Here is a 52,751-nt window from a genome sequence, read left to right as displayed (position 1 = left end):
GTCTGATGGTTGAGCTAGGCAAACCATGTGGAGCTGAATTATGTCAATGATGAATAGTTTGACCTTGATGTTTCATACCTGGTGGATATAAAACACCTAAAGTCCCCAAACTTAACACTTCAAGATAATGGCAATATCCTACCTTCCCTGATTAATGATATTCCACTCATCATTGAGAATCTGGAGGCATCATGTTCCAAATGTGCAATCATTAGTGGATGAAATGCAGACTCTTTCTTCACACTCCCAGCCAACACAACACTAATCTCTACTGCCGGTTACTTTAGGGCCAATTAATGATTTTACCTGGCCACTTAGTCATTTATGGTGCATTTCCACTGCATGGGTCCATCTCTACATATAACTTCACTCGGATCGCTGGACATTTCCATCTGCCATTGGCCCAAGTAGCATTTTAAACCTCTTTAAAACACCTTGAGGTAAATTTACGAGCTGCCATTGTGAGTTCGATAAAAAATAATGTGAAAACTGCTGTAACTTAGAGATTTTACAAGAGGTGGTCTGTGCTGGATTTGAATGAACTCTGAATTTTGTGGTGATAGACAGGTCTCTCTGGATAGTCAGCGCTCTGCAGGGTTTACACGTTACTATTTACTTGGCATGGTTGGATCCAGGCGTGACCTGGGACTGACAACTTACCCGGGACCAGGACCAGATTTGGCCAGTGGAAAAGCAAAAGAGCATTGCTGAGTCGACTACTGTCGTGTAGGTTCCATGCACTGGAAAAGTGTCATTTGTCTTCAGGCTTACTGAAGTTGAGGAAAGGATGTGTAGCCCATTTTCTTTCTCTTTGTTTTGTTTTTGGTCGTCATTTTATGAACCTCGCTTTTTGTGATGTATTTGGATTGTTTTCTCCCTTAATAAGAAAATCCTTAATTTAAATACTGCATTTTGTGATTACTTGTGTTGTCTTTGACTAACATTTTAATTAGTTTGATGATGTGAAACATTTAAGAGTGACAAAAAAAAAGAAAAACAGAAATCATGAAGGGGGAAAACACATTTTCACACCACTGTAGATAGATGTAGTAACCATACAATCAGTTGGGCAGAAATTGAACCCAGTCTTCTTCGTGGAGGTATGACACTTTGGCAGTGACCTAAGCTCAGGCTCAAGCCTGTACTTATATCTGTTGTGGGCTTGCAAACCTAAAATAGCCTTCTACTCAAACTAAACCTTTCCTTAAGTAGTTTATAAAGAAAAGCACAAACAGACTATTTCTTTCTTTTATTTTCTTCCTTTGAAATACCAAGTTTCATAATCTGCTGGGTACCCTAAGAAACCAGCTGAGATTTATTTAAATTTTAATCAGGGAAATAAATGTGAACGGTGTTATAAAATAATCTGTGAGAAGGTTTTATCCTCTTACGTTTAAAGGTCTGCACATACCTTCAGCACCCTTCCTGTTACACCATCAGTACCAGCAGCTTTTGTGGGTTTTGTGTGATGTTGTTGTTGTTGGACTCGGGTGCAGGTCTTGTTTCTGTCTCTGCTACTTTCACCTCATAGTGAGCAAAGAAACAGTTAAGTTCCTCTGCCAGTGAGGTGTCACCCTTGACCGTTGTGCGGCTTCCGGTTTGTGAGGTGCTGAATGCCCCGCCACACCTGTCGTGGATCATTGCTGTCGAAGTGGTCATGGATTTTCTTCTCGTATGCGATCTTAGCTTCCTTGATGCCCCTTTTCAGGTTGGTTCTAGCCAGCCTGTAGACAGCTCTGTCACCAAACCTGAAGGCAGCCTTCCCATTGTGATGGGTTGAGATGTTATTTTGAAGGTGGTGTATGCAGGAGTTAAAAATACAGATCAGTGATCTGACTGACCCAGATGTGGTAATAGGGGTGACCTATCCTTCTCTGGTCAATCTACTGGTAATAATAACTATATTATTCACTGACAGTGAGCTGAAGTGGGGTTCAAACCCACAGCCTCAGGACCCTGTGTGACAGTGACACTACCTATTTTACCACTGTGTTTCCCCCTGTTTCAGTGTTAATAATTCTGCTGAAAAAGTTCTGTCCCAGGTGATGGAGGACTTTATTTAAACTTAAATTGTAGAAACCTGATAAACACTTTTAATCTACAACAGGCTTAAAATCTCTATCAGCAGTTCATCACTTTACCTCACTGCACTCACTTATCACACCCCAACACACACACACACACACACACACAACCTCACTGCACTCACTTATCACACCCCAACACTCAGACACACACACATTAGACTGATCTACAGCACAGCAACCTCTATCGTCTGTAAGAGTAAATACAGACTCCACTCCTGAACTGTAACAGTTATAATCAGTTATAAACAGTGTGTTCAGACTCAGACTGATCTACAGCACAGTGCCCTCTATCGTCTGTAAGAGTAAATACAGACTCCACTCCTGAACTGTAACAAGTATAATCAGTTATAAACAGTGTGTTCAGACTGATCTACAGCACAGCGCCCTCTATCATCTGTAAGAGTCAATACAGACTCCACTCCTGAACAGTAAGTTATAATCAGTTATAAACAGTGTGTTCAGACTCAGATTGATCTACAGCACAGCGCCCTCTATCGTCTGTAAGAGTAAATACAGACTCCACTCCTGAACTGTGACAGTTATAATCAGTTATAAACAGTGTGTTCAGACTGATCTACAGCACAGCGCCCTCTATCATCTGTAAGAGTAAATACAGACTCCACTCCTGAACTGTAACAGTTATAATCAGTTATAAACAGTGTGTTCAGACTCAGATTGATCTACAGCACAGTGCCCTCTATCATCTGTAAGAGTCAATACAGACTCCACTCCTGAACAGTAAGTTATAATCAGTTATAAACAGTGTGTTCAGACTCAGATTGATCTACAGCACAGCGCCCTCTATCATCTGTAAGAGTCAATACAGACTCCACTCCTGAACTGTAACAGTTATAATCAGTTATAAACAGTGTGTTCAGACTGATCTACAGCACAGCGCCCTCTATCGTCCGTAAGAGTAAATACAGAATCCACTCCTGAACAGTAAGTTATAATCAGTTATAAACAGTGTGTTCAGACTCAGATTGATCTACAGCACAGCGCCCTCTATCGTCTGTAAGAGTAAATACAGACTCAACTCCTGAACTGTAACAGTTATAATCAGTTATAAACAGCATGTTCAGACCCAGACTGATCTACAGCACAGCGCCCTCTATCATCTGTAAGAGTAAATTCAGACTCTACTCCTGAACTGTAACAGTTATAAACAGTGTGTTCAGACTCAGACTGATCTACAGCACAGCGCCCTCTATCGTCTGTAAGAGTAAATACAGACTCCACTCCTAAACTGTTACAGTGATACAATCTTCATCACAGATACATTTAACATTTAACTTTCAACATTTTCACAATACAAGTATAATAGATTGTGAAAGAGAAAGAGAGAGATTAAGAGAGAAAATGAGTGAGTGAGAGAGAGAGATTTTGGGAGTGAAAGAGTGAGAGAAAGGGAAAGTATAAAGATGAAATGGAGAGGGGGAAAACACTGAGTTAAAACAGAACAGAGATCGAAAAAAGGAAGTGTGAGATAAAAAATGAACTAATACAGATGGAGAGAGTATAAAGGCAGAGAGAGAAGACAAAGAAGATGGTCAGAGTTAAAGCAGAGTATAAAGATGGAGAGAGAGCAGAGAGTAAGAAAAAAGAGAATGAAAAAATAGAGAGAAAGAGGAGGGAAAGAAAATGTCAGAGAAGTTAAAGAGAGAATACAGATAGAGGTAGAAACAAAAACAGATTAAAGTGAAATAGAAAAAACAGAGTGAGTGAACAAAGTGAGAGATGGAGAGATAAAGAGAGAAACAATGAGAGAAAGAAAGATGTGAGCAAGATGAAAGAGAAAATATGAAAAGAAAACAGAGAAAATAGAGAAGAGAAGCACTATGTAAACACACACACAGACAAGCATTAAATCCACACACATGCACAGTGATCAGTGTTTACTCTACCTCACACAATTGCATTGATGACCCTTCCACAAACCCAAACCCAGCGTAGAGGGGCTCAGTGAATGTGGTGGTGAGTGTGTGTAAGTGTGTGAGTGTGTGTGTGTTGGGTGGGATGGTGTAGAAAGACAGAGTGCCTTCCTCCCAGTCCAGATACACCCCCACTCTCTTAGAGGGAGAGGAGGGGGCAGGGATCTGAGTTCTCTGATTATTGTGGAGGAGAGAGAAACTGTTCCCAACACTATCCAGTCTCCAGGAGTTTTTATTACGTCCAAACCGACTCTCATTTCCACCTCCTTTCCTCTGGATTCCTCCGTACGACACTGAGATATAAAACTCCTTCCTGCTCCACTCCACCTCCCAGTAACAGCGTCCAGTGAAACTCTCCACACTCAGAACCTGAAACCACCAATCAAATCTCTCCGGATGATCTGGATAAGACTGTCTCTCTCCAATATGCTCCACCTTCCTGTTTCCCTCCGACAGAGAGAGATAAGGGTTCACTGTGTTTGGATCCAGAGTGACATCACAACCATCTACACACACAATAAACACACATTAGAGAATACACTATCACACACACACATCTACACACTCAATAAACACACAGAGAACACACCATCACACACACATCTACACACACAATAAACACACATTAGAGAAGACAGTGCTCACAGTAATGCTAACTGCTAGTAGCTGTTAATATCAACGAAGGGTACGGGTCTCTTATTAATAGCCTGCTAACATTTCTAACATTGACAGAGGGAACACTTCTTTAGATATGGACTGACAGAAGAGAGTCAGAGAGAGAGAGAGAGAGAGAGAGAGAGAGAGAGAGAGAGAGAGAGAGAGAGAGGGAGAAAAATAGAGGAGAGAATGAGAGAGAGAGAGAGAGAGAGACTTACATTTTCTCAGACTGTGTTTGATCCATTTCTGTCCTGAATTCTCTATCCTGAAACACACACACACACACACACACACACACACACACACACACACACACAGAATAAACAGATTTGTGTCCTGTAACGGACTGGTGTCTGAAAGTGTACTGACTGGAAGGAGGTCGTCGTAATGTCCCCTTTATTCCCAAAGAGCTTTTAGAGGAGACAGGAGCAGTCTCCTTCCCTCAAGTGAGAGAAATATTTATCTATTTGGAACAGACTACTATATTTTATCCAAAGCTCTGATAAACCACCTTAAATAGAGCATGACACTAGTTACTGAGTCCAGTAAAGATTAAATGTTTTTCCTGAAATTCAGATTTCGAACAGAAATTGTAAATTAGATTACAGAAAAAAACAAATGGAATCCCAAATGTTTTATTGTAACAAATTTAACAATGAAGTTTTAAGCCCAATTTTCAAATTTGTATTTATACTCAAACTGTCAGATAACTGAACTGATAAACGTTACATGGACCAGGAATGTTTTGATAAAATGTCTCAGGGCATAGCGAATACAAAATGTTAATGTCCTGATGTGTTGTGTTAAATCATTTCCACTCTGTGCAGAGTTCTGTAGATTGTTACAAAGACATTGATGTATTTATTCTACAAATTCTATTTATGACTTGTGTTTAATTTGTGGAGTAACATTCACGCATGTATAAAGTATTTTGAGACTAATCACTCTCCATAATTTTTCAGCTTCTCCGGTGTATCTGAGCACTGCATTCTTTAAAATATGTTGTAGTTTAGAGTCTGTAGAATTTATACACCAATTTATTTGTAAAAATCAACAGAGCTCTGCACAGAGTGGAGATTATTTGTGACTTGTGTTTAATTTGTGGATTAACATTTACTCATTTGTAAAGTATTTTGAGACTAATCTCTATCCATAATAAATTTCTTCGGGGTGATGAGTCTGAGATAAAATGCTTTACCTTGTGAGTCTTATTGCAGTTTTACTGAAATTAACAAAGACGAAACACATTCTTAACTTCTCATAACCACTTTAGATAGATTGATAAACACTTCTACACTAGCAGCAGGAATATTAGGACTACACTCCCCTCACACCCATCTGTTACCTCTAGCAGTAATTATACAGAAGCATTCTCAAAAAGCTGAGAAGAGCTGAGGACTGAAATAGGCTGCATAATTCCTTGCACTAGCCAGGTTACAGTCTTCTCAAATTACACAACACAGCCTCTGAATCTGAGCGTAACAAAACAATTCTATTCTCTATTTGTTTAGAGTTTGCAGATTGTCCCCAAATGTTTGGAAACAGGATCATAATCAGAAACTATTCCTTATCAGAGGTGGAAATCTTAGACTTGGTTTTATCACTGAACCAAAAGAAAGCTTTGGATTGGACTGAACACATCTTTCTGACCTGAAGATTTTCAATTTAGACCTAAATTAATTTCCTTCATTAGACCTAAATTAGTTTCCTTCATTTTACACAGAACATAGTGCTGTATGCTCTGTGTAAAACACCTACTAACTCTCCAAGTCTGGTCCCCCTCTCTGAAATCTTGGGTGGAGCTCTTGGAGAGTTGGGGTTTCGGCTCACATTAATTGTCTTTATTACTGGCTGTAAACACACACACACACACACACACACACACACACACACACACACACACACACACAGAGAGAGAGAGAGAGAGGAGTAAATGCATTCAAGGTAAATTCTTGGTGTAATAGGAGGAGGGAGTTAACAATGTGTAAAACAGACATGACCAGGAACATGAGACATGAGAAAACAGCGTCAAAATAAGAGAAATGAAAGGACTGATGAAACCAGTGAATATAAGCAGAGAAGCAAGAAAACAAACTTAAAACAGCTTCTGTATACTGATTCACTGTGTGTGGCTCATTAAAATGATAAAGAACAGGCCATTCTGAACAGAGCTGGTTAGATGGGGAGAACACTGCTGTGGAGCTTGTGGGGTTTTGACCAAAGCAGGTCACAGATATTTCATTAAGAAACAGAAATGTGTTCCACTGTAAAGAAGAGTGGAAGTCAAAGATTCTCTCTCTCTCTCTCTCTCTCTCTCTCTCTCTCTCTCTCTCTCTCTCTACCTTAGTGTCTGTAGACTGCAGAATGGATCAGACAGTTGTTTCTCTTCAGATTCTTCTGGGTGATTGTAGGTCAGATCCAGTTCTCTCAGGTGGGAGGGGTTTGATGTTAGAGCTGAAGCCAGAGAAGAACAGCCTTTCTCTGTTATTAAACAACCAGATAATCTGTGGAAAGGACATAAAATATACAGAAGAATGTAGTGAGAGAGGATTCAACAAACGCAGCTGCATATATCATCTTACAAAAGAAACTCTTAACATTCATTTTTGTGACATACACAAACACCCTGATGATTGAAAACACAGTTATATTATATTAATTACATTTAATTTTGTTTAAAGTAGATATCAACAGATATAAAATATAAAAGTATACTTTGCACAAAACAAAACACCACACACAAAGTAACTTCTACATTTAGAAAATAATAATAGAGTAATATATCCTCTAGTTACAAAAACATCTCTGGAATGGCATTAAAGTTTTCTTCATATAATTCTCCACTTGTTTCAGTGAAATTTAATTGATAAAATATTTGTAACAAATTAAAACATATAGTTGTTATTATAATACTAAGAACTACAGCAACATTGCTGAAATAGTTTAAACACAGAAGAAATAAATCTAGTAAATATCTAGGTATAATGTACAGTCTGTTCTAATAATCAGAGAATGAGTTTCGGCCATCAGTTTATGATGAACAGCTTCTTCACTGGAATAGTCATCTGTTTTAATATTAACATTTATATCAGAGAAGCACTGTGTTTAACAGCTGAACATGTTCCTTTAAGGAATTAAGGTAACACTTTATATCTTAATCTTACATCTTAATGTGTACTTACTCAGAACTTACAAAGTACCTTCACATGTTTTATGGTGTATTTTCCCACAATTTAATGAGTATTTACCCGGTATTTACAGTGATTTACCTTCATTATATTCAATACATCTAAGACACTTACCAGCCCATGTTTTAACGTGTACTTCCCTGGCACTTACAGTGCATCTCTTATGGTGTAGATTCCGGCGTTTTAAGGGAAATTTACCTCATACTTATAGAGTACCTTCACATAACTTACCGATTATTTATTTGAATTGGTAAATATCAAATACTTATGGGTTCTAACTGATATTTAAAAATTGGGGACTATAATTCTATAAGTGTAATTTCCGATATTTAACCATGTAATTTCTCAGAATTTATTCTGTGCATTCTGTGTGTATGACAATTATTGTTTTATGTTTTTATTCAGGGAAAGCTTCACTCACATTCCAGGGACTTATTATTTTTCTAATAATCTTGTATTTCACTTAGTGGACTAGATCACCACAGTGAATAAATAAATAAAAAAGCTTATTAGAGGGGCAGAGTTTCAATAGCCTTTCCGTGTGGGAAGTAGGCAGTTTCCCCACTCATCTTTATAACACTTTGTTGACAGAATGTATGGCAGAGCTCCTTAATTTTAGGGTTCTGAAAATGTATTATATGTCCAAATTGTTGATATAAATCACCTTAACCCACTTATTTCCAACATCTAGGTATATACTGAGTATGTTTTGTGCAATTAAATCATTGTTTTATATGTTTTAAATAGCTTAACTCTTACTTGCGATTGAGTCCGAGATGAGCTAAAGTGTCATTTAAGGTGGAATGTAAATTATGAAGTGAGAGTACAGGTACTGATTGTTCGTAGAACATTGTTTTGTTTCTATTTTTATTGTTTTATGTATAAATATCTTAAATTGGTACTTGTTTAACCATCTTTTGTGCACTTTATGTAGACAAGGAAAAACATTATCTGCAATATTATTATATGTGTGTGTCTTCAATCCAATGGCAGAGCAAATCTTGAATAACACAACACAGAAGTAAAGCTCACTCATTGTTGTTTTGGTATATTTACAGAGTAAAACTGGATAAACTTTGTCCACTACACAATCCAGTCTGCTCCCTGTTGTTTCACTGTAGTTATGGTGTAAGAAACAGATAACTGTAAAGAACTACATAATCCTTCCCGCTCCACATTGTTTCCCTGTTCTTACACTGTAAGAAGCAGAGAACTGTGAGGAACTACATAATCCAGCCCGCTCCTCGTTGTTTCCCTGTACCTACACTTTAAGAAGCAGAGAAGTGTGAGGAATTACATAATCCAGCCCGATCCTCGTTGTTTCCCTGTACATACACTGTAAGAAGCAGATAACTGTGAGGAACTACATAATCCAGCCCACTCCCTGTTGTTTCCCTGTACTTACACTGTAAGAAGAATAGAACTATGAGGAACCACATAATCTAGTGCCGCTCCTCGTTGTTTCCCTGTACCCACACTGTAAGAAGCAGAGAACTGTGAGGAACTACATAATCCAGCCCGATCCTCGTTGTTTCCCTGTACCTACACTGTAAGAAGCATAGAACTGTGAGGAACCACATAATCCAGCGCTGCTCCTCGTTGTTTCCCTGTACCTACACTGTAAGAAGCAGAGAACTGTGAGGAACTACATAATCCAGCCAGCTACCCGTTGTTTCCCTGTACTTACACTGTAAGAAGTATAGAACTATAAGGAACTTCATAATCCAGCCCGCTCCCCATTGTTTCACTGTAGTTACAGTGTAAGGAGGAGTGAACTGTGGGGAACTACATAATCCAGCCTGCTCCCCTTTATTTACCTGTATTGGGTGAAGTGTCTTGCAAAATAAAAGTGTAAAACAAAGTCCACATTTGTTAAAGTACAGTAGGAACAGGTAAGTATTTTATACTGATTCATATAAATCTTAATCTTAATTTGTTATGGGAAGGTACACTGTAAGTACCAGTTAAATCCCCTTTTAAAACGCTGAGAAGATGCAGTAAGTGTCAGGGATGTACATGTAAAAATGCAGGCTGGTAAGTATATTATATGTATTCTGTAAATACACTTTAAAATGCGAGAAAATGCATTATGTGTTGGGGACATACTCGTAAAAACTTGTATTTTAGATGCACTGAATTGTAAGGGAGTTATGGGAAGGTACACTGTAAGTACCTGTTAAATACACTTTAAAACATGGGAATGTACATCATAAAACATGTGAAGATATGCAATAAGTGCTGGGAAAGTACACATTAAGACGCAGGCTGTATTATAAAGTGTTACCAGAATTAATGTTTACCTGAGAGTCTCCAGGTTACAGTGTGGACTCTTCAGTCCTTCAGAGAGCTTCTCCACTCCTGAATCCTGCAGGTCATTGGTACTGAGGTCCAGTTCTCTCAGAGAGCAGTTTTCTGATTGTAGAGCTGAGCCCAGACTTTCACAAGACTTTTCCCCCAGATCACACAAGGCTAGTCTGAAACCAAAGGAAATATTTTGCAGGATCATTCTGTGTGATGTTCAGTCTGTTAAATTAGGGGAAGGAGTGATGGAGTCCTGGTGTACTCTCTATGTATGGTGTTAAATTGTAGATTGTTTCTGAAGAGTTTCAGTGTCAAAGTTTTATAAAATTCTTGAACTTCAAACTAATAAACTCCACAATGCAATCACTAAGGCATTTAGTAATTGGTGGGCCCCTGCTGCTAGAGTACGAGCCAAGGGGGTGTAAATTTGTGTTACACTGTACGGATTGGGTTAAAATGTAGAAAACAAATTCCTCTATATGCAAGCACAGGGGGTAATAAAGTGATTCTAATTTATAGATAAACTTTTAGATCCATGGCTCAGAATTAGCCCCATAATGGACTCACTGGACTTTACATTAGAATATGTCTGGGGCTTTATAGGAACATTTCAAAAAAATCTTAGCCACATAGTAAACTCACATCAAACTTCTTTCTTATAACTTTATTGAAAATAAGTAAATAATTATAATTTAGATTTCCTCCAATTCATTTAATATAATGTAATGCAATGCTTTTATGTAAATTAAATTAATATCTCTGTAGTATGAGTGAATGTCCTTAAACATTTGTCTCTAATGCAGTTAAAATCACACAGCAGTCTTTGGTGATCACCTTACAATAAGTTCACAGCTTATTGTTTTAATAAATAAATGAATTCATAGAGAGCTGACCTGAGGACCTCCAGTTTACAGTGCGAACTCTTCATCATGCAGGCCATTGTGAGCAAGGTCCAGTTCTCTCAGGGGACAGTGTTGTGATTGTAGAGCTGACAGGAGATACTCACATGATTTCACAGTGAGATTACAGGTGACTAATCTAAATAAGATAGAGGAGAGGATGTCAGTTTTTTTCATAGTAAAACTGAAAAATTTAAACAAATCCACAGCTTTATGTACCCAGGGCTGATCCTGAATACAGTGCAACTACAGCATGAAAGCTGCAGGAGCAAGACCTAGTTAAAATACTTTCCTTCTCAAAATTATTAATGTGCAAATTAAACCCCATGTTGGACTAGAAGTCTAACTTTCAGGATGCTCCAGTATAAGCCTGAAAAACCTGCAGTTTGTCCAGAATGCCGATAGAATGCAGATAGAGTTCTTACATGAACTAGGAAGTTTAATCATGTTAGACCAATACTATTAGCCCCACACCAAATACACTGAATCCAAAATAGAGGCAAAATTCTGCTGTTGTCATACAGACAACTAAACAGCCTTAAACCTCAATACTTGAGTGAGTTACTTTGTGTTAACCATTGTTTCTATACATATCACAAGGTGCTCACTGACTGCTTGTGCCTAGAATTATTAAATCTACGGCATGTGGAAAAGCATTTTCATTTAAAGCCCCCAGGCTTTAGAATAACTATCCCATTTTTTGAAAACCTCTTGTTTTCGAGTGTTATTATGCCCCTTGGAATGGAGCTAAAATTTTCTCATACAAGCTTAATCAATGGGCGGCACGGTGGTGCAGCAGGTAGTGTCGCAGTCACATAGCTCCAGGGACCTGGAGGTTGTGGGTTCAGTTCCCGCTCTGGGTGATTGTCTGTGAGGAGTGTAGTGTGTTCTCTCTGTGTCTGCGTGGGTTTCCTCCGGGTGACTGTCTGTGAGGAGTGTGGTGTGTTCTCCCTGTGTCCGTGTGGGTTTCCTCCGGGTGCTCAAGTTTCCTCCCACAGTCCAAAAACACACGTTGGTAGGTGGATTGGCGACTCAAAAGTGTCGGTAGGTGTAAATGTGTGAGTGTGTGTGTTGCCCTGTGAAGGACTTGCGCCCCCTCCAGGGTGTATTCCTGCCTTGTGCCCAATGGTTCCAGGTAGGCTGTGGACCCACCGTGACCCTGAACTAGTTAAGCGGTTACAGATAATGAATGAATGAATGAAAAGCTTAATCGACGGTTTTGTGTTGGAGACCTTAAATTTTGATGCCAAATATGCTAATTTATTCACCACTTAAGGTGGAACTGGAAATTCTGAGACATCAGCAAACTATTAGCAATGTTTAAAGATAAAATGCCACATGAACCTAAGATAATAGCTTTAAAGTTGTAGCAACTGTAAAGTTGCTTTGTGTAAATATACCAGCTGTAAAATTGTAAAATGCATATATAAAACTGCTTTGACAAATTGGTAAAATGGAAAAAACATTCCCTAAAACAGCATAGAAATACCTTAGCAACCACCTGGAATAGCAAATACTCTGAATTTTCTTCAGGAAAAGCATTGTTTATGCATCTTATCGTTTTTGCAGTTTTATTATGAGACATTATTTACCATAAGTGGGAAAATCATTCTTCAGAGACAAAAACACAGCAGAGTAATGTTCCAGTTAATTTAAACTGGTTTTACTGACTTTATCTTATAGCATTTATATAGTAACATATATAGGTAAAACATGTTTCCATTACTGGGGAAAATCTGGGCTGGAGAATTTCCATATGAGAAAATTTAAACTCTGTCACTGAATTAAAAATTAATTCACATAGTACATACCTGAGTGTCTCCAGTTTGCAGTGTGGACTCTTCAGTGCAGCAGAGATCTTCTCCACTCCTACATCCCTCAGGTCATTTTTACTGAGGTCCAGTTCTCTCAGAGAGCAGTTTTCTGATTCTAAAACTGACTTAAGTGTTTTACAGGACTGGTAGCCAAGTTTACACACAGCAAGTCTGCAAATGGAAAATAGATACAACAGAATGGTCTAATTATATATATATATTCATTCATTCATTCATTCATATATATATATATATATTTATTTAGCCTTGCGCCCAATGATTCCAGGTGGGCTCTGGACCCACCGTGGCCCTGAACTGCATAAGCGGTTGCAGATAATGAATAATAATATATTTATTTATTTATTTATTTTTATTTTTATTTTTTTTGTAATGCTGCTATAAACTCCACAATGCCATTAAAACTTTAACACTGACCTGAGAGTCTCCAGTTTACAGTGTGGAGTCTTCAGTCCAGCAGAGATCTTCTCCACCCCTGCATCCATCAGGTCATTTTTACTGAGGTCCAGTTCTCTCAGAGAGCAGTTTTCTGATTGTAGAGCTGCAGCCAAAGTAGTGATGGACTGTTCAGTGAGATTACAGCCAGCCAATCTGGAAGAGAGAGCAAGCACATTGATTGAAACTAAAACTAAAATACCAAACTGTCACACCTTGGCCCTGTCCTGTTTGTTGTTCCCACCATGTACTTAATTAGCACATGGCTGTGTTTGTTTTTGTCTGCACCCAATCCTGCCCTAGCTCCTCCCCTTCGTTTTCTATTCCAGGTGTCCCTTGTCAATGTCGTCTATTTAGGCTCCTTTGTGTTACTTCTTGTTTATTGGACATTCGGTTTGATTCTATTTGGTTTGCTCTCTCCTTGTTCCACTTTCGTTTGTGTCGTCTGTTCCATGATTTCCTTCTCTTCCCTTTGTCTGTCAGTACCAGTTGTCTGTTTAACTCTGAGTTCATATTTAGTAGTCTGTTTAGCTCTCTGTGTTCTAGTTTACTCTGTTTACCACTGTGTCCAAGTTTAATCTGTTTAGATCTCCATGTCCCGTTAAGTCTGTTTAACTCTGCATTCAAGTCTAGTCCATTTAGCTTCTTTGTCTAGGTCTCAGTTTAGCTCCCTGTGTATTGTCTCTTTGTCCATATCTATCCTTTTTGTTATCTCTTGTTGTTGAAATAAAGTTTTTTATAGCATTTGCGTCCACCTCCGTCAGTCAGCTCCAGTCTTTACACAAACCCACAGTTACTGATCCAGATTCACTTTGTCAGTGTCTCTACTCCATAAACATACAGTACATAGTTACTAATTCGCATTCAGTTTAAAGTCAGTATATTTAGTGGTGCAGAATCAGCTAAACACTAAGACTTGTGTTCTTTTCTGTGGTGGGTGAGCCGCTATCACCATCCTCAGGGAACAGCTTCATCCCATAAGTATTTCAATGTTACCTTGTATTTTTGGATATATATAAGTATTTTGGTATCGCCCAAATGTAGTTAACATTATGTATGTTATTCTATCAACTGTTATGTTACATATGTAATATTTTCAACCTTTTTTTCAAATGACACACTTAGGCTAACCTGTTTAACTTTAGCTAGCTCCTTTTTTCCCCTCTGACATAGCAAATATTTAAATTATACGACAATTGCTCCCAGGGGGATTTTAATTTTAGTAATTGAATGAGCAATGATTCTGCTGGCAGAAAAGAGAATTACATCTCTATGCTTTTAGATAGTTCAACTAGGCATGGTGCTCCTAATATCTCAGCCTCCTCATCCTCCTCTTCTGGAGTCATTAATTATTTATAAGCTGAGTTTGAGGCAATGGTTTTATGTTGATGTATTTGCCAAACCACTTTTGCTCAGGTAGTGCAGTTCATCCAGGATGGCACATCAATGCGATTGTGGCAAGAAAGTTTGCTGTGTCTGTCAGCACAGATTCCAGAGCATGGAGGAGACACCAGGAGACAGGCCAGTACACCAGGAGACATGGAGGGAACCATAGGAGGTCAACAAGACAACTACCTCATCCTGTGTGCAAACCTACTCCTTTTTCTCAACAAACACCAACAGCAAAAACATAGTTCAGTTTAGACAGAGGGCACATGTCTGCAGCCAGACCCTGTGGTCTCATTCATTTATCATAAGCATCCAGAACATTTCCCTGTTCTCCTGGGCCTGAGAATGACTGATATTTTTCAAAAAGCCAGAGAGAGAGGTTAGTGTAATATTCTTTCACTGGTCTGTATCTCCATTAGTGAATGATGTGTAGGTGACACTCACGGAGCTGTTCTGCAGTTAGAGATCACTGGGATGAGTCTCTGGTAACCCTCTTCTGATGTGCTGTATTTCTTCAGGTTCAGTTCCTTCCTCACAATCTCTGAATGGAGACGGAGGTAGGCTATGGCTGAGCACTCTGCAGGAGACAGCTGCTTTTTAGAGCGTTTGTCTGGAAGAGAGAAACAGGGAGATGCTGCTGTCATTAAGATTCAGAGTGGCCTTTAAAAATTAACTATGCTATTCTGAGATAATGTGGCAATAAAAAGTCTAAACACACTTGTTCATATGCCCGGTATTGTGGTGTAAAAATGTTTCAGAATACATTTATCTTAAATGTGACATATAGTCTGTACAATTTAATGGAAAACCAAACTGGACTCTTTTTTGAAAGGAAGGGGGTAATAATAATAAACTAATAATGTGGTTGCATTATTACTACAATAAGAATTTCCAGAAAAGTTGGGACAATGTGCAAAATGAAAAACTATTTTAAATGTTGAATCGGACAAGTTTTTATTGTTTTTTGAAAAATAAATGCGCATTTTGAATTTGCCAGCAACATGTTCCAAAAAAATTTGCGAAGGGAAACAAAAGACTGGTAAAGTTGTGTAATTCTAAAGTAAACAAATCAGGGTTATTTGCAACAGGTCAATTACATGATTGGTTTTAACCTTCCTCTTGTGTTAGGGTCTTGACCGACCTGTTGTTAGGTTTTAAATGCATACAATACTCCATAAATTTGTTTATTGCATCAAGACTTTTTGAATTTGTCAGGAACTTCTATATAAACAAAATAATATAAAAAAAAAACTTTTTTTACTAAATTATAAAATGCTATTGGTAAAATTTTGTCTTTTCTGTTGTTATGGTCAATTTCGACCCAGAAGTGCCAAATCTGGAATCATAAACAAACTATACACCAAGATCCTAGAGCTAGCTCTTCCTACAACCACTTGAGTTTCAGTTAGGGGCTTCTATCTTTGCCCATTTCACAAAACAAGGAAACACAGACATGTCCAGATATGTAAGGCCAAGTCAGTTTAGAGTTTTGTGTTTTGTGGAGTATCTCCAGTTTACAGTATGTAACAATGAAAAATTATTCCAATTCTTTCATGGAAAAGGAAACCTTACAAGGTAAACAAGAGGTAAGAAACAAATGGGTTGATAATGAATTGTTTTTAGGTTATCTCATGGCTGATTTAAGGCATGGGCCAAACCGACCGATTAACATAAGAGATGGTAACAGAAAGCTAACACAGGAGGATGGTTAAAAATAAACATCTCAGAGAGGAAGAGTCTTTCAGACATAAAAATGGGGAGGGGTTCAAAGAACAAGACCTAAAACCAGTATTAGCTGGCTGTGGTCTTCAGGCCCTCAGACGGCACTTCTTTAAAAACAGACACATTTCTGTATTGGAAATCACTACATGGGCCCAGACACACTTCCCAAGCCACTGTATGTGAACAAAAAAAACATATATACAGGCTCCAGAAATGTTGCCAACTTCTCTGGGTCTGAGCTTATGTTCATTTACCATTCAGGGTGGTGCACATTATTCAGCATTAAAAGCAAGGCTGAAGTTATAGTTTTTATTCAGAATTCCCATCCGTTCTTAAAAGCTTCTCTAAATTAAACTTGTAAAATTACCATCATTTGTTGTTTCTTTTCCATTCAGGGTATTTGCACACCAGTTTATTTAATATTCTCATTGTTATTTACCTTTATTAGTGTTAAAACACAAAGTTTATTTGCACTAATTTAACTCCAATGAGGAGAGCTCGCTTGCGCCAGTGAACCATGCTCTTTTGCGCTCTCACTGCATTCTTTCACACCAACAGAGAATGGCTACACACTGCACTTTGGATGATGGAATACCAATGGAGGTTATGAATTAGTTTTGCTTCTTACAGGTTCAGTTGGAGTGAATCAGTCTCAAACCTTTAGCTTTTGCCCTCAGAAAAGAAAATTTCAAAACACGACCACAACCAAAACAATAGTTGGGGAAAGGTAGGTGAAAGGGTGAGGCTGAAGGGTTTGGCATTGCTGAATAACTGTTCCGTTGTGACTATGAGGTGCTACTGTGACCGCTGTTGGTCAAATCTTTGATAGTAACCTTTAAGATGGACTGTGGTGAAGTTTGAAATATGTCCTGTATTCTGACAAATGAAAATTCAAAATTATATTTTGGAAATCATGGGCACTGTGTCCTCTGGGCTAAAGAGGAAAGGGACCATCCAGGTTGCTATAAATGCACAGTTCAAAAGACAGCATCTTTAATGGTATGAAGTGGCATTAGTGCACATGGCATGGGTGACTTGCACAACTGTGAAGACATCATTAATGTTGAATGATATATACATGTTTAGGAGGAGCATTGCTATTTCAGAAAGCCATGGCAAATTTACATTCTGCATAGATTACATCAGCATGGCTCCTTAGTAAAATAAAATAACTAAACTATAAATTTCTTATAATAATAATAATAATAATAATAATAAGTTATATTTATATAGCGCCTTTCTAATACCCAAGGTCGCTTTACACAAAGAGGAGGGGGAGAGAAGGGGGAGGGGAAAAAAAAAAAAAAAGATAATTATAATAATAAAAATAAAAATATAGAGGAATACACTTATGCCTGCAGAGTGCAGAAGTACTGAGAGAAGAGATAGGTCTTTAGCTGGGTTTTAAAGGCAGAAAATGAAGAGCAGAGACGAAGACTTTGTGGTAATGAATTCCAGAGCTTGGGTGCCATCACGCTGAATGATCTACCACCAGCAGTAACCAGTTTAAATTTTGGTACTGACAAAAGACCGCTCTCAGAGGACCTCAGTGATCTACTAGGACAGTAGGAGTGTAAAAGTTCAGAAAGGTAGGCTGGCGCCAGACCATGCAGAGCTTTGTATGTGAGCAGGAGAACTTTAAACTGAATACGGAGCGAGACAGGTAACCAGTGGAGCTGATGAAGAACAGGGGTGATATGAGCTGATTTTTTAGAATAAGAGAGGACCCGAGCAGCAGAGTTCTGAACACACTGAAGGGAGTGTATGGTCGTAGAAGGAAGGCCAATGAAGAGAGAATTACAATAGTCTAAACGGGAGGAAATGAAAGCATGGACCAGAATTTCAGCGTCCTTAACAGAAAGCAGGGGACGAAGGCGAGCAATATTACGTAGATGGAAGAAGGATGTTTTGGTTAGGGCCTTAATATGAGGTTTGAAGGACAGGGAGGAGTCAAGAAGTACACCTAAATTGCGAACAACTGGAGAGGTTTTTACAGCCACACCATCAAAGTTAAGTGTGATATCAGAGATTTTTGAAAGAGTGGATTTGGGGCCAGTGAGCAAGACTTCAGTTTTTTCTGTGTTGAGTTTCAAAAAGTTGGCGTGCAACCAGTGTCTCAGATCTTGAACGCAGGAAATAAGGGCAGAGGGGGGCAGAGTGGAGGTATTTTTGGTGCTCACGTATATTTGAGTGTCGTCTGCATAACAATGATATTTAAGACCATGGCTGTGGATGATCTGACCAAGTGGCAGCATGTATATGATGAATAGTATAGGGCCTAGGACTGAACCTTGGGGAACACCTTGTGTAACAGTACTAGGGGAAGATCTGTGTGTACCAAGAGCAACAAAATGAGATCTATTGGTAAAGTAAGAGATGAACCAGGAAAGTGCTGTGTCAGTTATGCCAATAGCTGAGAGACGAGAGATGAGTATGCTGTGATTAACAGTGTCGAATGCTGCACTCAAATCTAAGAGAAGAAGGATACTGAGTGCACCAGAATCAGTAGCGAGTAAGATATCGTTTAAAACCCGCAAAAGGGCTGTCTCAGTACTGTGTTTTGTGCGGAAGCCAGACTGAAAAGGCTCAAAAAGATTATTGTCCATCAGGAATGACTCTAACTGAATGGCCACCACCCTTTCTAACAGCTTAGCTAAAAAGGGGAGGTTAGAAATAGGTCGGAAATTATCAAGGTTGTCTGTGTTCAGACTAGGTTTTTTGAGAATGGGTGTGATGGCAGATGTTTTAAGGCCTATGGGGACATAACCTGAGGCAAGAGACATATTAACGAGATGGGAAATGGGGCTGGATATGATGGCGGAATATTTTTTAAGAAGTGGGGTAGGAGCAGCATCGAGTAGACAGGTACAAGCGTTGGAATTGACTATAAGCTCTGATATAAGCTCTGGATCAATGGGAGAGAAATTAGCCAGGGGTTTATGAGCTGGGCTCAAATGGAAACAATCTTCAGGTGAAGAAGGAGATGAGAGGAGCTGATGGTAGATTTTAGCAATCTTGTCATTAAAAAATCTATGGAAAACTTCACATTGCTCAGCAGTGTTAAAGTTCTTGATTGTTTGTGGCTGAATGAGTTTACTAACAGTAGCGAAAAGTGTTTTGGGCTTGTTACCAGAATTATTAATAAGAGATGAAATGTGTGCAGAACGGGCAGATTTTAAAGCAGTATTATAAGAAATCATGTGGTCAGCATATGCCATTAAGTGCACAGTAAGACTAGAATTCTTGAAGCGGCGCTCCAGACGCCTACCAGTGGTTTTTAAAGCACGGAGTTCAGGAGTGAACCAAGGGGAGGAGCGACCAGCAGGGACCTGTCTAGTCTTTAAGGGAGCCAATTGGTCTAGTACACCAGAAACAGTGTCATTAAAGAGGGTCAGAATGTCATCGGGACAGGACAGCCGGGAAATAGAAGAAAGTGCAGAAGACTGAAGAAGGGCGGAAAAAGACTGAGGTTCGATAGCTTTGATATTACGGAAGGAGACGGTAGATTTACTGCACTGGCATGAAACAGAGATGTTAACAGATGCTTCAACAAGCTTGTGGTCAGAGACACCAACAATAGAGCCAGAGACAGAGGTAACAGATAGACCAGAAGAACAAATTAAATCCAATGTGTGGCCATGTGAGTGTGTGGGAAAATCAACATGTTGTGTCAAGCTAAAGCAGCCCAACAGAGACTCATATTCAGTTGTCAGTGAACAGATAGCATCAACATGGATGTTAAAATCCCCTAGCATGACCAAAGCTGGACATGCAGAACTGGCCAAGGTGAGTATCTCACAGAGTTCTGTGAAGAAGTCAGAGGAGGGCTTTGGTGGGCGATAGATTAACAGAAACAGCACAGGGGTTGAGCTGACCAGTTTCAGAGCCATGTATTCGAATGATTTTACCTCATGAAACTCACAGAGACATACATTAAGTGAATCATCAAGAATTACAGCGAGACCACCCCCCTTCCCCTGTGGCCTGGGCTTGGCTAAATATCTAAAACCACTAGGAGTCAACAGATTTAGGTGGAAATGATCACCAGGTTTTTGCCATGTCTCTGTGAGGAAAAATACACTGATGTGGTTCTCAACCATGAGATCATTAAGTAAAGGAGCTTTATCTGTGATAGAGCGGGAGTTAAGTAGTCCAAGTTTAAGTCTGTGTGACGTGTTGGAGCAGTGCATCGATGGCAGTGGGGTGGCTCGTGGGAAAGACCGGAGAACGTCAGCGTTGATTCCTCGAGAGCTGTACGGAGATGCGAAGCGCTGGTTCCGCCCACTAGACCATATGACAGGAATAGCAGAGTCCGAAAAACGATACGCCGTAAGTCGAGGTCTGGAGGAGCGATGAATGTAGCGTGGGCGCCGGGTTATTCCAAGTGCCTGACATAATTTGTACGTGGAACTGTCAAGCCGAGAATGAAAGCAAAAAGTGTGGAGTTGGGCTGGCGTGTACCCGAACGCCATGACCAATGTAGAGGGGGCGCAAAAAAAAAAAAAAAAAAAAAAAAACAACTCCCGTGCGAAATGCCCGAGGCCTCGCCACGTTTGCCACCCCACAGCACCAGCCAGCCACCAGGATAACTCCGGAGATGGGAGACAGGGAATAAAAAAAAAAAAAAAAAAAAAAAGGCGCGGCAGCAGCAAACGCGCACAGCAAACTCTCACCCGCATACAGCACGATGCAGCTCAGCGCGTCGATGTAAACAAACTCGCAAACGGAGTCTAGAGAATCCACCGGAGAGACGTCAGACGTAGGAGTTAAACAGTTGAAAAAGTAGACAAATGATGAGGGAGGGGGGAAGAAGAAAAATAAAAAGAAATAATAATAATAATTCCAGCGAGAAGCGGCAGCAACAAACGCGCACAGCGTACTCTCACCCGGAAGCGGAAGTGAGAAATCTCACTTATAAATGTATGACACAGGACAGAAGGTGAGATTGTATGGAGTAAGTTTACTGCCAAAAATAAATTGTGTATAAGATGTGTATGCTCATATATATTCATACATAAATATTTAATTTGTACACAAAAGTCTCTTTTATGTGTGTTCTGTACAAATACGACTTCACAAATATATGATTATAAAGACTTATGCATACAGCTTGAATTATTAGGGGTACAACCTCTAGATTACAAAAAAGGAAAGTTAGAAAACACTTAAAAATATGTCCCTCAACTCACAGGCAAAATATATAGAGCAGATAGCAATCGATTTCATATTGTATGCATATGTGTTCTGCTGCATCTTGTGTTGAACGGGTGCTGGTGGCAGGGTCGGTGTACATTTTAATAGTTTGGTTTTTGGACTGAATGGAGAAACAAAAAAAATCCGGCTCATTTATTCATTTTCAGGTTGAACACACAAAAACAGAAATGAGAATACAGTCTGTGTTTTGTATACAGTTCATTATATCGACTGGGAATTGTGGGCATGCTTAAAGTGGTCAATCTGAGTGATCAACTGTTCTTTAGCGACTCTCTACAGTTAAAATAAAAGTCCCAAACTCTTAGTCTCTCAGTGGACATGTGTATTATCAGTTTGTGTGAAATTAAAGATTTTTATGTATACTTTTATGTAATCTATTATAAAACTTTAAATTAAGTTTCATGAAATTAAATACGGTTTGCCTGCTCCTACAGTTTTAGTTATAGATAATGAACATAGGAATGTTTCTATTATCTGGCATTATGAGTAACCACAGAAAAATACATTATATGTTACATTTTAGATGATGATGATGACAGAATCAATTGGAAAAAAAAAACATAAATACAAGTGGCCAAAATAAAACTAAATAAAACTCAGATGACGTTACTTTTAATAAAATTGTCCTTTTATTGAATATAGTTATATCTCAGTGAGATGCACAGTTTCAAACTGAAGGTTTATGATTCTATGCACTGCTGTTGCCATATGTGTGTTCTTAACTTTCTTCACTTCATAAATTTCATACTCTATAAGGTAGATACAATGTGAATGTCTAATATGAAAGCTGGAACTATCCTCTTTCCATCCTAGCAGTATTATATATGTAAATATTTGGACAACTAATGAGGAGTCTGCTTCAAATATAAAACACAAAAAGAAAGATGCAGACATATGAAAGGGAATGAAAATTATTATGTTTAAAAATAAATGTCATCCAAAAATTATAAATCATTCATCAAATTATGGACTGACAAAGTATTATTCAGTCAAGTGTTCAGATTTATAATTTGGGGAAAAAATCACTCCTACTAAAATATATCTGTGGTTATACAACTTGGCATCACTGAACTGCTAAGATTATCCTGAAACTAAAAAGCTCTCATCTGTCTGTCTACAACATTTCAAATATGATCTACTATATTAATCAGTTACCACATGAAAATAAAATAAAACATGGAGATGGGGCTCTAATATGTAACACACTTCAATCCAGGTAAAGAGCATATAATTGTAAAATAAATATTGGCCACCATAAGCTTTTATTTGACACCTTTCCCACCGGTTCAAACCAAGACACAACAGACCATGCATGTGTACTATATCAAATCGATTCGCTGTCTGCTCAATGCATTTTGCCTCTGAGACCAGTGACATATTTTTGAGAGTGTTTTCTCACTTTCCAATTTGTGTGTGTAATCTAGAAGTCATAGCCATAATAATTCATGTTGTATGCGTAAGTCTTTATAATCATATATTATAATATATATTATATAGGTCATATTCATACAAAACACAAACAAAACATATATTTGTGTACAAATTAAATATTTATGTACAAATGTAGATGAGCATACACATGTTTATTTTTGACAGTATTCTTACTCCATACAGTTGGACCCAGAAATGGTGAAACATTATGTGTATATATATATATATATATATATATATATATATAATTAAAAAAAATAAAACTTGTTTTGTACTTGATGGTCAACACATCATGGTGTCCAAGTTCAAAGTCTTGGCTTTAGGCTGAATACACACTTAGAGAGCTCTGACTGTGAGCAATATTAAACATCATTAAAAACTGATGGCCCTGAAAATGTATCTTTCACACTGAGGTGCAAGGGATGAAGCAGATTTCATATCACCTTCATCCCTTGCACATCAGTGTGAGAGATACATGTTTAATAATCAGAAATAAGTTTTATTTGAAAAAGATTACTAAGGACACAAACAGAAATGAGACCAAACATCTAAGGGAGACAAACTAAAATCAAAGAACTTAGAAACTTAAAGAACCTGAACAAAATAATGACATAGAACACAGAACATAGACCTGAAGAGCAAAGGTAGAAATCATATAAAGATAACTAGCAACTACAAAGTATACTGAACAGTGATAGAGATAGATAGACTATTAAAGCAAAACAAGTGATGAGAAGTAACACAAGGAGACAGGGAAAGAGGCAGCAAGAGGCATGGAATTAAAAGAAACAAGGGAACTTGACAAAGAAACTTTATAGACATAAACAAAGACTCAAACAGAGATATCCAGGGCATAAAGACGCACAAGACAGAGAGCTGTAAGCAAACAAGAAACCAAAATAGACATCTAGAGAGCAACCACCCAGGAACATAAATCATCTAGGAACACAAAACACCTGGGACTGGGCATGTGACAGGGGAGTGGCTAACACAGCACAAGAACCAGAGTTGCACATGGGAAAAAAACAAAGAACCATGTGACCACAAGTCAAAAGATGAAAGACCCCAGGAAAACAGAACAAGACACAAAGGAGGAGGGGCTAACCTGGATAGTGTCAATGGATCAGCTGCAGCAGATTCACTGTTTAGGAACAACCCACTGTACAGTTAGATGTGACCTCTCTGTACAGCCACTATTAAAAATGATGGGTTGAAACTAAACTAGATATTCAAGGCAGTCAAAAATGAGTGATGTGACCGATAAATACAGATATTCAGTATATCTGTATTTATTATTATAGATGTGTACATATTGTAAATTTCCTTTTGTGTTAATTTTTTATTAGAGTGTTTATTCTTTTACAACTGGTTGCTACTGTAATAATTGCAATTTCCCCCTGGGATCAATAAAGTATTTCTGATTCTGGTACAGCACTGCCACTGCAGCAGGTGAACTGTAGCTGCACTGTAAGAAACTGAGAGACAGGAAAAATAACTGTCTCCATGGAGTGTTAAATTTACACCACAAAATATTTTCTTTTCACACACAAGATAAAATTTGCAGTTTCTGCCAAAATGTTTTACATGTTTATATTATAATCATGAAGTGAAGAATGTGTTCAGATTTACCTTTTATGATCCATGCTGCAAATGCTGCTAATAAAATGACAGCAACTAAAAAGCAGATGATGGCGATCTTCCAGGAATGGAAACCTCTTCCTGAAACACACACCAGAGGAATGTTTACTGAAGAACATACAGATTTACTGACTATGATGATCAAAAGTGGTGTATGCAATGCTGAAATGGCCAAAAACATGGGGTCAGAACACTGGAAACCTAACTAAATTGTTATTTTTGGCATAAGAAATCACCCTGATTGGCCTTAAAAGGGCTCTACAGTGAAGGTCAACATGTTCCCTTCTGTATACTCTACCACGTGAGTCATAGGGATGAAAATGTTCACCCCTATTCCTTAGATCCTGACAGACAAAACAGTCAGTAAAACCATAAGTGCCCCAACTCAGATTTTTTGCTAATTAACATACTTTGTGAAATAGTTCCTGAATTTACATCATTACATATGAGCTTGGTGTTCAAAAGTTTTAAATTTATAGCCACCAGGCTACATAATTCAAATATTTAACATAAAAATAATGGAATATGTCGTTAAACATTAAACTTTTAGAAAACTAATATAATTTATGATATATTCTGCAGATGGTCTCAACTTTACTATTGCAACATTTGTCAAAAAAAAATGCATAGTATCTCAGAGAGGCAGAGTCTTTCAGAAGTAAATACGGGGAGGGATTCACCACTCTGAAAGACTGCACAAGCAAATAGAGAAACAATTCAAGAAAAAAAATCGATGTTTATTATCTAGAACAGGTAATTTCATTACAAATTTCATTACAAATTTCAGGGAATGTGGAGAAATCTCAGTATGCAAAGGACTAGACCCAAAACCAGTATTAGCTGTCTCAGATGGCACTTCATTAAAAACAGATCTGGTTCGATAGTGGAACTCACTGCATGGGCTCAAACACTTCCCAAACCATCCATCCATCCATTATCTGTAACCGCTTATCCAATTTAGGGTCGCGGGGGGTCCAGAGCCTACCTGGAATCATCGGGCGCAAGGCGGGAATACACCCTGGAGGGGACGCCAGTCCTTCACAGGGCAACACAGACACACACACATTCACTCACACACTCACACCTACGGACACTTTCGAGTCGCCAATCCACCTGCAACGTGTGTTTTTTGGACTGTGGGAGGAAACCGGAGCACCCGGAGGAAACCCACGCGGACACGGGGAGAACACACCAACTCCTCACAGACAGTCACCCGGAGCGGGAATCGAACCCACAACCTCCAGGTTCCTGGAGGTGTGTGACTGCGACACTACCTGCTGCGCCAACGTGCCGCCCCACTTCCCAAACCACTATCTATGAAAAAAGTTTGTCGCTGTCTACAAATGTGAAAAAGAATCCATACAAACAGGCTCCATAAACGCTGCCACCTTCTCTAGGCCCGAGCTCATTTAAAGGTGAACTATCCCAGATTTTAAACATTAATATAGTAGCAAACTACTCATTTCAATTTAAAGGTGTGGTGGACTAAAGGCATCCTAAGCAGAGACATAAGCTACATTCTGCTCAGTATCAGAGAATTTGTAAAAAACTTTATATGCAAAAGACTAGGCCCAAAACCAGACACGTTTAATGTGCAAAACAGGCAAGTTAAAACTCACAAATGCAAAAAAAGAGACCAAAAATAAATAGTATCCAGAAATGCTGCCCCCTTCCCTGGGACCAGGCTCATTTAAGACAGACAGAGGTGAAGTGACTAGCTAGATATAGTTGGGCTCAAGTCTAAACACTGTTTGGGCTCTGGAACTAAACTCTTCCATAGGGGTTGGTCTTTCTCCTACTCAGGAGTTGTACAGGGTGAGAGACACCGGCCCGGGTATGGGGATACTCACAAGTCCCCACCTGGAGGCTGTAGAGTTGGTGTTTGTCCTAGTAAATGAGAGCGTTGCCTCAATGTGGCTTTGGCTCACAGAAAGGAAAACTTTGACTGTTGTGTTTGCATATGCACCGAACAGCAGCTCAGAGTATTCTGCCTTCTTGGAGGTAGTGAGTGGAGTTCTAGAGAGGATTTCATGCACTGACTCTATTGTTTTGCTGGGGGATTTTAATGCTCACATTGGCAATGACTGGGAAACGGTCGTCAGTTATAATCATCAAATTACAGAGTCTGTCTGTCTCCGCTGTTCCTCTGTTATGTTGTTCTCCACCGTTGTTTTGCTTCATCTGTTCCCTGCTTCAAGTTTGCCCTCAAGTCTGTTTGTCTCCGTTTTTGTTATATTTTGTTTAAATAAAAGTTGTTTTTAGCATGTGTCCACCTCCGTCAGTCCGCCCTCCGCGATCCTGACACCAATATACTATATAATTCCTTATACTTTTGTTTTAAAAGTTTATTCAACTTAAATTGCTTATAGTTTACTACAAAGGCTTATTTCGCGCACATATATATTTTTCAAATGTCTTAGTTTAGTTTAAAGGCTTATTCTGTCCAAATATGACTTTGTCTGGAATACAATGTTTTTGCTAAGAGTTTATAGGATATACAGAAAGTGTGCAATAATTAAACAAAATTAGGCAGGTGCATAAATTTGAACACCCTTGTGGTTTTATTGATTGGAATACCTTATACACTAATTATTGGAACACAAAACTTGAACACAGTCCCACAGCATGATGGAACCGCCACCACATTTTACTGTGGGTAGCAAGTGTTTCTCTTGGAATGCTGTGTTCTTTTTTCATGCATTTTAGTTTCATCAGTACACAGCACCTTATTCCAAAATGAAGCTGGCTTGTCCAAATATGCTTTAGCATACCTCAAGCGACTGTGTTCTTCTTCTGCATTACTCTCCCATCCAGCCTCTCCTTGTGCAAAGTGCACTGAATAGTTGAATGATGCACAGTGACACCATCTGCAGCAAGGAGATATTGTAGGTCTTTGGAGCTGGTCTGTGGGTGTACTGTTGGTTGAAGTCCAGCTGGTGGACTTCATTGTGCAGACACAAGGAGTGGAGAAGCATTTGTTTGTACTTTGTGGGGTTTTTTTCTCATCAATACAGACAGATTCAAACTTTGCATCACGCTGTGGGGCTGTGTGGCCAGTGCAGGTACTGGGAATCTTGTTAAAGTTGAGGGTCACATGGATTCCAGTCAATATCAGCAGATTCTTGAGAACAATGTTCAAGAATCAGTGACAAATTTGTACCGGGGCTAAATACTCCAACAAGACAATGACCTTAAACACTGCTCAAAATCTACAAAGGCAGTCATGCAGAGGAACAAGTACAACATTCTGGAATGGCCATTTCAGTCCCCAGACCTGAATATTGTTGAAAACATGTGGTGTGATTTAAAGCGGGTTGTCCATGCTCGGAAACCATCAAACCTGACTGAACTGGAGATGTTTTGTAAAGGAGAATGCTCCAAAATACCTTCAACCAGAATCCAGACTCTCATTGGAAGCCATAGGACATGTTTAGAGGCTGTTATTTCTGTGAAAGGAGGATCTACTAAATATTGATTTAATTTTTCTGTTGGGGTGCCCAAATTTATGCACCTGACTAATTTTTAAAAATGATTATTGCACACCTTCTGTAAATCCTATAAACTTAATTTCACTTGTCAAATATCACCGTGTCGTCTGCTATATGATATATTTAACTGATCAGAACAACCAATGATTTAAAAGGAAAATCCTGAAAATTATGCCCAAATTTTTCATACGACTGTACATTCTTTTATCATCTTTAGAATTACAGTTACAATATATTATCATAACTACTAAGTCATGTAATAATATGATACTGTGTTAGGCTTGCCCAATTTGTGCTATGCTTTTTGAACAATAAGCTAACATTAAGATAAATGTTAGTTTTGAAACATGAAGTCATAAGTGAACAGAAAACAACATGTAGTGTCATATTAACATAAATATATAACACTTTGTGTAGTTATATTTGCTATTCAAATTCTATACTTACAGTCCAAGTGTTACCCATGGCTTTCATATGTGATAAAAGTGGTCCTTTATTCCTCTGTAGTTGGGGGCCAGTGCCGCAAAAAACAAAGTTCTGGAACTGCAGTCCTAAAATTAAACTTACTATTAAAATTAAAATTAAGGTCCTAAAACTGCAGCAAGACCCTACTCAGTGAATTAGGCAATGTTATATTATTCTTTTTGCACACCAGATGGCAGAGTAGAGCTGTTTCAAATGCTTTAAACATTTTACTGCTTAAAACTTTGTTCAGTCCATCTCTTCTTTTTGTCCCTTAACTCTGCTCTCTTTTGTTGAAGCTCCATCCTGTTCAGATTGTTATTCTGCATTTAATTGTTCTCTTCTACTTATAGTTAATTTCAAGTCTTCATTGTAGGCTCTGATTTTGTGTCATGTCCTGGTTAATTCACACATTCCTGCGTCCTCACCTACTCCATTCCTGACAGATGGAATGAAGAATAGTCTGCAGAGGTTCATTAGTAAGGATCAAACATGGATGGTTCTTACCTTTTACTTGTACATGAACAGTGGTGTCTTCATAGTGAGATATAGATTTATCCTCAACATAACACTGGTAAAGTCCTTCATCAGACGTTTGGACTGAGGAAAGTTTCAATGATGTGTTTCCTTTCCACAGTTCATCTTTAAACAGAGCTGTCCTCCCTCTGTATGACTCCATCTGCTGATCATTCCTGTCTTTACCTTTTTCATACAGATGCACTAGTGTGTCAGACTGTGTCAGTTCTGCTCTGATCCATTCCACCTTCATATCTTTAGCATTGCCTCTGGGTTGTATTGAACATGGTAGAACTAGGTCTTCACCAGCTTCACCAACTACAGGAGCATCTGGTCCAACTACTTTAAATTGCTCTGAAAGTTTAAGAAGTGAAAATTATTCACTAAAATATTGGTAATATTCCTTGTGCTTTAGTACAGCAATGGTTTGGTTTATTCGTATATGGTAAATGTACAAACCGGATTCCAAAAAAGTTGGGACACTAAACAAATTGTGAATAAAAACTGAATGCAATGATGTGGAGATGGCAAATGTCAATATTGTATTCGTAATAGAACATAGATGACAGATCAAAAGTTTAATCTGAGTAAATGCAACATTTTAAAGGAAAAATATGTTGATTCATAATTTCACAGTGTCAACAAATCCCCAAAAATTTGGGACAACTAGCAATAAGTGGCTGGAAAAAGGAAATTGAGCATATAACGAACAGCTGGAAGACCAATTAACACTAATTAGGTCAATTGACAACATGATTGGGTATAAAATGAGCTTCCCAGAGTGTCAGTGTCTCTCTGAAGCCAAGATGGTAAGAGGATCACCAATTCCACCATTGTTGCGTAGAAAGATAGTGCAGCAATACCAGAATGGTGTTACCCAGCCTAAAATAGCAAAGATTTTTAAGTTATCATCATCAACTGTGCATAACATCATCAAAAGATTCAGAGAATCTGGAACAATTGCTGTCGGTAAGGGTCAAGGCCGTAAAACTCTACTGGATGCTTGTGATCTCCAGGCCATTCTGGTATTGCTGCACTATCTTTCTGCGCAACAATGATGGAATTGGTGATCCTCTTACCATCTTGGCTTTAGAGTGACACTGACACTCTGAGAAGCTCTTTTTATACCCAATCATGTTCTCAATTGACCTAATTAGTGCTAATTGGTCTTCCAGCTGTTGGTTATATGCTCGATTTCCTTTTTCCAGCCACTTATTGCTACTTGTCCCAACTTTTTTGGGATTTGTTGACACTGAAATTTTGAATCAACATATTTTTCCTTTAAAATGTTACATTTACTCAGATTAAATGTATTTTTTTGAGCTGTCATCTATGTTCTATTACGAATAAAATATTGACATTTGCCATCTCCACATCATTGCATTCAGTTTTTATTCACAATTTGTTTAGTGTCCCAACTTTTTTTGGAATCCGGTTTGTACATCGACAGTCAGAAATCATTCTCAACACCTTCCGTACAATGGCTCTAGTACATGTCTGATAGAGACAAGATCCCCATCTGACATGCCCTCAACGATGGTGAGGTCAAGTTCCGAAACTACTTTGTGGATGGTTATTATCAAGATGGTAGTGTACACAAGGCTTTTGAGTTTTCAGGATGTTTTTATCACGGATATGTTTTCCTTCAAATTTAACACATCCTCTAAGTAAAAATTCACAATCCTTTGGGGATGTTTATCAACATTCCTTGGAAAAACATCTAACTTTGCAAAACACGTACAACCTGAACGTAACTGTGATGTGGGAGCATACCTGGAATGAGATGAAAAGATCAAACCAGGATGTTAAATTGTTTCTGAAACACTTTGACTTTCCTGAGCGCATTAAATCACGAGATGCTCTGTTCAGTGGTAGAACAAACGCTTTACATCTCCATAATGTAACTCAGCCCCGTGAAAGGATTTATTACTACGATTTCATGTCACTCTATCCGTATGTTAATAAAACAAAGAGGTACCCCATGGGTCACCCCATTATCATCTTTCGTAATTTTGAACCATTGGAAAATCATTTCAGGCTCAAAGATTATCCCCCCTAGGGGATTGTGGGCCCCTGTTCTCTCTTATAGGGTGAAAAACAAACTCTTGTTTCCTTTGTGTTGAACGTGTGCTGAACTACAAATGCAAAATTGAGTTGTTTGCAGATTACATCAAATCAGCTTTGAATGGGCTGAGTCAGCTCTGCTTTATTTGTGAAGTGGTCGTTGTCACCTCTGCACTAACATCAGAAAATACTTCATACTGATCTTTGTAAATTGTGTATGTCTTTCCCAGGATTTCCTATTTCAAATCTGAGCATTACATTTCTATTGTATTAATCTGTTTTTTGACTAAATCCTGGTCTCTGATTTCCCCTTGTGTTTGTCTCCTCAGTTTATGTTTTTACATTGAACTGACTCTGGATTATAAGGGGGTTATTTATTTGTTTTCATCATCAATGATCAGCTCCAACTGGGATCCTACTTGTGTGTTGGCTCATCCTTGATACAATTAATCACACATCAACACACACAAAGAACATAGTACAGTAATGTGGACACTTACGTGATCTAGTCTCCATACAGACTAAGAGAATGAGAGCTGTCACAATGGGGAAATTCATCCCTGAAAAACAAATGAAGATTGCACCATCATCATATCAGGTGAACACACTCTAAAGGGCAATTTACATAAATCTACATTTACATAGATTAATTTATTCCTCATGTCTGTAATATACAGATACTCCTACAGATCTTCATTTACTGAATCAGATGTCAGACCAGAGCTGAAAGGTAAAATTACAAAATGAAGACTTTTGTTTGTTTCAAAATCCAAATATACAAAGTAGAATAAGCCAAAAATAAATAAATAAATAGCTAAATTCCAAATACAGGGTGGGTCATTTATATGGATAAACCTTAACCCTCTGGGGTCGAAGAATGTGCCAGCACGTCAAATACAACCATTCACAATGTTTCTATTAATACCTTAGCAATAACACAGCACAGAAATACAGTTCAAACACTCTGTGCAGTAACTGCTCTTTCAATTGCATGCTATTGCGAGACTGTACGCAATACTGTACATCCCGAGTTACGAGCCTATGCATAAGCATGAGACACGCCTCCTCTGCCTCTCGCCGTGTCTAACTGGTGGATTCGCTTGTTTTTAAGACTCTGATAAAACTATTTCAATCACCAAAACAATTTATCCACACGAGTAAAGGGATGTTTTCACAAGAGATTTAAAATCGGATTTAAGTTTTTCAGGGTTAGAGACAGATTATCTTTTCATAAAATGCTCTAGGTCACATGGGCCTCTCTTAATGAGAAAGCTGAGATTGTTCTGAACATTTTGATATTAAACATGTGTGCAATATATTATAATACAAGTACTTTAAAGACAAATTTCCAAAAATTGAGAAAATGTCCTTAGACCCCAAAGGGTTAATAAAATGGGAATGGTTGGTGATATTAACTTCTTGTTTGTGGCACGTTAGTATATGGGAGGGGGAAAACTTTTCAAGATGGGTGGTGACCATGGTGGCCATTTTGAAGTCAGCCATTTTGGATCCAACTTTTGCTTTTTCAATGCGAAGAGGGTCATGTGACACATCAAACTTATTGGGAATTTCACAAGAAAAACAATGATGTGCTTGGTTTTAACTTTATTCTTTCATGAGTTATTTACAAGTTTCTGACCACTTATAAAATGTGTTTAAAGTGCTGCCAATTGTGTTGGATTGTCAATGCAACCCTCTTCTCCCACTCTTCACACACTGATAGCAACACCGCAGAAGAAATGCTGCCACAGGCTTTCAATATTCGTAGTTTCAGGTGTTGCACATCTCATATCTTCACAGCATAGACAATTGCCTTCAGATGACCCCAAAGATAAAAGTCTAAGGGGGTCATCTTGGGAGACCTTGGGGGCAATTCAACTGGCCCACGACGACCAATCCACTTTCCAGGAAACTGTTCATCTAGGAATGCTCGGACTTGACACCCATTATGTGGTGCACCATCTTGCTGGAAAAACTCAGGGAACGTGCAAGCCTCAGTGCATAAAGAGGAAAACACATCATCATGTAGCAATTTCGCATACCCAGAGATCTGGTAGAATAATGTACTGCGCCATGCTTCTGTACACTGTATGCTGTACTGTAACTTTCAATTACCAATCACATTGCTATGCCTGTTTTTATTATAATTATTTTTATATAAAAACACAAGCCACATGTTCCCCTGTCTCAGTCTTTTCCCCCAGGTAAATAATCTGACCCTGTTCTGAAAGTAGAACAGATTCTTGGAGGATAATGTTTTATTGCAACTGTCGCCTAAATTATTCCTCTGGTTTGGCTGAAAGTTTAAAAAAGTAGTTCTCCTTGTCTGAAGTGTGTGTGATCAATGAGAGATTTTTACATGCTGCAGCGAAGACAAAGACCAGTCCCAAATGTCTTTCTACACCCTCCGTAGGGCACAGTAAGGCATGATAAAATAATAATAATAATAATAATAATAATAATAATAATACATTTTATTTAATAACGCCTTTCTAACACTCAAGGACACTTTACAATTACAACAGCAAGAAATAAAAATAAATAAATTTATACATAAAATACAAGTAAAAGAAACGATTAAAAGATGACACAGTTAAAAACATGGATCAGTTAAACATTAAAAGCAATCTTGTACAGGTGAGTTTTTATTGAGGATTTGAACTGTAGAAGTGAGTTTATGTTCCTTATGTCAGGTGGCAGCGAATTCCAAAGCCGGGGAGCAGAGCGACTGAAAGCTCTACTCCCCATGGTGGTGAGACGGGCGCAGGGGACAGTCAGGTGAATAGAGGAGGAAGATCTGAGAGTGCGAGATGGAATAGTGACAGTGAGAGGATCAGAGAGATAGGATGGGCCGAGGTTATGGATGGCTTTGAAAGTGAGTAGAAGGATTTTATAGTCTATACGGAACTTGATTGGGAGCCAGTGGAGTTGAGACAGTACAGGAGTGATGTGGTGGAATGAAGGGGTTTTTGTGATGATACGGGCAGCTGAGTTTTGAACCAATTGAAGCTTATGGAGAGATTTGTGTGGAAGACCAAAAAGCAGGGAATTGCAATAGTCAAGGCGGGAAGTCACGAGGCTGTGCACGAGGATGGCAGAGGTATGTGGTGTGAGGGCAGGACGAAGGCGACTGATATTACGTAGATGAAAGTAGGCGGACAAGGAAATTTTATTGATATGTGATTTAAATGATAAAGAATTGTCGAGGATGACACCCAGGCTTTTTATCTGAGAGGAAGGGAAAACAGATGTGTTATCAATGTCAATTAAGGGACTGTTAGTTTTTGAGAGTATTGATTTAGTGCCAACAAGTAGAACCTCGGCTTTATCACTATTTAGTTTTAATAGATTTGCAGTGAACCAGGATTTTATTTCTGTCAGACAATCAGTAAGGGTGGAGAGTGGGATGTGGAGAGTGGGTTTACAGGAGAAATAGAGCTGGGTGTCATCTGCATAACAGTGGAAGCTAATGTTATGTTTTCGAAAGATATGGCCAAGGGGAAGGAGATAGATAATGAAAAGAAGGGGCCCCAAAACAGAGCCCTGGGGCACACCTGAAATAACAGGGAAAGATTGAGAAGTAAATGATTTGATATGAACGAACTGAGTGCGGCAAGAGAGATATGATTTAAACCAGTTTAGGGGAGTTTGAGTGATTCCAATGGAGGAAAGTCTGTTGAGGAGGGTGGTGTGGCAGATGGTGTCGAATGCTGCACTTAAGTCAAGGAGGATAAGGATGGAGAGTAGTCCTGAATCGGCCGCCATAAGGAGGTCATTTGTGACTTTTATAAGGGCGGTTTCCGTGCTGTGTAGTGGGCGGAATCCAGATTGGAACTGTTCATAGAGGTTATTATTTTTTAAGTGATTGTGGAGTTGCGAAGCTACTACCTTTTCTAGTATTTTTGATATAAAGGGAAGATTAGAGATGGGCCGTAGGTTATTAAAATCAGTGGGGTCTGAGCTAGTTTTTTCAGAATTGGAGTTATTGCAGTAGTTTTAAAATGAGCAGGAACAGTCCCAGTGGAAAGAGAAGAGTGTGTAATGTTGGTGATGATGGGGACTAGTGAGGGCTGACAGGCTTTCACTAGGACTGAAGGGAGAGGGTCTAATATGCAGGTGGAAGGCTTTAGCTTCTGAATGATATCAGAGATATCTGAGGTAGTGGGAAGCTGAAAGGCAGACCAAGAATGAGCAGGAGGAGAAAAGTCAGGGAGCAAACTGGGAGTGGATTGTACATTAAGAAGGTGGTGGATTGTATGGATTTTGTCAGTGAAGAATGACATGAGTGAGTTACAGAAATCAGTAGAGTACAGGTGAGATGGGATAGAGTCCGGGGCTTGGGTAATACTTTTATATAATGAGAAAAGTGACTTGGCATTACCTTCATTAGAGCAGATTATATCAGTATAATGATTTGTTTTTGTATGGATAATACATTCCTTATATTGTAACATGTGATTTTTATACATTTCCTTATGAACAGATAGTCCGGTTTTCTTATAGAGCCGCTCTAGCTTCCGTCCTTTGACCTTCATAAGCCGAAGTTCGGGTGTAAACCAAGGGGCTGAAATTGTGAAGGTTACTGACTTAGTTTTTAGTGGGGCTAGAGAGTCAAGTACAGAATGAAGACCAGTGTTATAACGAGCAATAAGATCGTCGAGGGTGGTTAGGTGATGAGTGTCAAAGATGGAGTTAATACTAGAGGAGAGCAAATCCAAATTAATGTCCTTAATATTTCGGAAAGAAATGAAGCGGGGAAGTTTGGTGACATTTAGTAAAAGACTGACATTGAATGAGAGGAGGAAATGATCAGTTATTGGGAGTTCATCAGCTGTAAGGTCCAGAGGAGAGACACCTGAGCAGCAAATTAAGTCCAGAATGTGACCCTTGGAGTGAGTGGGAGCATTGGTGTACTGCCGAAACCCAAAACCCTCAAGACAGCACATAAAATCTTTGGTGAGAGGGTTGTTTATGTTGTCCATATGAATATTAAAATCACCCAGCACGATGTTATTAGGTGACAGGGTTGACAGGTGTGTGAGTAGAGTGGCAAAGTCATTTAAAAATGTACTGTTGGGTTTTGGTGGGCGATAGATGACTGTAATTATGGTTGGTGTAGAGCCAGACAGTTTACATGCAGTTAATTCAAACGAGGAGAAGGTAGGGACAGATACTGGCGAGACTTTCCACTTCTCGCTGTGAATTATCGCGAGACCACCTCCTCGGCCGGTGTCACGTGGTTTGCAGGTGTAAACAAACCCCGATGGAGTCGATTCATTGAGTTGTGTGAAGTCATTTGTTAATTGCCAGGTTTCTGTTAAACAGAGAAAGTCAAACTTACGGTCCATGATGAGATCTTGGATGAGATGTCCTTTGTTTGTGAGTGAACGGATGCTGAGCAGACCGAAGTTGACAGTGGAGTTGGGAAATGATGTAGCTGGAGTGTTAGCCGACCGAGCTAGGCAGGCTAGTACCCTCTGATCAGCAATCCGACCTGTGTTGCATCGGGAACGGCGAGAAATGACTGGAGTCAAGCTATCCGCACTTTGGAAACTGACGGTCAAGCCATCCGCGCTTCAAATCCGAATGCACGTATAGGCGCGTCATTACGGTTTTTCATTGCGGAGAACACCACATCCGCTTTGGGACAGATAGAGAGTCTGAAACCCGCGTTTGAGCAGCGATGTCTCTGTTACTAAATAAATGCACGCAATGCTAAAATGGACTAAATAGGCTAAAGTTAACAAGCCATTAGGAATATATTTCGTTTTAAATCACTTTAAAGAGGCAAAACACGCTTTGATTATTTCATACATTTACGTATTTTTTTTTTTTACTTTTCTATAAACACTTAACTGGCTTTGAATAGTAATCCTGGTGGACATGTAGAAATACAGATTACATTTTACTGTCATTAAACAGAGGTAGCTCACTGTATAATATTCTCATGGATTTATACTGAATACTGGATTTCTCAAAAACTACCCATAATGCCTAAACCATTCCACTGTCATTAAACAGAGGGACCTCTTGGCTATCAGCTGTATGATTTTGGCAAAATTTCACTGTGTACTTTTTTCATATAATCATACTGAATACATTCCAATATGGATTTCTCAAAAATTACCCATAATGCCTAAACCATTCCACTGTCATTAAACAGAGGGGCCTCCTGGCTATCAGCTGTATGATTTTGGTGCAATTTCACTGTGTACTTTTCTCATAAACTCATACTGAATATTACCAATATGGATTTCTCAAAAATTACCCATAATGCCTAAACCATTCCACTGTCATTAAACAGAGGGGCCTCCTGGCTATCAGCTGTATGATTTTGGTGCAATTTCACTATGTACTTGTCTCATAAACTCATATTACATACGTACTGATATGGATTTCTCCAAATTTACCCATAATGCCTAAACCATTCCACTGTTATTAAACAGATGGATCTCTTGGCTATTAACTGTATGATTTTGGTAGAATTTCACTGTGTACTTTTCTCATAAAATCATACTGAATACATTCCAATATGGATTTCTCAAAAATTACCCATAATGCCTAAACCATTCCACTGCCATTAAACAGAGGGGCCTCCTGGCTATCAGAATAAAATAAAATATCAATAAAAAAACTGAAAAGTGGGGCATGCAATATTATTCGGCCCTCTTAATAATATTGCATATTTTATTTTATTCACGATTGTGTCCTACTTGTTGTTGATTCTTCACAGAAAAATTAAAATTTCATATATTTATGTTATCTATATATATTATCTATATATTCTGCTGTTGCATCAGTGGTCTCTTCCCTGCAGTTACATAAGCATGGCATGCTGTACTCTGGGTTGCTCTGTAGCGGACGGATGCTTTCATTTGATTGGTTGTCATGTAGGTTATGTTCAAAAACATAGACAGCTAGGGTTAGTTTCCAACCTATACCGAACCACCTCTAACCCCCCCAACTCCAACATCCTAACAACTTGAACGTTAATAATTATCAAAATTATGAAGAACTTGAATTACTGTGTATTTCCAGATTCTGTTTAAAAACAGCTGTGCAGTCTGCCTTCCAAACATCACAGAAAAACAACTGTAACTCAAATGCTTTTGCCATATGATATGAAAATGCACAAGGTCCTTTCCCATGGGCTTCAGAAAATATCTTTCTTATCTATGCGAAGCATATACAGTGAAATTCTGTAAAAATCATACAGCTGATAGCCAAGAGGTCCCTCTGTTTAATAAGAGTAGAATGGTTTAGGCATTATGGGTAATTCTTGAGAAATCCATATCGGTATATATTGAGTATGACTTTATGAGAAAAGTATACAGTGAAATCTTAACAAAATCATACAGTTGGTAGACAAGATGCCCCTCTGTTTAATGACAGTAGAATGGTTTAGGCATTATGGGTAATTCTTGAGAAATCCATATCGGTATGTGTTCAGTATGACTTTATGAGAAAAATACACAGTGAAATTCTACCAAAATCATACAGCTGATAGCCAGGAGGCCCCTCTGTTTAATGGCAGTGGAATGGTTTAGGCATTATGGGTAATTTTTGAGAAATCCATGTTGGTAATATTCAGAATGAGTTTATGAGAAAAGTACACAGTGAAATTCTACCAAAATCATACAGCTGATAGCCAAGGGGCCCCTCTGTTTAATGACAGGGGAATGGTTTAGGCATTATGGGTAATTTTTGAGAAATCCATATTGGAATGTATTCAGTATGATTTTATGAGAAAAGTACACAGTGAAATTCTACCAAAATCATACAGGTAATAGCCAAGAGATCCATCTGTTTAATAACAGTGGAATGGTTTAGGCATTATGGGTAATTTTTGAGAAATCCATATCAGTACGTATGTAATATGAGTTTATGAGAAAAGTACACAGTGAAATTGCACCAAAATCATACAGCTGATAGCCAGGAGGCCCCTCTGTTTAATGGCAGTGGAATGGTTTAGGCATTATGGGTAAATTTGGAGAAATCCATATCAGTACGTATGTAATATGTGTTTATGAGAAAAGTACACAGTGAAATTCTACCAAAATCATACAGCTGATAGCCAAGAGGTCCCTCTGTTTAATGACAGTGGAATGGTTTAGGCATTATGGGTAATCTTTGAGAAATCCATATTGGTAATATTCAGTATGTGTTTATGAGAAAAGTACACAGTGAAATTCTACCAAAATCATACAGCTGATAGCAAAGAGGCCCTTCTGTTTAATGACAGTGGAATGGTTTAGGCATTATGGGTAATCTTTGAGAAATCCATATTGGTAATATTCAGTATGAGTTTATGAGAAAAGTACACAGTGAAATTCTACCAAAATCATACAGGTAATAGCCTCGAGGCCCCTCTGTTTAATGACAGTGGAATGGTTTAGGCATTATGGGTAATTTTTGAGAAATCCATATTGGTAATATTCAGTATGTGTTTATGAGAAAAGTACACAGTGAAATTCTACCAAAATCATACAGCTGATAGCAAAGAGGCCCCTCTGTTTAATGACAGTGGAATGGTTTAGGCATTATGGGTAATCTTTGAGAAATCCATATTGGTAATATTCAGTATGAGTTTATGAGAAAACTACACAGTGAAATTCTACCAAAATCATACAGGTAATAGCCAAGAGGTCCCTCTTTTTAATGACAGTACAATGGTTTAGGCATTATGGGTAATTTATGAGAAATCCATGTTGGTAATATTCAGTATGAGTTTATGAGAAAAGTACACAGTGAAATTCTACCAAAATCATACAGGTAATAACCAAGAGGTCCCTCTGTTTAATGACAGTACAATGGTTTAGGCATTATGGGTAATTTTTGAGAAATCCATATTGGAATGTATTCAGTATGAGTTTATGAGAAAAGTACACAGTGAAATTTTGCCAAAATCATACAGCTGATAGCCAAGAGGCCCCTCTGTTTAATGACAGTACAATGGTTTAGGCATTATGGGTAATTTTTGAGAAATTCATATTGGTAGGTATTCAGTATAAATCCATGAGAATATTATACAGTGAGCTACCTCTGTTTAATGACAGTAAAATGTAATCTGTATTTCTACATGTCCACCAGGATTACTATTCAAAGCCAGTTAAGTGTTTATAGAAAAGTAAAAAAAAAAAATACGTAAATGTATGAAATAATCAAAGCGTGTTTTGCCTCTTTAAAGTGATTTAAAACGAAATATATTCCTAATGGCTTGTTAATTTTAGTCCATTTAGTCCATTTTAGCATTGCGTGCATTTATTTAGTAACAGAGACATCGCTGCTCAAACGCGGGTTTCAGACTCTCTATCTGTCCCAAAGCGGATGTGGTGTTCTCCGCAATGAAAAACCGTAATGACGCGCCTATACGTGCATTCGGATTTGAAGCGCGGATGGCTTGACCGTCAGTTTCCAAAGTGCGGATAGCTTGACTCCAGTGAGAAACTGACCAGATAGATTTTATTGCCTTTGATGAGTCTTCATGAACATTCCGATGAGACCCGCGGTGGATGTATCTCCGTCGAGGAGTGAAGACAATGTCCGGGTGTAACAGTAGTTCTGATGGAGTAGCAGACCGACTGAATCGGAAACGGAGAAGCTCAGCAACAGAATACTGCAGCAGACCCATTACAGGTAAGAAGTAACTAAACTCTCTCTCTCTCTGTTTCTCTCCCCCATCTCTCTCTCTCTGTTTCTCTCCCCCATCTCTCTCTCTCTCTCTCTCTCTGTTTCTCTCCCCATCTCTCTCTCTCTCTCTGTTTCTCTCCCCCATCTCTCTCTCTCTCTCTCTCTCTCTCTCTGTTTCTCTCCCCATCTCTCTCTCTCTCTCTGTTTCTCTCCCCATCTCTCTCTCTCTCTCTCTCTCTGTTTCGCTCCCCCATCTCTCTCTCTCTCTCTGTCTCTCTCTGCATCTCTCTCTCCCCCCCTGTCTGTCTGTCTCTCTGTCTGTCTCTCTCCATCTCTCTCTCTCTCTGTCTCTCTCTCTCTCTCCCTCCCCCTCTCTCTCTCTCCTCTGTAGATCTGGATGGTGTTTATCCTCCGTATGGTTTTCCTGATTTACCCATCGATGCTCTCCCTCTGGATCCTGAGATTCATGAACAGTTCATGCCAGAGATGACATTTGACCCCAGACAGGTGTACCCTGAGCCCCTTTAACACCCACCAGCACAGGTAAGTGCAGTGTAAAGGTGCAGGTACAGTCAAATATCTACAAAGAACTATCCTTCTTATTTATATAGTCCCTTCTTAACACGGACTGAAGCACTGAACACTCTTTAGAATCAATAATTAAATCAGACCTTTATTTTAAATCATTTAGTTCTTTCAGGACTGTTCAACTTCCAGACATAGTGTGTTTCATAGTTTACCCATTCAAAGATCCTTCCTCTTTAAAGGAAATGCAGGGGCAGTGGTGGGTGCTGATATTAATCCACCTACTGTCATAGCCTCTGACGATGTGAAGGTAATTTTATTTCTTGAGAAGGAAGCAGTTAAATGAATGGTGTTAATAAGGGCTGGCACTGAGGACTCCGGGTTTACAGTTTATCTAAGAATGTCATCTGCTTACGGGGTTATTTTATTATCTTCATATAATATTTTTACATATTTAATAAGATTGGAGCCCAGATTAAAACATTTGAAATAAAAATATGACCATTCTACAAGTCAGCTGCCGTCTCTGAACACAGAGGATGCACCAGAACATTAGCTCCTCTTTGTTTGAAACTATAATTGCATTACGATGTCTATTATTTTTATATGAATTATAGACTGCTGTTTAGATTAGGGTTTACTACAGGACCTCATCCTGGCCACTAGGTGTCAGTGTAACTGCTGTTTCATAACAGAGAGAACAAGTGGAGGAAGACTTTTTTACACATGTGTTGTTTTTCTTTTTTACTGCTTAATTACAGCCTTTTTTTTTAGGTTTTTTATTTGTCATTGTACAAATTCCAATATTTGTTATGGTACAAATAAGTATTTTAGTGCTGTTTATTAAACTCCATATAGTAGAATAACTGTTTATTTGTAAACTTCCTCAGGTCCAAGAGAGTGATCCAGAGATGACTGACGCGTGAGGAGGCGGGTCTTGAGGTCATGTGACCCAACAGTGTGATGTTTCCATGAAACTGAGGTTTGGACAGAAATGAAGAGCTGGAGAGAGAGAGCAAGAGAGAGAAAGACATTTATTTTTATTTCACTTTCAGTCTGTGTTTCTGTGAGAACTCCAGGGTTGTTATTTCTTATTTAGTTCTTAATCGTGCGACTAAAAGATAAAGAGCCCTGAACTGTGTAGGTGGGTTCCGCATGTAATTCATAATGTTTAAATAACGTTTAAACATCTCAAATGAACGTTACAATAACGTTTAATTATGTCATAATGTTTAAAGTTGTAAGGTTTGAACATGTAAACAATGTTATAAAGTTGAAATACGGCACAACGTTTAAATAAAGACTAAATTTATTTTACACGTTTTAACACACATTTTAACATTTAAAATTCAATTGGTTAAAAACGTTGGGTCATTTCAATGATTTTTTTTTTTTATAAAATCATTCAAAAACCAATGACATAATAGTCATGTATGTAGTTGTAACATTTAGATAAAATGTTACAACTACATTTTATGTAGTAATGTAACATTTAGATAAAATAATATTTAAACATTATTGTGTTTAAATAATGTATGATTTAAATAATGTTGTAACATTTAAATAACATTTTCAACTTTAAATGTTATAACATTTTAATATCATCATGAAATTAGTGTCCGAACATTTCAGTAACATCAGAAAATTAAATGTCACCATTACGATGATTTTATAACATTATAATAACATTTTATCATTAATAACATCCTGATATTTAAAGAACATTATGACATTATTTTTGTACATTCATATTATTGCTCGACAGATCGTATCCATAACTCACACAAAAACAACTGTAGAAATGTAGCATAGTTAACCATTTAGCGGTGGTCCAGAGTCACTCTGTTTTGTTAGTGTGGTTCTCCAGGATGTTCTAGATAACAATAAAACATAGTAGACACCATCTTTAAGGACGACTGTGTAATTCATCCTTATTTACTTATGTTTTTTAAAGATGTATATAATTATTTTTTCATTTATTTGCTAAAAGAGATTTACACGACTGTCCTCCATTGAAAACGTAAAACAATCAATAAACAAAACAGAATTAATGTAAAATAATGAGATATTTGTTGCTTATTAAGAGAAAGCTTTGTTTCGTTGTTTGACCCAAACCTGACTAGTCTCTGGTCAGATCCCACTTCTCCTCATGTTTACATTATTCTTTATTTAGAAAACATTCCTTTTTTTATGATAGATTTTTTTATAATTAATGGTAACCATCGTGTTTTCACCAAACTCAGTGTTTCTCTGTGGATTTTAGTCTGTATCCAGACCTCTGTGTTTTTTCAGGCAGATTTTGCCTTGCATTGGAAAGAATCTTTTAGTCTGCAGCTCTCTCAGTGTTTAGACCCCATCTGTGTATCACACACTCCCCCAGAGATTAAACACTTTCAGAGTTCATAAATAAATCAACAATAAAAACCTGAACTGTTTGAAATTCTGTTTTATTCCTCTCCAGGTGCAATTTTGAAGAGATGTGTAAAAACTTTTTCAGACATTTTTCTGATTAAACTAATCACATTGGGATTCACAGAGAAACACAAACCTCTCTAAACCATGTGTGAACTGACGATATGTAACTTATCAGAACCTGACCTCACTGTTGTTTATGAATGAGTGAGTGAATGAATGAATGAACAATTCCATTTCTCCAGCGCTGTTCTAGACTCCCACAGCTCTTCACACTCTCTGGGACATTAGAGAGTGTCCTCCTCCTCCCCCAGTGTCCACCTCCACCTGGACGATCCTCTCCAGTCCCTCACCACACACCAGCTGTGAGGACGAGAGGAGACGAGGGGGAGGGACAGAGCGGTTTACTGAAGACGGGGACGGTCAGGAGGACAGAGAGAGGGACCACAGGGGCAGATTTAGGACACTGGGGTCACACTGAGACTGACTCTGTTCCAGGAACTGCCCCCGTGGGTCTTTACTGCCCTCAGGACCTCTGTGTTACGTCTCGTCTGAAGGAGGGCGCTGTTTATTCAGTACAGTGTCCCCCTCACTGCACCCAGGCATTGGGATCCACACAGAGCACAGGGACAGTGCCCCCTGCTGCAGTGGATCTGCAGGTTCTGGTGTTCAGGGGCTAAAGCTGCTGGCAGAACAAAACTACAGCAGGTTTATGTGGCTGAATGCCATCAAATTCTCACAGCAATGTTTCAGAAGAAGCACAGAAGCTTAACAAAGAGGAGTGAACTCCTGATTAATGCCCTTTACTTCAGGAGAAATGTGACTGCTTTGCCCCCACCCCCCGCATTAATAAACATACCAGTGTTAGAGAGCCTTCTGCAAATGTCTGAACAAACATTAACATTAATAATCTGACAATGAAAACGATTTATTATATTACACTTTACTAATAACAGAATTAAACATCATTTACATCATATTTATCTTAGATTCATGGAGACACAGCTACTCCCAAGAGAACTGTAATGTGTCTTAGTTTTGTCTTACATTTAAACATCACACACTGTATAAGCGCATAGTAGGACCAACAGTTGCCTCATAGCGACCCCAAGTGTCAGAAATCCATACTGCACTGCTGTCAGACAGAGGATGTGTAGCCACTGAACCAACTGATGGTTAATGAAGTTTAATACTGTGTGACGTCACAGACAACCCTTAAGAGCTTTATAAAAATATACAGAAAATCAAAATTAATTCCTTAAATAATTCAATGAATACAATACAATCTCTGGAGTATTTATTCCATCAAATGACTACATAACTCCTTTTAACTTTAATATGACAATATAAAAAAATTACATCTCATAAGGAATCAAAGCCTGAGAACAGAAAGAGGATTTCACTTACACTTAATAACAGACTTAACCTCTATGAAACTCCACAGAAAGGAATAGTAACGTAATACATATGAAATTACAGTCAAACTATTACAAATGTTGCTTTCACAGAAGAATAGAGTTAAATGAATTAAGTGCTAGATAAAGAGCCTCTCAGAGACTTTTATGACAGGTCGAATTACAACAACATCCTTCAAAATGTAAACTCACCCACAAACTCTCCAATTTATTCCAACAAGATGAGAATGTAATATTAAATATTCAGTGAGAAAACTGTCAGTGCCCGTGTGTTCTAACTGCATCAGTCTTTCATTCATTGTCTATATCCAGTTCACCCTAAAAGACAGCAGTCTGAGGAAACCCACACAGACACAGGGAGAACACACCACACTGAAGTGGAGCTCAAACCCACAGCCCCAGGACCCTGTGTGACAGTGACACTGCCTGTTGTACCACTGTGTTTCCCCTTACTTCAGTGTTAATAATTCTGCTGTAAACGGTCTATCCCAGGTGATAGAGGACTTTATTTAAACTGATGGAGGAGAGTGTCCTGGTCACGGGTTCATCTTTCACAACACCTCACTAATCACATCCCATCACACGCACACGCACACACACACACACACACACATTGGAGACCCCTGGTGAAGTTCTGAAGTCCATCTCTAATCCACTAGCCAAAGTCCTATGTTTGACCTGTTTTACCACCGTATTTCCTTGAAGATCATTAAACGACAAAGAAGAAAGCAAGGCAGTGAGACCAAAGTCCCAGCAGGAAAGCTCTCTCCAGACTGCTGGAGAAACAAGAGAAAAAGAGGCCCATGAGTTGATTCAACTCAAAGAGTAGAGAATTCAAATAAAACCAGAAAGATTCCTTTTTGAGGAAAATACCAAATTACCAGCGTGGTCTGGTTCAGAACAAACTCAAGACTCTGCACTGAGAGAGCAGAACGGAGGTCTTATGAAGTGTCAGCACCAGCTGTTCTCACTTGGGCTGATTACTAGGAATCCTGGAGCGTGATCTCCCTCTGGAGGTGGGATGACCACAGTGCAGGTGGTCCCTTACAGATGACGTCAGAATGAAACTGAAAGTAAACACAGTTGTTCATGAGATTTGGCGCCCCCTCCAGGGTGTATTCCCACCTTGTGCTCAATGATTCCAGGTATGCTCCAGACCCTCTGTGACCTTGAACTGGATTACCGGTTACAGACAATGAATGAATGTGTCAGAGCCAAATCTGCAATAACTGCGCCTTTCTCTGGTCTGCCCTCTAGTGGAAGCCTCCAGTTACAAGAGTAGCACAGAGGTGAGTCTGTGAACAATTACGTTCACAACGCAGACAGTTGTCTACACAAACGCACGGACAAACAGCAGGAACATCTCTACAGTAACAGTGCCCCGGGCATGGGGCGTGAACTTGATCTTACTGCTCTGACACTCACTGTAAACACACAGTGGTAAAGGGATCACTCTGCTTTACTCGGACACAGGGGCCACTGCTGAGGGGCAGGGTTCACTGGAAATATTTGTGATCATTAGCCTCTAAAATATTCATATACATGCAGTTACAATTAAAGAGAAATCCCTGCACGGCATAATACTCACAATCACTGCTCTGAATGTTTCTGAAGGCAGCGCTGATTAGAGGAAGAACCAGTTTAATTGGCTACCAGTGAACAGGAGGGGATCATCGTGATTGGTTAACACACACTGGGTGGATTTTCAAATACCGCAGCACTGGTAAAACTCTGCCTAGACCCCTGTGGTCTGCCTGCTCTGACTGACAGAAGTGTATTAGGAAGAAACAAGCGTGCAGTATAAAGATATACCTCTAACAGTCTGTATCTGTTAATAATAAATACATTATAAAGTGGTATTGTGTCTCCTCCATCTTCCTCCTGAGACTAAGGGTGAATCTGAGACATCTACAACTCCACACATTGTCCCATTATTGGCATAAAAATTACATTTTACAAGTATTATTTTGCACAAAAAAATGATCTGTTAGTATTTATATCTGACTAGAATCACACAGTCAAGTATCTGAACGCTGTGAAGGGAAATTTTAAATGTGTGTGTTTCATTTACAAACATGTGCTAATTGAATCACTAGTATTTAGTAGTAATTGCTAGTATTTAGTAGTAATTAGTAGTAATCACTGATGATTAGTAAAGGTCTTTGTTTTATATAAAGATGAGCTGTTTTATGAAATGTATGTTGCATTATTCTGTCTTTAGACTGTTTCACCAACTGAGTCTTTAGAAGAAAAGGAATTTGATGGGAGTTCATAGGAGTGCAGCTTGAAAGAGTTACACTCCTGCTTCCAAGGTATCAAGGAGGTTTTTTTTCTGTTTTAACGAGCACGAGATGTAGCTTGTTCATAGAACTTTGTTTCTGCACAAAACTGTTATCTCTTTCTTCCCTTATAGGTGGCTCAGTTACAAAATAACTCCTTGTATGATGATGAAGTGCTTATGTGTGTGTCAGGAATCACGGGGCAGACTGACGGAGACGGACGCACTTGCTAAAACACAGTATTTATTGAAACAATAATAAAACGAACAAAGGAAACGACATGACCTGAGAGTAGAAATGAGAACATGACACGACGGAGAAAAACAGACCGGACTGAGCGACATAAAGCAACACAACAAGACTTTGGAAAGGAAAAAACAAGACTTGGAATTGGAACAAATGACCGACAAGAGGAAGTGAGACAAGGGGACTTAAACACATAACACAGACAAGACACACCTGAAACAGATAACGAGGAGGACGGACAAGGAGGTGGAACAAAGGCGGGACAAGGGCGGAGACATGGACAATAACAAACAGAGCTATGTGCTGAGAGAGCACATGGCGGGGAAAACGGACACGACAAGACAAGGGCGTGACAGTGTGTGTGTAGGTATAAAACAGAGTTTTTTCTTTTGATAGAGCAGAGCAGAGTAGAGGGTTAGTGCATGCTTTTAGCTGCTCTCAATAAAGGTTACTCAAAGATCAATTTCAGTCTCATTTCTTATTAGTTGATTATTTCCATGACAATGCCTTGAGAGCTGAGATGTCCAGTCATCAGATTAGATCCTGTTGGATGGTCACAGAGGATCTTGTGTCCTTCTGCATCCAGCTCTTCATTATCAGTCGTAGTGAAGGAGTCAGAGACACTAAAGAGTTCAGTCGTGTGATCAGAGGGTAGAAGACTTTCAGAACATGCCATGACATTAAAACATATAAAATTTTTATACCTTTATATATTTATATATTTGTAGATTGTCATTACTCTTTACAGTTTATTCATTTATTTATAATTTAATTAAGTTATTTTTAATGTTGGCAGGTCTAGTCCTCTAAAATAGTCCTGCCCTGTGATTACTGGCTTTCCACACCTTTGTTTGACCCCCTCCCTCCGAGAGACGAGGCAGTGACCGGCCACAGAGCTCTGTGTTTGAAAGATGGTGACATTTCAGTATTCAGTAAAGGTGTGTGTTTCTGGACACGGAGGACGCTCCACTGTCAGTCTATCAATGTGTCAATGTGTCAATGTGTCACTGTGGTGGTACCCTCAAGGCCACATATTTGTATCTTTAATTATGGATCATAATTGTAACATCACTGAATGAAAACCACTTTATCATAAGAACAAAATAGTTATGCAGGAATAGAGAAATAAATATTTATGTGAGTAAAATCTTAATTAAAAAACAAATAACATTTTTATACCTTTATATATTTGTAGATTGTCTGTACTCTTTACAGTTTATTATTTTATTTATAATGTATTTATTTTTTAATTTTGGCAATTTTAATTTAGTCCTCCATAATATTAAATTGTCCTGCCCTGTGGTAATCTGCTTTTCTCTGGATCATAACTGTGCAACAGATTCTCAAACTCTTTGCATCCTCTACGTGGAGACGTAGACACAGAGTTCTGGATCTAGAGGAACATCCAGGGGTCAGTGGACAGTGGTGGTGAATGGAACCAGACGTCCTGCTCTAAAAGCAAAAAGTAGCAAACAATGTTTATGAAAGTGATTATTTATTATTTTTACTTTGTTTTCTGTAAAGTGCAGTTCTCATGAAGTGAAGAATCAAACTGCTCTGTCGTCCCATAATGCACAATTTTAAGCTCCAGAGAGTGGGTCCCCCACATGGGGGCAGTCATTTTTAGAACAGGTTTGGTACAGAGTCTCTGACACAGACAGACCACTAGGTGTCAGTGTAACATGAAGAATCAGTTGTGAAAAAACTGACTGCATCTTTAAACAACACCTCTGCAGCTTGTCATTGGTCTGAAAGGTGTTTATTCCACAGTTCTGTAAAAGCTTGTCCAACCTAGCAACAGTCGCTATGGAGCCTGGAGAGAGGGGTTAGAAATATTGCTCTAAAATAAAGAATGAACAGAGATCCAGTTCTCCATGATGTCGTTCCTTTCTTCCCTCTGAGGGAAAGGTACAAGAACAAGGGATCAGAGAGGAGAGGTTATGGAAACACACTTTTAACAAATTATTAGTTTTGAAATGTTTTCTTTTGATCATATTCTCAGAGAAATAAAATGGTACAAATATGAGCTAGTGTATGAGTAAATACAGACTCCACTCCTGAACTGTAACAGTTATAATCACTTATAAACAGTGTGTTCAGACTCAGTCTGATCTACAGCACAGCGCCCTCTATCATCTGTAAGAGTAAATACAGACTCCACTCCTGAACTGTAACAGTTATAATCACTTATAAACAGTGTGTTCAGACTCAGACTGATCTACAGCACAGCGCCCTCTATCATCTGTAAGAGTAAATACAGACTCCGCTCCTGAACTGTAACAGTTATAATCAGTTATAAACAGTGTGTTCAGACTCAGACTGATCTACAGCACAGCGCCCTCTATCGTCTGTAAGAGTAAATACAGACTCCACTCCTGAACTGTAACAGTTATAATCAGTTATAAACAGTGTGTTCAGACTCAGACTGATCTACAGCACAGTGCCCTCTATCGTCTGTAAGAGTAAATACAGACTCCACTCCTGAACTGTAACAGTTATAATCAGTTATAAACAGTGTGTTCAGACTCAGACTGATCTACAGCACAGCACCCTCTATCGTCTGTAAGAGTAAATACAGACTCCACTCCTGAACTGTAACAGTTATAATCAGTTATAAACAGCATGTTCAGACTCAGACTCATTTAAAGCACAGCGCCCTCTATCGTCTGTAAGAGTAAATACAGACTCCACTCCTGAACTGTAACAGTTATAATCAGTTATAAACAGCATGTTCAGACTCAGACTCATTTAAAGCACAGTGCCCTCTATCATCTGTAAGAGTAAATACAGACCCCGCTCCTGAACTGTAACAGTTATAATCAGTTATAAACAGCATGTTCAGACTCAGACTCATTTAAAGCACAGCGCCCTCTATCGTCTGTAAGAGTAAATACAGACTCCACTCTTGAACTGTAACTGTTATAATCAGTTATAAACAGTGTGTTCACTCTCAGACTGATCTACAGCACAGCGCCCTCTATCATCTGTAAGAGTAAATACAGACTCCGCTCCTGAACTGTAACAGTTATAATCAGTTATAAACAGTGTGTTCAGACTCAGACTGATCTACAGCACAGTGCCCTCTATCGTCTGTAAGAGTAAATACAGACCCCGCTCCTGAACTGTAACAGTTATAATCAGTTATAAACAGCATGTTCAGACTCAGACTCATTTAAAGCACAGCGCCCTCTATCGTCTGTAAGAGTAAATACAGATTCCACTCCTGAACTGTAACAGTTAAAATCAGTTATAAACAGCGTGTTCAGACACAGACTGATCTACAGCACAGCACCCTCTATCGCCTGTAAGAGTAAATACAGACTCCACTCCTGAACTGTAACAGTTATAATCAGTTATAAACAGTGTTCAGACTCAGACTGATCTACAGCACAGCGCCCTCTATCGTCTGTAAGAGTAAATACAGATTCCACTCCTGAACTGTAACAGTTAAAATCAGTTATAAACAGCGTGTTCAGACACAGACTGATCTACAGCACAGCGCCCTCTATCGTCTGTAAGAGTAAATACAGACCCCGCTCCTGAACTGTAACAGTTATAATCAGTTATAAACAGCATGTTCAGACTCAGACTCATTTAAAGCACAGCGCCCTCTATCGTCTGTAAGAGTAAATACAGACTCCACTCCTGAACTGTAACAGTTATAATCAGTTATAAACAGTGTGTTCAGACTCAGACTGATCTACAGCACAGCACCCTCTATCGTCTGTAAGAGTAAATACAGACCCCGCTCCTGAACTGTAACAGTTATAATCAGTTATAAACAGTGTGTTCAGACTCAGACTGATCTACAGCACAGTGCCCTCTATCGTCTGTAAGAGTAAATACAGACCCCGCTCCTGAACTGTAACAGTTATAATCAGTTATAAACAGCATGTTCAGACTCAGACTCATTTAAAGCACAGCGCCCTCTATCGTCTGTAAGAGTAAATACAGATTCCACTCCTGAAATGTAACAGTTAAAATCAGTTATAAACAGCGTGTTCAGACACAGACTGATCTACAGCACAGCACCCTTTATCGCCTGTAAGAGTAAATACAGACTCCACTCCTGAACTGTAACAGTTATAATCAGTTATAAACAGTGTTCAGACTCAGACTGATCTACAGCACAGCGCCCTCTATCATCTGTAAGAGTAAATACAGACTCCACTCCTGAACTATAACAGTTATAATCAGTTATAAACAGTGTGTTCAGACTCAGACTGATCTACAGCACAGCATCCTCTATCGCCTGTAAGAGTAAATACAGACCCCGCTCCTGAACTGTAACAGTTATAATCAGTTATAAACAGCATGTTCAGACTCAGACTCATTTAAAGCACAGCGCCCTCTATCGTCTGTAAGAGTAAATACAGACTCCACTCCTGAACTGTAACAGTTATAATCAGTTATAAACAGTGTGTTCAGACTCAGACTGATCTACAGCACAGCACCCTCTATCGTCTGTAAGAGTAAATACAGACCCCGCTCCTGAACTGTAACAGTTATAATCAGTTATAAACAGTGTGTTCACTCTCAGACTGATCTACAGCACAGCGCCCTCTATCGTCTGTAAGAGTAAATACAGACTCCGCTCCTGAACTGTAACAGTTATAATCAGTTATAAACAGTGTGTTCAGACTCAGACTGATCTACAGCACAGCACCCTCTATCGTCTGTAAGAGTAAATACAGACTCCACTCCTGAACTGTAACAGTTATAATCAGTTATAAACAGTGTGTTCAGACTCAGACTCATTTAAAGCACAGCGCCCTCTATCGTCTGTAAGAGTAAATACAGACTCCACTCCTGAACTGTAACAGTTATAATCAGTTATAAACAGTGTTCAGACTCAGACTGATCTACAGCACAGCGCCCTCTATCATCTGTAAGAGTAAATACAGACTCCACTCCTGAACTGTAACAGTTATAATCAGATATAAACAGTGTGTTCAGACTCAGAATGATGTACAGCACAGCGCCCTCTATC

The 52,751-nt window shown here is 38.7% G+C and overlaps 1 protein-coding gene and 1 pseudogene across 2 annotated transcripts in view; both read right to left on the bottom strand.

Annotated features, from left to right (window-relative positions):
• Window positions 1-3,926: 3,926 nt before the first annotated feature.
• LOC136700263 (ribonuclease inhibitor-like) lies at window positions 3,927-31,173 on the bottom strand (annotated as a pseudogene).
• An 11,120-nt stretch (window positions 31,174-42,293) lies between these two features.
• The window catches only part of LOC136699536 (stonustoxin subunit beta-like), a 49,745-nt gene continuing 39,287 nt past the window's right edge, over window positions 42,294-52,751 (bottom strand). Inside the window, exon 4 of one of the 2 annotated variants that reach the window (XM_066674317.1) lies at window positions 42,294-42,411. In XM_066674317.1, coding sequence (XP_066530414.1) covers window positions 42,353-42,411 — 59 coding nt within the window. In that variant the 3' untranslated portion in view covers window positions 42,294-42,352. Of the gene's footprint in view, window positions 42,412-48,265; window positions 48,385-52,751 lie in introns of those variants that run through there. The other variant, XM_066674316.1, reaches the window with a different exon arrangement.

This window comes from Hoplias malabaricus, chromosome 6, assembly GCF_029633855.1.
Source record: "Hoplias malabaricus isolate fHopMal1 chromosome 6, fHopMal1.hap1, whole genome shotgun sequence".
NCBI lineage: Eukaryota > Metazoa > Chordata > Actinopteri > Characiformes > Erythrinidae > Hoplias > Hoplias malabaricus.
The sequence above is the reverse complement of the archived record's forward strand: the minus strand, read 5'-3'. Positions and strand labels throughout refer to the sequence as shown.